At 48.6% G+C, this 68969-nt stretch overlaps 8 protein-coding genes, 1 long non-coding RNA gene and 2 pseudogenes across 10 annotated transcripts; 6 read left to right on the top strand and 5 right to left on the bottom strand.

The window, feature by feature from the left end:
• Positions 1-731: 731 nt before the first annotated feature.
• LOC117850578 (L-ascorbate oxidase homolog) lies at positions 732-3271 on the top strand. The gene is made up of 3 exons (XM_034732436.2): positions 732-1416; positions 1501-2610; positions 2696-3271. Exons 1-3 carry the CDS (start codon positions 1163-1165, stop codon positions 3000-3002), a joined length of 1671 nt encoding a protein of 556 aa, XP_034588327.1. The 5' UTR covers positions 732-1162; the 3' UTR covers positions 3003-3271.
• Positions 3272-12866: 9595 nt separating this feature from the next.
• Positions 12867-18260, top strand: LOC117850171 (probable galacturonosyltransferase 7). The gene is made up of 10 exons (XM_034731976.2): positions 12867-13334; positions 13515-13543; positions 13641-13688; positions 13872-13931; positions 14754-14817; positions 14893-14942; positions 15174-15466; positions 16247-16601; positions 16685-17230; positions 17501-18260. Exons 1-10 carry the CDS (start codon positions 13178-13180, stop codon positions 17780-17782), a joined length of 1884 nt encoding a protein of 627 aa, XP_034587867.1. The 5' UTR covers positions 12867-13177; the 3' UTR covers positions 17783-18260.
• A 528-nt stretch (positions 18261-18788) lies between these two features.
• On the bottom strand, positions 18789-20249 carry LOC117849072 (scarecrow-like protein 23). Its single transcript, XM_034730675.1, has one exon. It carries the CDS (start codon positions 20247-20249, stop codon positions 18789-18791), a length of 1461 nt encoding a protein of 486 aa, XP_034586566.1.
• Positions 20250-23699: 3450 nt separating this feature from the next.
• LOC117850853 (uncharacterized) lies at positions 23700-26528 on the bottom strand. Of its 2 annotated transcripts, XM_034732733.2 has the most exons (8): positions 25663-26528; positions 25398-25486; positions 25125-25263; positions 24914-24988; positions 24681-24802; positions 24513-24588; positions 24323-24382; positions 23700-24222 (listed from the first exon to the last, which is right to left on the bottom strand). In XM_034732733.2, the coding sequence occupies exons 1-8, from the start codon at positions 25729-25731 to the stop codon at positions 24070-24072; spliced, it is 783 nt and encodes a 260-aa protein (XP_034588624.1). In that variant the 5' UTR covers positions 25732-26528; the 3' UTR covers positions 23700-24069. The 2 variants fall into 2 exon arrangements, with proteins under 2 accessions (XP_034588624.1, XP_072148399.1); XM_072292298.1 differs by having other exon boundaries at positions 25398-26528.
• Positions 26529-27532: 1004 nt separating this feature from the next.
• On the bottom strand, positions 27533-29266 carry LOC140222163 (uncharacterized; annotated as a pseudogene).
• Positions 29267-29319: 53 nt separating this feature from the next.
• Positions 29320-32174, top strand: LOC117849073 (uncharacterized). The gene is made up of 3 exons (XM_072292366.1): positions 29320-29327; positions 29442-30599; positions 31644-32174. Exons 1-2 carry the CDS (start codon positions 29320-29322, stop codon positions 30592-30594), a joined length of 1161 nt encoding a protein of 386 aa, XP_072148467.1. The 3' UTR covers positions 30595-30599; positions 31644-32174.
• Positions 31383-32368, top strand: LOC140222164 (3'-5' exonuclease-like; annotated as a pseudogene).
• A 5626-nt stretch (positions 32369-37994) lies between these two features.
• Positions 37995-40880, top strand: LOC117849074 (cation/H(+) antiporter 15). The gene is made up of 2 exons (XM_072292367.1): positions 37995-38273; positions 38380-40880. Exons 1-2 carry the CDS (start codon positions 37995-37997, stop codon positions 40672-40674), a joined length of 2574 nt encoding a protein of 857 aa, XP_072148468.1. The 3' UTR covers positions 40675-40880.
• Positions 40881-42853: 1973 nt separating this feature from the next.
• LOC117847356 (uncharacterized) lies at positions 42854-45496 on the bottom strand. Its single transcript, XR_004638612.2, has 3 exons — positions 45168-45496; positions 43942-44009; positions 42854-43387 (listed from the first exon to the last, which is right to left on the bottom strand). It is a non-coding gene; the product is annotated as an uncharacterized lncRNA (long non-coding RNA).
• Positions 45497-57770: 12274 nt separating this feature from the next.
• LOC117849583 (protein LURP-one-related 8) lies at positions 57771-58961 on the top strand. The gene has a single exon (XM_034731181.2). It carries the CDS (start codon positions 57992-57994, stop codon positions 58631-58633), a length of 642 nt encoding a protein of 213 aa, XP_034587072.1. The 5' UTR covers positions 57771-57991; the 3' UTR covers positions 58634-58961.
• Positions 58962-59959: 998 nt separating this feature from the next.
• Positions 59960-64279, bottom strand: LOC117849582 (uncharacterized). Its single transcript, XM_034731180.2, has 8 exons — positions 63871-64279; positions 62448-62592; positions 62224-62374; positions 62015-62140; positions 61850-61930; positions 61376-61568; positions 61009-61279; positions 59960-60526 (listed from the first exon to the last, which is right to left on the bottom strand). Exons 1-8 carry the CDS (start codon positions 64060-64062, stop codon positions 60312-60314), a joined length of 1374 nt encoding a protein of 457 aa, XP_034587071.1. The 5' UTR covers positions 64063-64279; the 3' UTR covers positions 59960-60311.
• Positions 64280-68969: the final 4690 nt, after the last annotated feature.

Raw genomic sequence — 68969 nt, forward strand, 5'->3', positions numbered from 1 at the left:
TAGAAGAAATTGCACAAACCAATGGAATAAAATAATACGCAAGGAAAATAATAGAGGAAAATAAATAAAGTGAATAATATAAATATCGATAATAATAAATTAAAATGAAATAAATTTAAAAAATTAAAAAATAATGTAATAATAGAAAAGGAATGAGATAGAGAGAAAGAAAGAAAAAGGAAAGCGAATATGGTGTGAAAGTGCAGTAGCAATCAAAAATAAAAGAAAAGGTAAAAGAAGAGAAAGATGAGAAGAAAAAAAGAAGAAGAGAAAGATAAGAAAATAAATAGTATTACCAAAAATACAATAAATGATAAGAAGAAAAGAAAAGGAGAATGAAAGGTAAGAAAATAAATAGTATTCACCATAGTTTTAAGGGTATGTGTTTTTTTCTATGAGTTTGTATAATATGTTCGATGCGTATGAATGTTTTGTTCCACATATTTGTATAATTTTTTCCACGTGTATATGTCTCATAAAAAATATACAATTTTGATTAAAAAATATGAATAAAAAAAGTTCATCCAAATATAGTCAAGTGGGATCTTATTGTGAAGCTTTTATTGCAGAAATTTAATAGAGCAGTCGGAATTTAATTTTGATGCTTGGATAAGATTTATAGTTTTTTAAAATTCCGAACGATATATCTACGATGATATCATCAATTTTATATCTCTGCATGCACCAACTCTGCCCCCTGCCGATAGCGGGGTGGGAGCATCCATCAGGGACAGTCGGACAGGTCACGAGGACGCGGCCGCGAACGGGAGGACGCGCGACCAACCCGCCCGCCCTGCGCGCGCGACCTGCCACTTCGGGGCCATGGCCGGCGCGCCCGCGCGTCCTCAACGAGCACCGCCCGCTACCGCCATAAAGCTCCCACCCCGGCGTCCCCTCCTCAATCCGAAGCCTCCCGGTTACCCGCCGGCCCCCTCCACCTGATTCCCCCACCACAACCCGGGACGTCTTCCATGGCCTCCTCGTAGACCTATCTCACCGGCCGCAACTCCTCATTACATCCTTCAGGAGAGCACCGCCACACTGTAGAGATCGTGCGCCCTGTCCGTCCGGCCCCTGCCTGCCGCGCGCGACCGCGCGAGATCGGGCTGGTCGATCGATTAATTTGTTGGCGCGTGCTCTGCTGGTGAACCAAGGAATCGGGATGGCGGTGACGGTGCGCGTGGCCGCCGGCGTGGTGCTGGCGCTGTCGGCGCTCCTGGCCCTGGCGCAGGCCGAGGACCCGTACCTGTTCTTCGAGTGGAAGGTGACGTACGGGACCAAGAACCTGCTGGGCAAGCCCCAGAAGGTGATCCTCATCAACGGCGAGTTCCCCGGACCCAGGATCAATTGCTCCTCCAACAACAACATCGTCGTCAACGTCTTCAACCAGCTCGACCAGCCGCTCCTCTTCCACTGGTCCGTAGCCAGCCCAAATTAATGGGAGTGCACGTGCATTTCGATTCAGCCCAGATTGCCAGAAACGCGTTGTTGTTGGTGCAGGAACGGGATCCAGCACAGGAAGAACTCGTGGATGGACGGGCTGCTGGGCACCAACTGCCCGATCGCACCCAACACCAACTTCACGTACAAGTGGCAGCCCAAGGACCAGATCGGCACCTTCTTCTACTTCCCGATCATCGGCATGCAGCGGGCGGCGGGCGGGTACGGCGCAATCACCGTGGTCAGCCGCCTCCTCATCCCGGTCCCCTTCGACCCGCCGCCGCCCGAGAGCGACCACGTCGTGCTCATCGGCGACTGGTACACCAAGGACCACGAGGTCATGGCCCGCATGCTGGACGCCGGCCGTAGCGTCGGCCGTCCCGAGGGCGTGCTCATCAACGGCAAGGGCGGCCCCGACGCGGCGGCCGCGCCCATGTTCACCTTCGAGGCCGGCAAGACGTACCGGTTCCGTGTCTGCAACACGGGCATCAAGGCGTCCCTCAACTTCCGCATCCAGGGCCACGACATGAAGCTCGTGGAGATGGAGGGCTCCCACACCGTGCAGGACATGTACGACTCCCTCGACGTCCACGTCGGCCACTGCCTCTCCGTGCTCGTCGACGCCGACCAGAAGCCCGGCGACTACTACATGGTGGCGTCCACCCGGTTCATCCACGACGCCAGGTCCGTCATGGCGGTCATCCGCTACGCGGGCTCCAACACCCCGCCGTCGCCGAACGTGCCGGAGCCGCCGGCGGGCTGGGCCTGGTCGATCAACCAGTGGAGGTCGTTCCGGTGGAACCTGACGGCCAGCGCGGCGCGTCCCAACCCGCAGGGCTCCTACCACTACGGCCAGATCAACATCACCCGCACCATCAAGCTCATGGTCTCCCGGGGTCACATCGACGGCAAGCTCAAGTACGGCTTCAACGGCGTCTCCCACAGGGACACCGAGACCCCACTGAAGCTCGCCGAGTACTTCAACGTCACCGACGGGGTGTTCAGCTACAACCAGATGGGCGACGTGCCCCCCGCCGTGAACGGGCCACTCAGCGTCATCCCCAACGTCATCACCGCCGAGTTCCGCACCTTCATCGAGATCATCTTCGAGAACCCCGAGAAGAGCATGGACTCACTCCACCTCGACGGCTACGCCTTCTTCGGCGTCGGGTACGGGCTGATCTCGATCAATTCCTGCTTGCAAATTGCAAGAGCAAGAGGCTAACTGCTAGGGGTCGATGCGATGTGTCTGCAGGATGGGGCCCGGGAAGTGGTCGCCGGAGCTGAGGAAGACGTACAACCTGCTGGACGCGGTGAGCCGGCACACGATCCAGGTGTACCCGAGGTCGTGGTCGGCGATCATGCTGACGTTCGACAACGCGGGCATGTGGAACATCCGGTCCAACATCTGGGAGCGCCACTACCTCGGGGAGCAGCTCTACATGAGCGTCGTGTCGCCGGCGAGGTCGCTCCGCGACGAGTACAACATGCCCGACAACGCCCTCCGCTGCGGCAAGGTCGTCGGGCTGCCGATGCCGCCGTCCTACGCCCCCGCGCGCTAAGAGGACCAAGGCCACGTTCTTTCCCGCTGTGTTGTGACCAATCCATTCCGATCCTGTGTTGTTCTTGAGAAATTTCCTTTTTGCCTTGGCTGAATAAGCAACCGGGGCGTACGTGCACCCCCTCAAACTCAAAGAGCAAAGATCGATGAAAGAAGCGTAGGGAAGGGAACAAGGAACACGTCGGCTGGGGGGTCGGCCGGCCGGGAACATGGATATACTAATGTAATATTGAGATGCCCTCTCAAATCATTGTAATGGGAGTTATTGAAAATTTATCTCGCCGTTTATATCTACACCAAACAAGGCTTCGCTTTTTGTGTGCTGTGATTACATTTTTGTAATTTCACCTCTTGCGTTCACGACGGCTACTGCGATGCTGCCCCAAATCCGTGTATCTCGAGGGATGGAAAGAATTTTGCCATGGCTAAACAATTGTGCCATGCTTGCATCAAATTGTGAACCAGAGATCCATTTTGTAAACTAATAGTTATTTTAATCATACATTTCAATTAGAAAGCCAAAATAAAACGAAACACATAATCAACCTTTCCTTTTTTTTCAAAGGTTATTTTGGACATTGCACCCTTTAGACTCGTACAGACAACTTTTGAACCAACAGCTTTTCTAACCAACAAGTGAGCCCGCCGATGACCACCCCGGTCCCGGCGTCCACCTCCCCTCTAGCCGGTGACCTCCCCGGTCCCGACGTGCTCCTCTTCGGCATCCACCTCCTTCTTTACCTTTAGTGCTCACCCTAGCACCGGCGCCCACTCACTTCCATTCCACCTCGCCAGCCCCCTTCGCCATGCCACCCTCCCACAGATAATGCCGGCGTCCTCAGATCGTCGGAACTCTTCCTGGTCTCCTCCCCGACCTTGAAGTGTGCCTTACTGGAGTTCGCCTGAGTGTTATAACCTCGCACAGGTGATTTCCCAACTCTGCTCTTCCTTGGTCCTCCTCTAAGGTTTCTATGTTCTTTGATTCACATGGATTTCACCAAGCTGGATTTCCAAGCGGGCAAACTTTTCAGTCAGAAGGTTCTGGACCATTTGGGGTGTCCAATAAATGTGAATGGAAAATCAGTAGGCGAGGGTTTTTTCCTGCTGGTCTCATTCAGCAAAAATCGCTTCAGACTCACTACTGATTCGGTCAACTTTTGTTTGCAATCAGTTCTTGGTGGTTTGGCCACAAATTTCTTTGCAGAAGAGTTAGAGGATCAAATATTTCAATTCAAGGTTTATTCTTGGAATGTGGGTTTCATAATTTCTGATTTTGCCCATGCTCAATGTGAATTCTTTAAGCTGGCCTTCTTTCTCTGGCCTTCTTTCTCTACAATGATAGAGGCTTTCAGTTGGCGCTCAAATTTACTAAATCGGACTCTGGTCCCTCATACTCTTGGGAAAGCCCACAAAATAAGAGACACAAGCATGTCTTATGCTACTGCTGTTAAACTGGGTCAATCATCTCTCTCGGGAGCCAATATCACCCCTCTTGGAAAATCACATTATGGTTCATCAAACTGGAAGCCCAATAATGCTTCCACAAATTCCTTAGGCTCACAAAGAGGTAACAATTCAGTTTTCACAAGGCTTCAATTCCCTCATAAATCAGTTTTTGAAAGGCTACAACCGGTTATTGTAAGCTATTTCAATTCTTGCTCAAGTCAACCGGCTTCTTTGAAGTCTGGACCAAAAGGCCCAGCTTTTTCGCAGCCCAACACTACTGTAAGATCTCTCATTTATTGCGGAAGATGCTTATCTCCTAACCACCTTTCAACCGCATGCCGTAATCGGATCAAGTGCTGGCGGTGTAACCAAGATGGGCATATTTCAAGGCAGTGCTTTAGTTTTAACTGCTCCCAAAAGGCCCCGGTGAAGAGTAACTCCCCCTTCAACTGTAAGCAACCTGCAGTAATTCCAACCGCCAGGCGGCCTCCCCTTAACGGGCCTCGTTGGGTTCCCAAAGTTTATCAGCCACACAACAGGCCCACAAACTCTTGCTCTTCCCCTTTACAGACCGAACTTAGGACTGGCTGTCCAACTTCAACTGTTCCTGCCCTTTCGGCTACCTCGCCATCCCCGCCCCTTCCTCTTCCCCCGCAGACAATCACCACCACCATCGACGATGATTCCACCATGACCTTCCTCAATGTCGACCCCGCACCAATGATGCTAGCAGGTTTCGCCAGAGTTCTTGTCCAAGAGAGACCCAAATTCTCGCGAGTTGTCATCCCAAGGGTGGTTCCGCCAATGAGGATTTGGCGATCATCACCATCAACAATTTTCCCCCGGGTGAGATTCCTTTTGCTGATGTGAGGAATAGCATATTAGGTTTGCTGGAAGGGTAGTATGAACTGCGTGTGATGGAAGTGCAGCGATCCCCGTTCCATAGAGCTCAAGCATATGTCAGAATGAACAGGGTCACAGACCGGGATGCTCTAATCCACCACAGTCCACACTAGTTTCAGGGGTTGAATATGGAGGTAGTTGCTCATAATAGGGTTCCTAATGCCAGGAGGGTTCTGTTCAACCGGGAATGTTGGCTCATGCTTATAGGCTTTCCTATAGACTCACGTAATGTAGATGACATACGTGATGCTATCAAAGCCTTTGGGAGGTTAATTTGCTGGCAAAAGGATAATATCTTAGCCCGAATAATTGTAAAGGCTAGAGTACCTGAACTAGAAGATGTCCCTCATTATATTATCTTATCAGAAGGTGATGATTTTTAAGGGGTCTCCCTCACTGTCCAATGTGAAATTATCCAGCAAAATCTTCTTGGTGGTTTGTTACCGGATGAAGACATCCCACCCCCGGGGTTTGAGGATAATTTTGTCTTCCCTGGCATTGGCCCTGCCAATGTTAACCAGCAGCAGTTTCATCAGAACAATGAACAAGACCAACATCAGCCTCTTCCAGATTTAAATGGTGCACCAGTGCAGGAAGCCCAACAGCCTGACCAAGATGACCCCCTGGAAGAGGAAGACAATGAAGGGCAATTGGAAATGGATTTAATGCTGAGTCTCTCTGCACCCCATCCATCCTCCCCAAGCAGTGGTGCATCACAGCATTCTGGAGCAAGTGTGGCTCAGAAAGTCCTTGCTCTAGCCCAGGATCAACAAGAACAAAACCCACCTGGGGGAGGTATCATCCTTTTGCCTCTAAATGAGAATAATGCTGATGGGGACCAACAAGTCAACCAAGAACAGGACCAGCACGTGCAGATGGAGCAGGATGACAATATGATACTGGCACAAGAACAACTCCCTGAGTTTCTCCCAGCAATCCAGCAGAACAATAACTTTGACCCACAGTTCAATGTTAACCTCAATATCAACATGACCTTGACAAACATGAGTAGCACTTTGGGACCTGACCCAGGATGGGCCGACAGAATGAGTAAGGCACAGATTGTTCCAAAGCTATGTCCTAATGTTTATAGACTATGGGCCAAGCACTTTTCCCCAGCAGGAGATCCTGATGCCGTTACAGACATCCCAGCAGATTGGGCCTCCTTCTTTATAATGATGCTCCTGTCACCAACACACTTTGATTGGGCAAAAGGCTTTCTTAACTCAGAGGCATGGAGGTTCATGATATCCTGCACTAGTACTGTGTCAACCATGTCATTTGTTATCCCAGAATCCTGCCCAGTTGACAAAGAGCCACTGTGCCTTTCTCATTGTGACAGCAACAGGATGTCTCCCAGCTCCTTGGACGATCTCCCAGTGGAGAAAAAGAAGAAAAGCTCAACCCCTCATGTTGAAACTGAGGCCACGAGAAGCCCCAGAATTGTCTAGCCTGTGCAACCGTTCCACCAACATTGCCAAACATCACTTTCAAGAAAGTTGAAGCTGATTACTGCAAGCTCAACAGGGATGTCAGTCAAGGTGATCCCTCCAACAGCACTACAAAAAGCAAGGAACCAGTTGGTACTCGCAAGACAACAAAGAAAGTTACTAGCTCCAAGAAAGTAAAGGCCAAAGGCGCTCCAGAGGATGAGGCGGCAAAGGAGCTAGTGAAGAAGCCGAAGAACTAATTCCTTTTTCTTCTATGTGTCCTATTCAGGCTTTCTTCTTAGTTTCAATGGGTATCATGGTTAGCTGGTTATTTTGCTCTGTCTTATGGACTTGGTCTCTGGCACTAGCTGAAAGGGTTTTCTGGGGGGACTCTTTCAAACTCAGAATTATCACAGTGGTTGGTTTCCTGCTTTATTGTGCCTTTGGCTTTTATCTGCATGATTTTAGTTTTTACCTTGCACCTGAGAATGATATGGAGTCCCCTACCTTGGTAGAGGGCTGCACGTTAATTAAGCACCCCTGGAATACAACATCCTACAAACATGAATCTAAATACGCATAAGAGAGCTTGGAATATTCTGTCCTGGAACATTAGAGGAATCAATGCACAGGAGAAATGGGATGTTGTTAAGAGCAAGGCTTATGAAACAAAGTGTGACATTCTCTGCCTCCAAGAAACTAAAAAGGATACCTTCAACATGGCGTTCATTAAAAAATTATGCCCCTCCTTCTTGAATGACTTTGTATTCTTACCCTCCATGGGAAATTCAGGTGGTAGCATAATCCTTTGGAACTCATCCAAATTCTCGGGAGCTATTGAATTTGAAAACCAATTTGCCCAGTCAGTCAGGTTCTTATGCAAACTCACGGGGGATACATGGATTCTAACCAATATATATGCTCCATGCACATCGCAAGGGAAAATGGATTTCTTACACTGGTTCAAACGCATCGATATGCCAGATGATGAGATGTGGCTAATAGTTGGTGACTTCAACCTAATGAGAAAGCCGGAAGATAGGAATAAACCGGGAGGGAACCTCCAGGAAATGTTAGCCTTCAACTCATCCATTAGCAGCCTTAGGCTTGTGGAGCTGCCCCTAAAAGGAACCAAATTTACCTGGACAAATAAACAGCAAAGCCCACTGCTTGAGAGATTGGATTGGTTCTTCACAAATAATACCTGGACCACACACCTACCAAACACTGTAGCAACTGCATTACCCCGGGATATATCAGATCATACTCCATGTATCATTTCAGCAACCACCACAGTACTGAGGCCAAAAGTTTTTCGCTTTGAGAATTATTGGCTTGAGCATGAACACTTCTCATCCCAGTGCTTAACCATGCTTGGGGTCTTCCAAATTTCCATGCAGATAGTGCCAAAAGAATTACAGCTAAGTACAAAAACCTTAGAAGAGTCCTCAATGCTTGGAAGGCTCAATTGCCAAACCTGGCTACAACTATTAAAAAATTTAAAGATCTAATCCAGTTTTTTGACATCCTTGAGGAATATAGAGACTTGAGCTTGGAAGAGTGGAATCTTAGACAGTGCATCACATTGAATCTCCAGAAGTTGCTTCATCAATAGAGAATCTATTGGCAGCAAAGAGGGGCAATTAAATAGGCTACACTGGGTGATGAATGCACCCATTTTCTCCATGCCAATGCATCCATCAAAAACAGAAAGAACACAATCACATCTATCAATGATTCCAATGGGGTTTTGCTATATGATCATGAACAAAAGGCTGAACTTCTATGGAACAGCTATAAAGAAAGAATGGGTGTATCAGAATATACGCACATGTACTTTGACCTCCAGGCATTACTGACCACAGTGGAGGGGTTGGATGTACTAGAAATACCGTTCACCAAAGAAGAAATTGATTTAACAATTGCTCAGTTGCCAAGCAATAAGTCTCCAGGACCTGATGGTTTCAATGGAGATTTCATCAAAAAATGTTGGAATTTGATCTCGCAAGACTTCTACAAACTCTGTGAGGACTTCTATGAGGGAAATATCTGTCTTCAGAGCATAAATGGCTCCTTTATTACGTTGATCCCCAAAAATGACAGCCCCATAGCAGTATTAGATTACAGGCCAATATCCCTTCTAAATTCCACAATCAAGCTTCTGACAAAGCTGCTTACACAAAGGTTACAACAAGTAATCATGATTGCCTAGCATGGGCTTTTGAATATTTACATATTAGTAAAGCCTCTAGGAAAGAGCTTGTCATCCTAAAGCTGGATTTTGAAAAAGCGTTTCACAAAATTGAACACCAGGCAATTATATAGATCATGAAATACAAAGGCTTTGGGGAAAAATGGATCAAATGGATAACAGAAATACTAAGATCAGGGACATTTTCTATCCTGCTAAATGGAGTGTCAGGAAAGACATTCCATTGCAGAAGAGGTGTAAGGCAAGGAGATCCTTTATCTCCCCTTCTTTTTGTCTTGGCTGCTGATCTTCTGCAATCTATTATCAACAAGGCCAAAGATGAAGGATTCCTGAAGCTCCCATTGGCAGAAAATGCAGGTACAGATTACCCCATAATCCAATATGCAGACGACACACTGATGATCATGCAAGCATGCCCAGATCAACTTTCCCATCTCAAGAGCCTCCTTAACATCTTTGCATCATCAACGGGGCTAAAAGTCAATTATAGTAAATCTGTCATGGTGCCTCTGAATGTCTCCACTGCTAAGCTACAGCATCTTGCATCACTCTTTGAATGTCAGACACGAAGCCTGCCTTTCACCTACTTGGGACTGCCTCTAGGGACCACAAAGCCAAGTATTGCAGATTTTCTACCCCTTATTCAGAAGATTGAGAAACGACTTATTTGCACTTCTACTTTCCTCAACCAAGGGGGGAAACTTGAAATGGTCAACTCGGTATTCTCATCTGCAGCAGTTTTTTATGCAGGGACCCTAAAACTTCACAAGGGAGTATTACAACAGCTAGATAAATGTAGGAAACATTGCTTGTGGAGAGGGGCAGACCTACAATCAAAGAAACCACACAAAGCAGCATGGACTATGGTTACAGTTCCCAAGAAACAAGGTGGCCTTGGTGTTATTAACCTGTCTACACATAATGATGCAATGCTCCTTAAATATCTCCACAAATTTTCTACTAAAACTGACATTCCCTGGGTGAACCTTATTTGGGGGAATTACTACAGCCAAGGAAAGCTACCTGGACAGCAGTGAAAGGGCTCATTCTGGTAGAGAGACGTTGTCAAACTTCTAGACACCTACAAAAGTATTGCATCTCCAACTATAGCAGATGGTTCCACAGTTCTTTTCAGGAATGATCTTTGGAATGGAACAATCCTGGCACAAACCAATCCACAACTATTCTCCTTCGCCAAAAATGCTAACATCTCTTATAAGGAGGCTACTGAGGGGACAAACCTACTACATAACTTCAACATTCCCCTCTCAACACAGGGCTACGAGCAATTAATCTCCTTAGAGCACTTTATAGAACAAATGCCTGTGGCACAAGGAAATGACAGATGGACTTATATCTGGGGCACCTCGGTGTTCAGCACCTCCAGGACATATAAAACAATTATTGGCCAAAGACATGTTCACCCAATTTTCTTCTGGCTATGGAAATCTAGATGCCAGATGAAACACAAGGTTTTCTTTTTGCTGCTCCTTAAGGACAGACTCAGCACAAGAGACCTCCTACAGAGGAAACATATGACCCTAGAATCATATACTTGTGATCTCTGCATTCTGCAAAAAAGAGAAACAATAAGCCACCTCTTTCTCAAATGCAACTTTGCAAAAGCATGCTGGCAATCGATTGGTGTCTCTGTGATCACAACGAGATCACCTCAGTCCATTTTTAGGCAGATAAAAGACCGATTGGCAGTGCCCTTCTATATGGAAATCATGATTCTCATGGCCTGGTCAATCTAGACAGTAAGAAACGATTGGATGTTCAAAGGAATTGACCCAACAGTCCAACAATGCAAGAGGAAATTCATCTCCGAGTTTTCTACCCTCTTGCACAGAGCAAGACCAACAATGGTTCCCAATATGACAGTTTGGATACAATCCTTATAATAGCTCTTAGCCTCTCATCTTTGGTTAGAAGCACCTGGCTTCCTGCGAAGTCTTTCTGATTCCTTCTTCGCTCTTTCTTGCTTTTGTAACTCAACTATTTCCTTTTATTTATTAATACATATTTAGTAGGGGATTAATTCCCCTCATGTTCTTTCAAAAAAAGTGAGCTTCTTAGACCAGCACATTTTGGAAAAGCTCCCGCTCCCCAAATAGGGCCTATGCTTCCTTCTCTGTCTCTAAAGGCTCCTCCATCTATTATCCCATCCAAATTTTTATGTTAATCCTCCTTTGCCAATCACTATATTTAAGATTTGAGTTAGGTGAACCGTATTCCTAATCCAGATAGCCCTATTAACCAAAACATTTTTTTAACTATGTGATTCCCCGCGTGTTGCTACGGGATTTGATAGAGCTTTTGGATAAACTATGAACCAATATGGTTGTTTAATTGCTCATATAAATGGTGCACTTGTAGAGATTACATTGAAAGCTATGAGTGAAGCCGTGAGTGACCTCTTTGATAAAAATCATAGACTTTTGAGTTACTCTTTGGTTAATTAATGGATGGAGAAGAAAGAAACCAATAAGACATGTATCTAATGGATAGAAAATGTGCATGAAGTTGATCGGATGGTTACAATAATTAAGATGATGTGGCTGTTTGAGAGAAGAGAGAAATAACAATAAATACTTCTTAGTGATTTGCTTCTATATAATATATATAGATAAACTTTTGACCTTGTACCATCTTTGAGCTCATTCATTGCTTTGGACATATCTATTGCGTATCTTATTAGGAGAACTGATCAAAGAGTCAAGAAAAGGAGGGTTTGTATCCTATCCTAATCGAAACTAAATTAGTAATATTGCAGTTACTTTATCACTGTTTTGAATGACTTTCTAGTCAGATCGTTCCTGCGTTTCGGATATTCAGTCTCATTCGAAGTTGATTCGGATGGGGATAGTTCGTTTTCCCGCTCTTGAGGACGTTTCCAATACCGACAGCAGCTCCCGCTAAAGCAATTGTAGCAGCTCCGGCGTTTTCTCCCTTCTTCCATTATGGCCTTACCAAATGCTACTCTGGTAGTAGTATGATTAGAAACAAAGTAGTGATAGTATTTGTACTATTTGTTATTTTTCTATTAGAAAAAAACTATTTATGAGGTATTAATGAAAAACAAGTAAATAATTAAGAACCCTTAGTGGATTGTAGACGATCAGGATGTGAAACTTTTTAGATCGGACGGTGCAAACAATTAAGGTGATGTGGCTGCACCACATCTGAGAGAATTAGCAATCAATGCATCTTAGTGGGGTGCTTCTCTATATTATATATAGATTAACGATAGTCACTAAGGGCGCATGGTTGATCACTACTAGACTTAAAATCAGCACTCATCAAAATAAAGTAAACATTAGGCTGGTTGTTAAGTTTGTGATTCCTTTTTTGAAATGAATCGGTCAGAAAAGCTGCTTATTATATTAAAATAGAATATTATAATTATTCAATTTCTCTTTTGAACTTTTCATTTTTAGTTGGAAACACATCTTTCGCTAAAAAAATCAACAGCTGCAAATTCTTATGGTTAGCTGTTGTATGTTCTAAATTTGTTAACGGGAATTCTGAAAATTTAACACAACAATAACATCCATTAGTTCCATTAGTAACATCATCAATGGTTAGGTGAAGGTGGCCAAACAGTTATAGCCTCGTGTAGTCGTGTGAATATGATAACGAACGCATTTGAGCGTACACTAACACGTTACAATACATAGTAGCGCTCGCGACCTTTGCTTTGCTTTGTTATACAAAAATGAAATCCAAATGCCCGGACGCGTCTTTGGTTTGTGGGACCCAGTGAACGGAATGGCGTGGCCGCGTGCTGGGCGTGTACAACCGCGGCCCGTAGCTGCATCATGTTCATTCAGCTCAGGCTCAGAATGCGTGTCGCCTAGTCACCACGATCGCATCACAGGACACCAAAGAGGAAAGAAGTGAAAAAAAAAACAGAGAATAAACAAGGCGAATTTTTTTTTCCAATAGCCAGCGGCGGGGCCGATTCGCCGCACGGGTACCGAGGCCAGGGACAGGGGAACGCGCAGGAGCAAATGTACGGACGGCCTCGCCGCCGCCGCCGCCTCATCCAGGACGCCACCGCGGCTGCCTTCTAGAAGCCACCGCGGACGCGGCCCCCCAAGCTCTTCTAGCCCGACCTCAAGGAACCTCCCGCCGCCCGCCTGCCACATTCGACACCGCTGCTCCGGCGCGGAGCGTAGCGGGATGAAGGGCCCGGGACCGGCGGCCGCCCCCGCGGCCCCGGCGGGGAAGAAGCGGTGGCGGTGCGTGGCGGCGGCTGGCGCCGCGGTGGCGCTGGCCTTCTTCTCCGTCGTCGTGCCCCTCGCCGTGCTCCTCGGCCTCCACGCGCGCTTCCCCTCGAGTACGTGCCTCACCCTGCCCCCAAAACCCGACCTTTTCCTTACTCCCTCGTGGTGCCACTCGCTTCCCAGATCCGGGCATCCCGTCCGGTTTGCCGGCTCGAGCGCCAACGATCTCGGGGCACCCTCGTTTGAAACATTTATTTTGACTCGAATTCTGTTGATTTCTTTGGTCTCTGCAGTGTACCTGGTCGACGAGAGCGTGGTGTCGGTGAGTGTCAATTGAATCTGATTAGCTCGTGTTTTCGTCGTCTGCTTCAGTCTAATCCGATAATTGTTAAGCGTTGTCCTGCATTGCTGCTGTATAGGTTTATGATGGCAGCGAGGGCGGTAGTTGGGAGCCGATTCCGTCGAAGGTAGGGGTCCGCAACTCCTAATCATTGTCATTTCTGGGTTATCTTTTGTTCTGCTTCGACAAACGTCCCAATCACGTGTGGGGTGTTGTTATCTGCGTCCGTATTTTTGTTAGATTCGGTCAATGATGGATCTTTGTTGGAAGAATATAAATATTAGGTTACACTGATGGCTGCTTTCTCCAGGGAAATGACAGTTTGCAGGTCAACAATACCGTGAAGGAGCTGGTGCCGCCTCCTTCGAAGGTTTGTAGTTGCACTAGCATTTGTTTGTGGGTTTATTAGTGAATGGCTTTTTCAGAGCATTGTGCTTGTTGTGAGTTGCTATCATGCTGTTCAAAATGTATCTGTGTTGCTTCAGCTCTGGTCTCATGGCAGTGTTGAAATGGAAGTGTTTTCAGCGCATGAATTTTTAGTGTCGATGCTGCAGTGATGTTTACCCATCGCTATTTACTCATGCAATTCTACTGCTATCTGCAACTAAAGTATCATTTTTTTTCTTTCTTTTGGGTATTCCAGAGCACATAGGATTCTAGACTGTTAGTACTATTATGTCTGGAGTCTTGTCTCTCATTTTTCAAATGCATGCTTTTAGTGAATCCCTGGATATTGTGCAATACTGTGAATATTGAGTTCCTTTTCTTTGTGACCAACTAGGCGTGGTGATTGTAGGAGATATTAAAACCTTCATCTTGGGTGGTAAACTATTGTTTTGCGATGATCTATTATAGCCAGTTATATCGGTATAGAGCTAGTCATGTTACAGGCAGTGTTATAGTACTATTTGAAAAGCTTCTGCCCATATACTCTAGCAATGCAGATAGTCAATTGTTAGCCAATTGATGGATGTATAGTCATGTTGCATAATGCAGTTCAGTTTATAAATAGTAGAAGCACCGATTCAGGAAACATAATGGAGTTAAGTTTATAAAGTATATACTTAGAGTCTTAGAGTGAAGTTCTTTTCTTTTTCCTGAATAAAGTGTTCACCGTGTGGTCTCATTCATCTTGTTTATATACCAACACTTGTTTTTTATTATCTTGCTAAGTTTACTGTTCATCTAACAGGAGCGGACCGAAACAAATGGCAGTCAATCCGACACGGTTATTGGCAATATCTCAATCCGTCCAGGTAAATTAGGGTCTATGTTGTCAGCCACTTTCATAACTTATGACTGCATTTGTCTAATTCTTATTTAATATGTAGCTCCTCCCATCCGACAAGCCACAGTGTTGGAAAATTCTTCGTTGCCCTATGTAAGAGTCACAGTACTTAAAAGGTTTTGATTTCTGATACCATGCTACCATCATTTTTAAGTATAGTTTGATTTTCACAAAAAGCTAACCAGTAGAGAATGGAGATACGGTTTCTTATGATAACATTTCTTAACAGCTGTTTATGTGTAATTTAAATGTTAGGGTTCCATATATTACCTATTGTGAATGATAAAATCATGTCATCTGATCTTTCTAACCCAACTTTTGCAGGTTACCGACACTGATCTGGGCAGTTTTGAGCAAGGTTTACCTGGTGATGAGAATGGAAAATCCTGCCAGCTTCAGTTTGGAAGCTATTGTCTTTGGTCTGTAGAACATAAGGAAGTCATGAAAGATTTTATAGTGAAGAGACTTAAAGATCAGCTCTTTGTTGCGAGAGCTTACTATCCAAGCATTGTGAAACTTGATGGAATGGAAAAGCTTTCACTTGAAATGAAACAAAACATCCAAGAACATGGGCATATGCTTAGTGAAGCCATATCTGATGCTGATCTTCCTGAATTGTAAGTTTGATATTACAACATTACTTCAGTTTTTCACTTTTCATTATAACTACCTTCATAATCGAAACAATACAACTAACTTCAAAGATCAGATGTTTGTCCACATATAAGTGTTCGAATTCATGCCTTCACACCTGTGGCTTCCTAGTTTTCATGTAGTTAAATTTTATGGACATCTGCTGCACTATAGTAGTGTGATATGCTGATACGCAGACAGTAGAAGCTGTCTCTTATTGGCAGGATATCATTTGATGATTGTGATTGCCTGATCTGGAACTCTTTTGTGACTTACTGCTGCAGATTGATATTGAAGTCAATATTTAATTGAATTTTGTTTATCAAACTTTGTGGAACGGAGGGAGTATACATATACCTGGTTGGTCCATTAGTGACTTAGTGTTAACTAGAAAAAAAGGAGGTCATATTGATATTGGAATAGTCTATTTGCCCACCTGAGGTTGTGTTTTGAGTTGACATTATTTTTATGATGTTTTCTATGTTTTGCTCTTTGTGGACCTCAGTAGCAGTATGTAGTCTAGTTGAATAAGATAGATGTACAATCTTGGGAATGCTAGTCTGTCACTACAAATTGGCATTAAGTCGTGGGTTGGAATGTAATGACTAATGAGTGGGCTAATCAGCTGATGGCTTAAAGTAAAAGTATGTGTTTCCAATGGTCTTGCTTGTTATGATCCTACCCAACCTGACTTTCAAAGTAGAAGTCTTATTGCATTTACTGAATAGGTCATTATAATAAAATATTTGTTGCTATTTTTAAAGTCATGGAGTCAATATGGCCAAGATGGATCAGACAATCGCTGCAGCAAAATCATGTGCCTTAGAATGCACCAATGTTGAGAAAAAGCTGACACAGTTGCTTGATATGACTGAAGATGAAGCTCTTTTTCATGCAAGACAGAGCACCTATCTTTACAGGCTTGGAGTTCAGACATTACCCAAGAGCCTCCACTGCCTTTCAATGAGATTGACTGTTGACTACTTCAATGCCTCAGCTGACATGGAGCATTCAGATGCAAAAAAGTTTGAAAATCCAGCATTCCAGCACTATATCATTTTCTCCACCAACCTTCTTGCGTCATCCATGACTATCAACTCAAGCGTGACAAATTCTGAGGTATGGCATTCTATATGGTGCTGGAGTTATTATTTTGAACTTTTGCTTCAGTTCGCTTATCAGTTCTTTTCATAGTATTTCAGGAATCAGCAAATATGGTTTTCCATCTGATGACTGATGCACAAAACTTTTATGCATTTAAGAACTGGTTCATCAGAAATTCTTACAAGGGAGCTACCATAAGAGTCCTTAATTTTGAAGATTTCCAAGTCAAGAATTCGGGTAATGGGATAGTTGAAGAATTATCACCATCTGAGGAGTTCCGAATCACCTCCAATGGCAATGCTCTAACGTTAAACACACTTACGAGGACTGAATATATCTCAATGTTCGGGCACTCCCTTTTCTTGCTTCCTGAATTATTTAGCAATCTTAAAAGGGTCATTGTCTTGGAAGACGACACTATAGTCCAGAAAGATTTGTCGCTCCTGTGGAACCTTGACTTAAAAGGAAAAGTGATTGGTGCTGTCCAGTTTTGTCGAGTTAAATTCCGTCAGCTCAGAGCATACTTGCCTGACTTACCCTATGATTCTGGTTCATGCATCTGGATGTCTGGAGTGAGCATTATTGATCTCGATGAATGGAGGGAACATGATGTCACTGGAATTCATCGCCGAATACTACAGAAGGTTAGTTTTATAGTGGCATTTAAAATTTAATTGCCGCTCTTTTCCTGTACGTTTCAAATCTATGTTTTTTCAAGTAATGCTGTGATTATATTGGTAACCTGTTTCCTTGGTTTCTTATTTGCAAGTTGGCAGTAGCATAGAATGGTTGTTAGAATTAGAAGTTATTACCCATCTCGCTTCCTTAACACACATTTCTTAGCTTGTTAAACTATGATTTTGTAAACTCTGACGTCTGACCTGATAGAGCTCTGCTTGTTTTGCCTTTACTAGCTGCGACATGACACAGAAGCTACCTGGAGATCTGCAGCACTACCTGCAGGCCTGCTTGCTTTTCAAGATCTGATCCATCCTATTGAAGGCCAGTGGGTCCAATTCGGGCTTGGCCATGACTATGGACTCACTCATGGTGCTATAAAGAAAGCTGCCATATTGCACTACAACGGTAACATGAAACCCTGGCTAGAGCTTGGAATACGTCGGTACAGAAAATACTGGAAGCGGTACCTGCCAAGAGATGATGTATTTATGATGGGTTGTAATGTGAACCCATGATGTGGCAAACTTTTGTGATTTGAGATTCATAAGCTCTGGTTTGCAAGGGATGACATTTTCTGCAAAAATGTCAAGAGCATGCGTTGGTATGCAAGGAAAGATTCCATTATTTATCTTAGGGTAGCTCCACTGCAGAAATCCTGATTGCTCAAGATGTTGCTGAGATGCGGTGCAAACTTGCAGCGATTATTTGCAGATAGGTTGCCTATCATTCGCTGATTGATGTACAGTTAGATTGGACAAAGTTGTTGAATTGCATAGCAACATCACAATTTGGTTGAGGATGTGTTGTAGTTAGGTGAGGCATTTTGGGTGGTAGAATGTAGATTCAGTAGATTAGGTTCTTGGATTATTAATCATAATTTTCCAGAATATGGCTTGTGCCTGCCCTATTGTAATATATTGCCGCGTTAGTTTTTGTTTATGACAATTGGTGCATGTGCATTGATGCAATTGACATATGAACTCTTCAGCCGTTTTCCCTAGGCTTATCTGGTTATCTTATTTGCACGTGGAATCTGTTATAACTATGGTTAGTTTATTTGTCACCTCAGCTGGTTTGTACCGAACTGTGCAAGTCTTCAACGCAGGCTGAAGAAACTGAACTAGGTGCAGACACCGGGCTTGTTGGCTTCAGCTTATCAGCTATCGAACAGTATTTTTCTTTTACAACAAATCAGCTGTTTCAGCTTATAAGTCGAGCCGAATAGGCCCACCAGTTCCTCGTCTGCGCCAATTACGCGACCTGTAAAAATTTTAAGTTCGATCATTTTTCCATTCCTCTAATTATAAATGCAGTTTGATTGAGAGAACCAAATTAGCCCAACAGACAACCCATATAAAAGCAAGCTATTAACCAGAAGTGGTCACTGACAAATCAGCCCAGGAGACACGGACTATGCCAATGTGGGCCCACTTGTAAGAGACCGCTCTAGCACGGCATTGGTGCTTTAACACCGTATCACACGCTGTACTGGTACTAAACAAAGCGATTGGCCTGATCCGGTTAACGCTGTGCGTGGGGCGAAGGGCACCACGTCCACGTGGAGACCGCGTACAGCGGCGTGCCCTTCCACCCCAGCCGCACCGTGCCGTCCTGGTCGTCCGCCACCGTGTAGCCCAACCCCGCCGGGCACGCCCCGGCCACCAGCTGCGCGCGCCCGCCTCCGCCGGCGCGCAGGAACCCGTGCCGGGCGAGCTCCGTCTGCCAGCACCCGAATTTGTCCCGCCCGCTCCGCGACGGCCCGCCCACCGCCAGCACGTTCCCGATCTCCCTGCCGAGCACGCCGTGCTCCACCAGGTGCCTGCTCGCGTCCTCGTCGGCCGGCCGCGACGCGCCCAGGGAGTCGAACAGCGCCGAGTAGTGGTGCAGCGCGGAGACGAACCGGTCCAGGAAGTGGCCGCGTTCGTTCCCCGCGCCGCCGCCGCCGTCCCCGGGCGCTCCTCGCTCCTGCTCCACCAGCGTCAGCACCTTCGGCTCCAGCCACCGCACCAGCCGCATCGTGGCGCCGTCGTCCCCGGCCGCGTCGTACAAGGCGTGCCGCAGCCAGTGCACGGCCAGGGCCTCCCCCGGCCTCCTGCTGGGCACGGCCGCCGCCGCCGCGTCGGCGTCGTCCCCGGGCCGCCTCGCGACGGCGTAGAACTCGAACGGCACGCCCAGCTTGCTCGCAAGCCCGGCGAGCTGGTTGCCGGTGTCGTGGAGCGCCGACGCCGACATGCCGAACCCGGTCACGCGGAGCACCGGCGGGCCACCCGGGCGCGCTGCCAGCGCGGGCAGAAGCGAGAGCCACTGCAGCGCGCCGCCCGGCACGACGTCGAGGTCGACAATGTGGACGAGGCACTTGCCGTGGAACGCCTCCAGGATGCCCTGGTTGCACGCCAGGTAGGCGAACCTCGCGAGCGGTGAGACGTTGTAGAAGGCCCTGAACGCGGCGTGGACGGCGGCGAACGGCGGCGCCAGCGGCGCGCAGATGCCGACCCACGAGCTCATCAGCCGCGCCGCCATGGCCTTGGTGAAGTAGGCCACGAGCCGCTCCCCGCACGACGGCGCGTACGGGGACGCCATCTGCGCCAGCTCCAGGAGCATCCCGTTGGCGTCCGCGAGGTTGCCCACCGACACGGCCACCGCGCACTCCATGAGCAGCGCGATCATCCGCACGCCGTGAGCCTCCTCCTCGCCCCTGGCGGCCGTCGTCGCCGCGCCGTTGTTCTGCTCCTCCACCGCGCCATCGCCTCCTCCCTCAGAGACCTCCTTGCTCACTGCCAACTCCTGCTCGCAGCTTACCTCGGCCGCGGCCTGGTCGACGAACTCCGGCACGTCCTTGCCAGGGCAACGGTCATCGGCGTGAACAAAATCATGGTGATGAGGCAAGAAAGAGTGTGACGACAGTGGCAGGTTGGCGCCACCAGCGCCGCCGCCGTAGAGGTACGGATCATGGAACTGCATCAAGCTCAGAGAATCCTGCATGTCTGAACCTCTCCCCGTACTCATAAGGTGATTGATGCTCAATCAGCTAGGGTTTTGCTTTTGCATAGTTGGAGAGAGAAGGGGGGAGCAAAGAGTGCCATGAGCCCATGACTATATGTATGGAGTATTGGAGTATGGACCATAGAATGTCCTGGTACATTACTAGGTCAAACTATCAAACCTGGAAGCTAGTGGCAGTTTCAGAACAAGTTTACACGGCAGGAATCTGCGAAACATCGGCCTGGTGATTCTTGGAGCTGCATTCAGATTGGTCTGTAGGCTTGGCCGGCACTTTCATGAGTTCATCTGCTTGGTTAATCAGTGTTTATCTGGGGGTTAGTAGTTATAAGTTTCGGTTATTTGTTAGCTCCTAATCTCACTGCAGATTTAAACAGCTAGCTCCCCTGGGTATGTGGAGTCTGGAATGTCCAGAAAATTAAATTCAAAGAGAAATTCATTTTCTTTTCTTAATTCCTTTTAATTAAAGATCTGCATGCATATGTAAAGAACGCTGTATAGTTGCCACAGTGTATTAGAAATACTGAAAATGACACTTGAAACTAGGAAACTAAGTCATCACAATCATGTATTGTTGTGATATGCAATTTTTTAATGGATAATGGTAGGTTTCCTCTTTCTTTGTTAATTCCTAGAGAGATGAAACTACATTTCACGCTTGTGATGTACATCTCAATGTTGAGCACACAGAAAAAATCGAAACCGAGCCAGTAGAACCCCTTGGTTCCCACAAGGAGACAGCCATTAAAAATAAATCAAAATGATTTGGGTGCTGCTTCTAGAGTGTGATAATGTCGTCTTCCAAGGTCTTGCAACAACAACAAAAAAAAAACCCTAGTACTGCACATAGTTTTGCATGCATTTTAAGTGCCAGTCCTCGTGGTTAATGACAAACCAGAAATATAAGTGACATGATCATACCAAAGTAAGTTGTTAGCTCCTACTATATTATCTTATGGTGTGATGTCGTTCCATAGCTGTTATGATTCCGGGCTCTTCTAGAAACACCTGGACTAGATATTCCGTACCGAGTTTCCGCGTAAGCGTCTTGAAGAACAAATTAAATAAATGTATTTGCTGTACCTGAGAAGGATGAAAACTAAATAACCACGTCAGAACCCATGTAGCTGTACTAGCTGGCCTAATTAGTTTTAGTTGTAAATGCCCTTGTCTTAAACTAACATACACTGTCCACATTATTCGTCGTATACGATGCATGCATACTACAATCTTTTTTTTTCTCCAAATGCATGGTTTCTTCGGATAGTAGAAAAAACAAAAGTGTTCCGGCCGGGGGGAGATTCTTAAATTTATTATATACATTTTGCTAAGGAGAAGCTTTTCCCCAAAGATGACCTAATTACTTGCTTTGTTTTTAAATACATGACATTTAGGACAACCCAGAGATGAGCTAATTACTTCATAACGAATTAAAGCGCGGTGTGCCTCAACCAAAAAAAAAAAGGATCGACGATGTGCACATGTAGCAAATGAACGGCGTATATTCCCTGGTATTCCTAGGTATATATAGCTTCAAGATGGCCGGTTTACTCGGCCGCGATTGACGTGAAACCGTGGTTACGTCTTTGCTCATCCGTGCCTCCAAATGTCAAACAACTCACCTTTTTCTTTAATTTGTTTGCTTTGTTAACTTCTAAGAAGAAAAACAAGCTACATGTTTGATATACTTTATTTTGACCCGGTAAGAGAAGAGAAGGACCTGCAGTGACAAGGCATCCCATAAAATTACTCGAGGTGGTGGATCAGATTGACACGGCACGGGCTCGATCATTCGATGCACAGTCACCCATGACAAAACCGATCTACCTAGCTGAGATGGCGACCGCTTGCCTTTGTCTGCACATACATGGCCATACGCTAAGGAGATATCATCAGTACTTACATGATGTGGACAACCCTGGCAATCAATCTATTTTTTTGAGCAAATAAAAGTTAGATCAACTTAGGAGCAGCTAAGCAATTTTTCATTAAGAAGAAGAAATAGGTACCTAAATTTGAGCCTTTTTCATTAAGAAGAAGAAATAGACATCTAAATTTGAGCTAGAGATGACTCAAACCTGGATGATTATAGTACACTATCACACCCTCCTCCTAACTAGTTGAGCTAAGCTCACTTCTTAGCAATCAATCTAGCAGATGGTGATCGAGTAGCAACAAATCCAAGCTAGCTAGCTAGCTTGACCGCCTCCACACGAGATCGAGCTGGGTCCTGTTGTCGCCAAACTGGCCGTGCCTGTCCACCAAATTGATGCTATATATGCAGGAGATATCAGTAGGATATTGCAGAGACAAGCCTAGGAAACAGCCGGTGAGTAGAACCAAATTGGTGCTTTAACACCGTATCACACGCTGGTACTAAACAAAGCGATTGGCCTGATCCGGTTAACGCTGTGCGTGGGGCGAAGGGCACCACGTCCACGTGGAGACCGCGTACAGCGGCGTGCCCTTCCACCCCAGCCGCACCGTGCCGTACATAAATGGCTTCTCTAGCGTTGTTCTTCCTCGTCAATTTAACTTGCCATCGATCGAGGTGTGGGAATATGCATGGACTCAAACGATGCGCGGTCGGTTTGTCCGATGCATGATCGCCCGTAATCCCTCCGTTCCAAATTATAAGTCATTTTAACTTTCTCAAAGCATCTTAAATTTGACCAAATTTATATAATAAAATACTCCCTCCGTTTCAAATTATAAGTTATTCCAACTTTCTTGGAGAGTCAATCATGTTTGACCAAAATTATCGAGAGAATCACATAGATTTATGGCACCGAATAGATATACTATGAAATTATATTTAATGGAGAAACTAATGATACTTATTTGGTATCATGAATGTTAATATTTTATTGTATAAATTTGGTCAAACTTGAGATGCTTTAACTCTCCAAGAAAGTTGGAATGACTTGTAATTTGGAACGGTAATATTCATGATATCAAATAAGTACTCCCTCCATCCCAAATTATAAGTCATTCCAAGAATCTTGGAGAGTCAAAGCATCTCAAGTTTGACCAAAATTATAGAGAAAATTATAAAGATTTATGACATCAAATAGGTATACTATGGAATAATTGATGAAGAATCTAATGATGCTTAGATGACATCATAAATGTTATTATATTATCATATAAATTTGGTCAAACTTAAGATACTTTGACTCTCCAAGATTCTTGGAATGACTTATTTTGGGATGGATGAGTACCGTTAGTTTCTTCATTAAATATATTTTCATAGTATATCTATTCGATATCATAAATTTTTGTGATCTATAATTTTAATCAAATATAAAACAGAAAAGTTGAAATGATGGAACGGAGGGAGTATATTAGATTGCTATATGTCAAGTAGTACTAAGGGCTGTAGGTTGTAGCACGAGGAGCAGGATCGATCTCTGCAACTGCGTGGCAATTGGAGCTCTGATCGCGACGGAAAGCGTTCACGCCAGTGTGGAGCTTGCTGCTCGCGCATGTAGTTCCTCGCACCGCGCGGAGTGTGTAGTTCGAACTTCGAATGGCCGAGCGAGGCCACGGCCCACGGGGGCCCAACAAAAAGGTCGCGGAAACCCAGCACGGCCCGCTTAATAATGCACGAGCTAGGGCGAACTCTGCCTGTGCTTGCGTTCTTAGTTTTAGTTCTTACCGAATATTTCTGAAATTTCAGCAAGTAACCACGTGCTCCTGACGGGAAGGAGGCAGTAATAAAAAAATTAGCGCTAAAAGTATTAGCAACCTGTCTCTGTTGCGTTGTCAAAAAAAAAAAGTCTGTCTCTGTTGCTGCTACAGCCTAATCCGTTTTCGCACTCGCGCTCTGCTTCGCTTTGCAGAGCGTTTTCACGATCCCCTTGCATATCTTCCAGAACCAGAGGAGGTTCATCAGCGAGAGCACCGGCGGCACCGTCAGTATGCTGTAGAAACCCAGCGGGAAGACCGACCTCACCTGGGAGCATAAACAAAAGCACCACAACATTGACTTGTTTCTTTTTCAAAAGACTGAAGAAGAACATGTGTTTAGATTGACAACTTGGAGGATGGTTTACCTGATCGAAGTGAAGGTACATGTGGGCGAAGAAGTACACGAACAATATGATCCGAGCAACCTGCATCATCAGACATGGGAGGAGCAGTCACACGGATGAACGGGCATGAATGCTCTTGCTGCTTTATGCACAAAAGTTTTGCCAAAAAAAAGAGAGAGGGTTCAGAAGTGATGCAGCTAGCAGGCCATACCAGCCATCCAACAAACAGAGCGAGTCCATTATACAGGTAGAGTTTAGAACCCTTCCGACCAGCAAGATCCAGATACCTGCAGGATCGAATTGTTAAACCATGATGGTTGAAGTAGCATTTGTACTTGTACCAAGTGATCAACAAACAATGCCTGAAACTGACGATTACCATCTGAGGTTTACAAAGGGAGTGGTCGCTTCAGTGAAGAGGACCATGAGGATGTAGAAGTGTCCCTTGCCACTGAGCAGGGCAAGAGAGATTGCGTACATGGAAAGCCCATGATGCAATAGCTGAAAAATTGAGCCACCAGAACGAATTCATAGCAGGAAGAGTAAAAAATCAGATAAATAATTAAATAAATATATGCCTTAGTTACTCTATATGGTGATAAATTTGCTTACATATTCCTTTCCACCTAGGCGAGGGAAATACCACAGGATCATCGCCAAGTCTGTCATGAAGTAGCCAAGAGATCCCTACGGAATTACGAAAAGAAAACAAAAAAAAAACACAGTGAATTTAACATGGAACGCACATTTCTCATGAACTGGTCCGGGACATCTCGGAACATGTATTTACAGTGCGTAGTGCGCAATTCAGGCACCAACTTACCCCGAACATAGCATCAGATAGCCATGACTTTCTGCCAATCATGATGGCGCTATGAGCGTCCTCACTGAAGAGGTCAGATATGACCAGCAGATAAAATGACACCGCTGCAGCAGCCAATGCGTGGAACGTAGAGAATCCCCTGAAATACGGTGATAGATGGACGTATACTTAGCATGCAAGGAGTAGAAACATATTTTTAAGATAAAAGTAGAACAGACTATATAGTGGTTGATAATGCATGGTAAGACTAGCTCTGACTCTGAGTATTCTGACCTATTGTTCCACTCGACTTTGTGCATTTCGTTTAACCCGTTGTAGCCCTTGAAGCACCGGGAGCTAACCTGGCGAGTCAAGTCGTACACCTGGAGCAAAATACAAGGGCAACTGTTAAATTTTAGTCTAGAAAAAGAATTGAAGCAAACTGGGACAAAATTTGTAGTACTTCTCAGGAACAGAAACTTGTCATCAAGCCAAACTGCTCGCTTGACGGCCAGCCTGACACTGAAATTAGCAGATGGCAATAATGGAGATGACTTACGGCGGCGCACATGGCGACCCCGGCGAGAACCGAGGCCGGCCATAGGATCCGCTCGTCGGGCACGTCCATGATGCCTCCTCGCTCGCTCTTCTCACCCCGGACAAGGCACGCAAGCAGAACTCGATCGGCGGGTCGTCGATCGGAGAAGCTCAGGCAGCAGCTCTTCCTATCAGATTACAAAAATCTGCCGCCGAGGAAACCTAGTCTGTTCGATCCTGGAAGGGGGCTGCGCCTCCAATCTCGACGCTTAAAACGATGCTGTAGATCGTGGCGGTGCTGGAAATTTAGTTTGCTTCGGCCGGATCTGAAGCGGCGGCGTGGCTGTCTCCTGCTCTCTTACGCTCCAGCTGCTGTTCCTGCCCCTGCGTGCTCGGTCTTTACGCGTGCCCGCGTCCCGGGTGCGGTCTTATAACGAGGCGGTGGGCCGTGGGCGCAGAACGTTGCAGGGCAGCGCGCGGCCAGAACTGAAGACGACTCCACCACGTCCACGGATGGATCGGGTCCGAGTGCAACAACGCCTGGAGGCTGCTGGAGACCGTACCGTCGCCGCACAGGACTGGACCGGCGGAGTAACCAAGTCTCTCTGTTTTTTTTTTTTTACCAGCCGCGCCGTGTACGCGTGCGGAAGGAATGCGATGAAGCGGAGCAGAGACGACTTGACCAGCCCGTGCCACTTTCCCCGTAACGGAACGGAATAATATCAAGTAGAATTAGCGTGCAGCACGTATACATGCGGAGTCGAGTCAGTCGCGCTAGAGTCAGAAAATGTATACGTGCTCCGAGTAAGCTAGGGTGCGAAATGAATCCCACGATAGGCGGAGACCGACGGACGAGCACGCCAAAGAGCAACTTTTCCCAAAAGTAGCGGTTTCAATTTCAGCCGTGTTGAAACCCCAAATGGCGCGTTCCATCCACAAATATAAGGACACCTAGCCTATGAAATTTCTCCATAAATATAAATATTTTTTAGGCCTTACGTGATGCAGTAATAACTTATTAAATTATTTTCTAGCATAAGTTAGCTAGAGAATTATGAAGAATGGGAAGTTTGGAAAATTTTAGAAGAGCCTCATAATTCTCTAATGTAAATCATGATGGGAAATGATTAGATAATTTACTACATTCCATGTGAGGAACATTTATCGTTTTCCATAATTTTGGAAACTATTTTTATTCCATAAAAATTCAAATAAATTTCAAAAGTAGCATAATTTGGTGAATTTTGATTTAAAAACTGCAAAGGTACATGTACATTTTTAAGCAAAATGGGTTCATCTTCATTTGTTCTGTGATCAAGGAAAAAATTTCATAAATTTTGAAGGTGATTTTGTGGCCGTTTCGCCCGAAGTCTGTTTTTAGTGTTAAATAAAGAATTTATTAGTGTAGAACATTACCTTCTTTATCCAAGTCAAACCACAAGCGTTCTCCAAAAACAACGAGTGCATTCTTAATTTTCTTGGACAATTCTTTGTTTTTCTCCGACAACCTTGAACCCTTAAATGGAACTCCCAATGACCATCGGAGGCCATTACCAACGATGTGCTAGGGTCTAGACTTGCTATTACAATGAAAGTGTGAATGGTCTCCGTTGGAGGGAGTTAGACGGAGGAGGAAAAATCAGAGTCACAAACTGAGAATTTGGTCTAATCAACCACTACAAATTACATATATAGGATTTCTATATTCCTCCCATAGGCAAATGTTCCTCATATAGTGGCAAAGTCATATAATATAATACTGAACGGAGGGTGTACAACGTTGTTGTGGTGGCAGCTGTTCGTCAGCCGCTAGCTATATTTTATTGGAAATCGTGTAAAGATTATTTGGATTTGATAGCCCCGGTGCTCAATACTAGGCTCGTGTCACTCTTCTATGAATATTTCTGCCGATGACCATTGCCCTTCCATGAGTCCGTCTCTACACCAAACCTTGTCTCTTTTTTGTTCCGGGAATCTCCATTTCGTCTCTGGAAGTATACATCGACGGTTGAAGGCAGCACATTTCTCGCACGGGGCTTGTTTGAGCAAGCGAATCCGCTTCAAGCTCGCCGAATGTTGGATGACGAGCCTCACATACCGCATCACCTTCTTCTCCACCACAAAGCCTTGTACCTGAAGCAGACTCAGGTTTTTGTGCTTGAAGTCAGATGTTTGCCACGGTACGTTGGTCCTCTCGGCGGTGTCCTTGCGTTCGTTGATATCGCAGATATGCCGACATATCTCCATGCACCAAATTGACAAAAAGAACAACAGTAGTAGCGACAAATCAAGATTACAGTGAGCGGACAAATGCAAACTAGCTAGTAGAGTAATTTTGAAATTAAAGAGTGGATCTTTATTACAAGATGGGAATCGAAAAACGAAATAGATGCATCTGCTTACCAGAATATAAAGGTTTTTAAGTAAAGGTGCGGCTTCAACGACAAAGAGAGTCCAATCCAGATCACAAATCACGAAAAATGTTGTACAGATGGACAAAAATATCGAAGCGAATTGTTTCGGACCCTCCGGTTGGACCCAAATCTGTGTACAAGAAATGGACAAATAGAAAAAAGAACAGTGAGAACACGTGCGTTTCAAATAAATGGATGACAATTATAAACTAGAAAATACATGAAAAAATGGCAAAATCATAGAGACCACGAAGTAACCTACCATTTGATCACGGAAATTCAGATATAGGATTGAGAGGCTCTTGCACTCGACAACCACTCGCTCAGTAGGATTGGCTCTTGGCCATCAAGGCACGGAGAGGCAAAATCTATGCGGTGCAGGCGAGGAATGCGGCCGAAGCTCACTGGGGGGTTGCCGCCCAACCAGGTGTCGCAACACACTTGCTCCAGCTTCGGGACATGGATCAGATCTTATTCTTCCATAGCTGCACGAGTCGAGCCTCAAGTACACGAGCTCCGAGTGCGGAGTGTCTATCTCCATGACAGAGTTGAGGCCGAAGTCACAAGACCTCAGGGAAAGGGACCGGAGCTTCTTGCAAGTTGTGAGGAGGGCAGGAACGTCGTCACCGAAGCTAAGGTCCTCCAGGGTGAGGTGGGTGAGACACCCGAACGCTGTGGGACAGGCATCGAAGAACGACGCGAAGCGCTGCCCGAACAAGAGCCTAAGCTCGTCGCTCGGATCAGCGCTCGCAGCACCGGTATCACGAGCTCCAGCCGCTGCGTTGCGCCGCCGCTACGGACAACGTCTCCGACGAGGTCGCCGATGATGCGCAGGTACGGGTCCGTCAGGTAGAACCCAAGCTTGATGCTCCTGATGGAGCGCCGCGGCGTGCTGGGGAGCAAGAGCCACCTTGCTGCAGCTGTGTACGCAGCCACTATCTGATCGGCCTCGCAGGTGGAGTGACGGCGCCCTGGCAAGTCCCAGGCATTGATCGTGATGTCTGGAAGCAGGCGAGGGAGGTGCCGCCATCGCCTCGAGAGAGCGGCGACTCCTACAAGGGTGCGCAGGTCGAGCAACTGCAGGATGCTGAGCAGAACATCATCACAGAGTTCACTGAGTCTGTCCTCACCTTCTTTGCTCTGCTGAATAATCATGAAACATGATCAAATTTGTGAACTTGGCACTGCTACGTGCGAAGAAGCCGTCTCCATCTCCGGATGAGCAACCGGATTATTGGATACCACAAAAGAAGATCACAACGCGGATGCAGGGGTGCTAGTTGCACGGATCTGTCGATTATCGGTCAGTATATATGGCGAACTAGCTAGCTGGGCCGATCACGATCAGAACTCGAATTCACATTGCCGTACCTTAAACCAGATGAAGATCCAGGAGACACACTAAACAATTCGGTTTCGTTTTCTGTTCATTACCGAAGTACTCTACCGATCTGCATCTAGAGCTACACCGAGATCTTGCATTCAGTGGAACGATTGAGTTCAAACCTCCAGCCCGGCAAGGGGTCCAGAGGATTGGCCCGACCGGCGGCTTGCCGGAGAATCCTGGGTTATTCCCGGGCATCACGTCGCCTGCGATTCTCGGCCGTCGGATCCAACTTCTACGGTGGAGACGAGGGCGCGGGCGCGGGCAGCGTCTCGATGCTTCGCCCGGCTCCAACGCCGCCGCCGGAAGAGAGGTTAGCAACGCCGCCGCTGGCGAGGGGGAGGGCAGTGGGTGGAACGGAGCAAGAACGCCGGCGAGGCTGGGGCGGTGGGCGGAGCAGCGCGCAGCCGGCCGAGCCGGGGCGGAGAGCCCCGCCGCCGCTCGTCTTCGTGGTGGTCTCGGCGACCTCCCCGGTCCACCCGAGAAATCCCCCACCGGAGCTTGGGATTCGTCGCTGATTCGTGCTCAGGCGAGCCGCGGGGCCGAAGCTTGGGGATTCGTGGCCGATTCGAGCTCGGGCGGCCGCGCGGCATGGTTGGAGGCGAGTCGGAGCTGGACCGCCGTCGCCGGCCTCCGCGTCAGCGTCCTCCACCCACCGTGGCTGCATGCACCCGCAGCATCTGCTTGTTGCCTCTGTCACCGCGTCACCGGCCCTGCCGCCCCGAGGACATGGCCATCCTCGTCGCGTCGAGCTGAGCTCCATGGGCCCGCGGCGAAGAGCTGGTTGCCGGCGCGAGGAGCAGGGGCGCGGCCGCCGGATTTTCGCACAGGCGCGGCCGGCGCAGGGAGGAGGAAGGGCGAGCAGGCTCCTGTGTGGGGGGCTGGAGCTGGGCCGCCGCCGCGAGCGAGCAACGGGGGACGGAGCTTGACATCCAGCGTGGGGAGGAGTCGGCCGCCGCGGCGTGCCGATCGGACCTCGGCCTCCAGGCTCCAGCACGCTGTGCGGCGCGTCTGCTGCCTCAAGCTCGCCCGTCAGCCGTCACCGCCTAGAGCTCGCCCGTTCGCTAGTCGCTACTGCCACCTCGACGTGCTCGGCCGCGTGAGGGTCGCCGCGCCGCCCCGCAGCCCCGAAGCCTTTCTGGGCCCATGCTGCTGACCAATGTATGTTTTCTTTTCATTGAAATTTGCATGTCTTTTGCCTCATACATTGATCTGGTTTAAATCTGCTGCCTCACACATTGATCCGGTTGAATTTGTATTTATGCCTGTCTTCGATTCAGTTCACCATTAGACATTAGTGAACAACTATTGAAAGAAATCTTATCAATTAAATTCATCTAGAACTGTACTGTCTTTATCAACTATGTTTATATGTTGTCTGAGCCACCAAATTAGCTGTAATGAATCTTTTGTTGTATGCAAAAAAAAATAATGCATACATGAATGTCAATTTGCAAATTGCAATTCGGAATAATATGGCTTGATTTCACCAGTGACATAATGTCAATTTGCTTCAATTTAGACGACATGTAAAAGGAGTTTAAGGAAAAGGCCATGAAACATTCTCCTTGGAATAAAAAATCATAAATTCTTCAACAAGGAAACAGGAAAAATGAAAAAATAAATGATTATCACCTCTTCATAACTAAGGCCAGCGAGCAGCTATAGTGGATTAAGGCAAATAAAATACTGATTGCCTACACCTATTAGGTTTTGGGGACCTTTAGATCCAGCATGTGTTTTCCCCCCTCCTTTTGTAGATCAGAGGTCATATGGAATTTCAGTATTTAGACAAGTGGAGGCAAAATCTTGTTAAAAAGTACAAGCCGAATTTTAGGTTGCTCAAGGCTGGAAGGTATATGCTTTGGAGATTGGAGGCCATGGGCATGTTGAGATGCAGGCTATGGAACTTGGCACAAATTATTAGTACATGATCAAGTTGCAATGGTTGAGAGGTATATGTTCTCGAGATTAGAGACCATGGGCCCATTGAGATAGAGGCATTGCAGTTTTGCACAAACTGTGAGTTAAATCTTTTTTCTCTCTAAAACAGTTTTAGATTGCAAGGAGATATAGTTGCAGTTACAGACTGGCATGGTTAACTGTTTATAAGATCACTACCAGATACTTTATTGTAGCTTATGCATATCATGCTTCTTCTACGATTGAAATAAGCATCATATTTCCTTTTCCTTCTGACTACAGGGAATGTGAAGGCAAGGCACCAGCTAATTTCATTCAGCAGTAAGATTGTTTACTGCAGGGTACCTTCAGAGGTGGAGAATGCTGCAATCGACATCTTAGGCAAAATTGAGAGCATCAAGGCCCCCGATCCAGTTTCTCTTGGTTTTGATCCTGAATGGAGGGCCCTTTCCAAGAAGAGATTTGTTGTTCTATCTATCCTGATTTGGAGTAGCATCTTCGACGTGTTTACCTGGAGCAACACTGCTTGGGCTTTCGTCTCTTTTTTTATGAATGTTTCATGACCCCATACTTGAAAGTAGTGTTATCTGATGAAACATAATGGTCATTATGGTCTTTGCAGGAGAACCACCATGTAAAGTTGTTGTAATGCAGATCTGCATAGAAAAGACTCTGTGCTACGTCCTGTATATTGCTCACTCTAGAGAACCACCAATACTAAAATGTCTCTCATTCATCCAAGTACTTAGGTTTTTATTTTGCTACCCTCAGATGTTTTCTATGCTTTCCCAATACTATGCTATTCTTTAATCAGTCAACCCTCTCAGATTGGGATATCCATTGACAACGATCGATGCAAGAAAAATGTTCAATGATTATGATGTCTGTTCAACCATTGATGGATTTGTCAATCCTGGCAAATGTCAAATTAGATGTGCCTCCTAATTCCTAAAAGATGGAGTCTTGCTTCTTTAACTAAAATGAACGCATGTAAACAAGTATTTTGATAGTGTCAAGTTTTTTCACTCACTTGCCTTGCTCCGTTTGTCATGTGTGAGAGAAAATTCTATTTCTTTTCAGTTATTTAAGTTCGGTCAGTTGTTAATCACTTAATTGCTAAATTTAGTTATTAAATACTAACCTTTCGACAATAATTGGGAAACTGAAAATTATTTTGATTATTGACACATGCATATATGTATATATAATTGTTATCCCGTTAGAACATTATTAACATTTCTGACAATAAATAGGAATTTCGCTCAGTTAGAACATTATGAATTGTGATCAGTTCCTACAACCTGCATTCCCTACAAATTAGAATTTCAAGTGATATAGCAGTGGATCTGTTCAGCAATATCTACTACATATACTTTTATTAATACAGCAATTACAAAAGGTGTATGTCACTTGAAAAGTACTAATACTCCAATTGGAATATTCAGACCAGCGTCTTTAATTGTGGTAACCTTGTCCAGGATTTTTTACATAGGCTGGCCTGCTCACTGCTCAATATTTTTCAGATAGAAACCATAAAACTTTTAGTTGATATGATATAATTAAAGTTCGTCCAAAGTAGATACAGACCATAGAACTTTCAGTAGGACTACTACTTCTATCAATGTTGTCTTATGTATCTGTTCTAACAGCCTAGCTTATACATCCATTTATATGATTATTATCGTCCAAATCAAGGATCCATGACCTGAAAATGGTAAACCCTTTGCAACCAGCAGAGAACCAGCACTGCTGGCAAAATCAAGGATGGTGCGGCAATGCCGCACCCCGCGTTTTCTAGTAAAATCTAAACGCCGGGATCAGATCAAACATCATTTCAGTTGCTGGAAGCAGCAGATTAAGCTTTGCATGATGCAGAACAGAACCACATACTCCTCTCCAGTGATAGTTCGTTTTCGCGGTTTACCGTTCGGTTTACAACAAGGCCTGCAGTAAGCCCTCAACTCACACCGATTCCGCCCCTTGGGCCCAAACACACTCGCACACCAGCACGCAGTTCTTCCGATCCCCATCTCCAATGTTCGCGGCATTGTCGGAGCTTGCTGAAGGTGTCACAGCCGGGACAGCTAGCTATCAGAATTCAGAACGACCTTCGCATCAGAGAAACCAGCATCTCAGCACCATACTTCTTGCCATTGGGTCTCCTCCGTCCTCGTACTCCTGAGTCGATCGGTAAACTCTCCGTGGCATCATCTTGAACCATCTTGACAGTAGTGTCTCGCACCAATGGCACCGGGGGCATCCCCGCTGGACACTGTAGAGTCACAAAGCCGAATTCCGAATTAATTCGCAGTTGCATGAATGAACAATTAATGAACTGAATTTTAGCAGCGTGCGGCGTACCAGTTTGATTAGCATGCATCGCCTCCCCGCGTGCATGGGTTTCCTCAGAGACGGAGATGGGGATCTTCCAGGCCAATAACTTCCGCGACGGCGACGCGCCCTCCATCTGAAACCTCCTCATGATCTTCCGCGCTGGCAAGTCTACCTGGAATACCCACATCCCCTGGACGAAGTACCAGACACGGACATTGTAAGGGTCGACGAAAGCCACTCTGAGTTCTTCCTTCTTCCTCAGAATCTGCCTTCCGCCTTTCCCCTTCCAGATCTCTGTCAATCCGACCTCGTACTCTGACTTCCATTGCGCATCAGGTAATAGTGTCCAGAAGCGAACCGCTGGGTTGTGCGCGATGCTGCTGATCTCTGCGTAGCGGAGCTTGCCTTCGCTTGCACACACGCAGCGACGCCCGTGGTCCAGGGGGTCGTCCTCGTCGCGGTCGAACGGGTGCGGCACGAAGCGGAGGCGCGGCCGCGCGGCTGGTCGTCGAAGGGGTCGCAGGCGAGCATGCCGTAGGCGGTGTCGACCTACCAGAGGAAGCCGTCGTGGGCGAGGACGCCGAGCGCGCCCCATGGATGGTCACCCTGGGAGCCGAGGAGCGGCTTGACGGCCCACTGCTCGGTGAAGGTGGAGTAGCAAAGGAGGGCGCCGTGGCCCGTGGCCGACGCGGGGAGGAACTGGGCGGCCATGTAGTGGCCTGCCAGGCGTCGATCGGGGACGAGTCCCATGCTGCTCCCCGGGACGATGTCGAGGCCGAGGTCGTCGGGGACGGCGGGAGGCGGGTGGCGGCGCGGGTCTCCGCGTCGAAGAGAAAGCACGGCTCGCCCGCGGTGGCCTGGAGGAGGAGGCGCCCGGAACGGTGCGCGACGACGGCAATGACGTTCGGCTCGCAGTCGGGGGCGAAGCTCTTCAGAAGCACTAGGTACGAGGGGCGCGGCCGCTGGTGGAAGACGACGCCGAAGTCCGCGCCTGGCGGAATCTCCTGCTGCGCCTGCTTTTTGCGGAGGAAGACGGGGACGGAGGCGAGCACCACCCGCCGCCGCGCCTCCGTCTCGGCCCTCGCTTCTTCAGGATCAGCCTGGGGCGGGGACGCCTCGGTCCCTTCCGACGACATGCTGCGGCCACCGGAGTGCGCGCCGCGGTGGCGCAGAGACAGGGAGAGGCGGTGCTGGGTGGGGATTGGTAGGGTGGCGACTGGCGAGGGGTTTGGTTTCCTCCCCGGGGGCGTCGGCTTGAGGAGGACTGGGGAAGGCGATCTATATATAATCGAAGAGGGGACGGCGGCCGCGTGATCGTGTCTTCCTCAGCAAGGCGGTGGGGAGGTTGCGGCGTGAGGCCGTGAGGGTACCGACGGCGACGGCAGCGCGGCGGTTTGCTCTGCTCGGCGGTTTGCACACAGCGGAGACGGTGCCGTTTCGCCTCGCGGCTGCTGCTCTGCTCGGAAGCCAGCTGTGCCGTGGTGGGTCCACATGGGTCCAATGGAATGGGCTGGGAGAGCACCGTGGTGTCCACGCAATCCATCCAGCCAGACCCGCGGAGGTGGGCTGCATAAGCCCATGTGGGTGTGTGGGTGGGTGGATAGACACGAGTGGGCCGCTATAGAATCGCCGATCAAACCATGGCCCATTACCCTTTGCATAGGCATGATATGCATACCTTCTGTGCTCCGGCCGTCATCAGGCCAGTTTGCCAGTTTGCCCTCCGTTCCAAAAAAAAAAAGAATGTTGTTTTAGTATTCACAATTTGTCCCCCACAAAAAAATAATATTTTAAGATTTAAATCTTAAAATTTGGTGTGTTGATCTCGTGCATGCATGATTAAATGATTAAATGGAATTTTTTTTCCATTTTCTATATTCAAACTACACTAACTTACATGCGTCTTTTTAATTCACCCCTAATCTGTCTGGAAAATTCAAAAAAGTCATTCTATTTAGGACGGAGGAATAACTGTATCATATGCTGACGAAATTACCATATTAGTTGTAACCCACGCGTCCTGCCTTGCTCCTCTGCTGTTCTGCATCACTGTTCTTTGCCCCTGCCGTGCCATTATTCATCTTGTGGTTCCGAAGTAACAGCACCATCAGCTCATCTACACTTCATCTTCTGCTGGGTCCAACACTCCAAACTCCCGGCATGTGAAGAATGTCGTTTTGACTCGAGCCAATTGGAAAGCTAGCGAAGGAACCAAAGGTTGACAAAATAGGAGCCGGCGGCGGTGGATTGCGGCATGCCGCTACGGCGAGGCAACGCCACTGCGGATGGCCAGCGGTTGGACGGTGCTAGCGGCAGGCAGGGGAGGCAAGGAAACAGCCGGTAAAGCCGGGTTACCGGCGTGAGAGTGGTGACGCCGTACTGCCGGACTTAGTGGTGGAAGCAGACCGCAGAGATGGAAGAGGTCAGAGGGACGATCAATGTGGGGAAACAAATCTCTTAATCTTAGATGATCTAAACAATTGTAACTTTAAATCAAACACCTGTCTTTCTTTATTTTCCCGACCAACCCGATGCTCTTTTCTTTTTCTTTTTTTTTTGGCGAAGGAAATGACATGAGGTCTGCCTTTGAATCAAGAAGGAAACCAACAACGCGATGCACGTTTTTTTAAAGAACAGGAGGGGAGGAGCCCGCTGGTTATATATTAAAAAATTAAAAAGACGGTGAATACAAGAGTTTCAGGAAAAAAAACAAAGAAAATTAGGAAGATTACAATGTCTGCTCTAGTCATGCAACCATGAGAGGTTTCCAATCTTCTTTCTCTCTATTTTTACTCTATTTTAACCTGAGAAAAAAGCTATCGGAAACGAAAAAGAGCCAACTGAATTGAGGGTGTAATTCCTTGAAAAATCAAATCATTTCTAGCCATCCAAATGCTCCAGCACATGATGATGATGATCTCCATGAAGAAATGTACTTGTAATTGTAGCTCGAAACTATTTAAGATCTCATAAGGCTGGTCTGTCGTGTTTGGAAAGACTCTAATGTGAATCCAGCATTAAACTATTTAAGATCTCATAAGGTTGGTCTGTCATGTTTGGAAAGACTTCAATGTGAATCCAGCATTCTTGTGCAAAGGGATACTTAAGAAGGAGATGAAACAGGGTTTCCTCCGTATCACTTTGACACAATACACATGCATATGAGGGAAGAGACATGTGCTTTCTCCGAAGTACTGTCATTAAGCACAAGCCAAAAGAAGACTTTATATTTGTTTTGGCATCTAGATTTCTATAGCCATTTAAAAACGTTGTGCGTCTGTCTGTGACCAGTGAGATGACGGTAGGCTTTAGAGGATGAAAAGAAGGGGTTACCCCCATATGTATGTCCAAATATCTTGGTCATTATTGAGATTCAGAGCTTCCAAATCTGTAGCTAGATTTATCAGTTGTTCCAATGCTTGAGGTGTTAGAGGCAAATGAAACAATCAGGTAAATATGCAGTGGAAACCATCTGGTAGGTGGAATACTAAAAACTCCCACCATGGACCGTCAGATCGGAGATCTACAGTGCAAGCAACTAGGTACAGTTCCTCAGAACATTTTTCATATAACCACCCGCTTTATACTGTACGCACATACTTCCTCACGTTAATATCTAATTGCAATAAATTTGACCGTGCAGTTGTAACTGACCAATGGTTCAAGTTGCAATCGGTCTATACTTTGAGTTACAAACATTGTAGACCACATACTTCCCTAGTCGAATTAAATTGGGATATTCCTAACTCAGTTGGGAGCAGCTAGTCAACATTATTTGCAACTCCAAGTGTATATCCACATAGCTAGGGGGTAGGAGATGGAGAAGACGAAACGTTGGATCAGCTAGATCAAAAGTCCAAAATTTCAGGTAAATGGTGAGCTTAAAATACTCAAGAGCAAAATGGCTAGACCCAAAGTTTTGTTTAAGAACACCAAATCTACGAGCAAATTATGAGTGCTCACCGCCAGTCACTTGTTGTAAAAGCCAACAAGTGATTTCACATTTCTCAGTTCAGAATTGCCTTCCGCTGTTGTGTGTGCATGAGTGCATCGCACGGGCACTGGCACGTCAAAATTAGGCAACGGGTAGCGCAAACTCCCCGGAGAACCGGCCAAAATTTAGCAATTCAGAGAGCCACTGCCACGCGTGCTGGCGCTCCGGTTCTCACCATTTCCACGCTCCGGCCCCATTCTCTGCTCACTGCATGCTCTCCCTCCCGAACCTTTTCTCGTCTTCCACTGTCCTAGGCTCGCAGCTCGCCACGACGCTCGGGGTTTCACGCTCGCCCATGCGCCGAGATGGCCGCGGTGCTGCCAACGGCGGGGGCGGCCGGCACGCTGTCGCCGAGGAACGCGATGGCGCAGGTGGCGGCGCGCGGCAACATCTCCAGCGCCGCCTCGGTGGTGTGCTACTCGCCGATGATGGTCACGGCCTACGGCATCTGGCAGGGGGTCAACCCGCTCGAGTTCTCGCTCCCGCTCTTCATCCTCCAGACGGCCATCATCGTCGCCACCACCCGCCTCCTCGTGCTCCTCCTCAAGCCCATCCGCCAGCCACGCGTCATCGCTGAGATCCTCGTGCGTAAGCCTGAGCCCATTGTTATTGGTTTGGTTGCCGGTGTGGTGTGCGCCGCCAGAGATCGATCACGGACACCGGTCTGGTTGCTTATGCGATTGTGCGCAGGCCGGCGTGATCCTGGGGCCGTCGGTGATGGGGCAGGTGGACGTCTGGGCGAAAACGGTGTTCCCGCTGAGGAGCCTGCTGACGCTGGAGACGGTGGCGCACCTCGGCCTCCTCTACTTCCTCTTCCTCGTCGGGCTCGAGATGGACGTGAACGTGATCAAGCGGTCGGGGAAGAAGGCGCTCATAATCGCGGTGGCGGGGATGGCGCTGCCGTTCTGCATCGGCACGGCCACGTCCTTCATCTTCCGGCACCAGGTGTCCAAGAACGTGCACCAGGCCTCCTTCCTGCTCTTCCTCGGCGTCGCGCTCTCCGTAACGGCGTTCCCGGTGCTGGCGCGCATCCTCGCCGAGATCAAGCTGCTCAACTCGGACCTCGGCCGCATCGCCATGTCCGCTGCCATCGTCAACGACATGTGCGCGTGGATCCTGCTCGCGCTCGCCATTGCCATCTCCGAGGTGAACAGCTCCGCCTTCTCCTCCCTGTGGGTGCTCCTCGCCGGGGTGCTCTTCGTGCTCGCCTGCTTCTACGTCGTCCGCCCGCTCATGTGGTGGATCGTCCGCCGCGTCCCCGAGGGCGAGGCCGTCAGCGACGTGCACGTCACGCTCATACTCACCGGCGTCATGATCGCCGGCGTCTGCACCGACGCCATCGGCATCCACTCCGTCTTCGGCGCCTTCGTCTACGGGCTCGTCATACCCAGCGGCCAGCTCGGCGTCGTGCTCATCGAGAAGCTCGAGGACTTCGTCACGGGGCTGCTGCTCCCGCTCTTCTTCGCCATCAGTGGCCTCCGCACCAACGTCACCCGGGTGCGCGATCCCGTCACCGTGGGGCTCCTCGTGCTCGTGTTCACCATGGCCAGCTTCGCCAAGATCATGGGTACCATCCTCATCGCCGTCTCCTACACCATGACCTTCCGCGACGGCGTCGCCCTCGGCTTCCTCATGAACACCAGGGGCCTCGTCGAGATGATCGTCCTCAACATCGGCAGGGACAAGGAGGTGCTGGACGACGAGTCGTTCGCGGTGATGGTGCTGGTGTCGGTGGCCATGACGGCGCTGGTGACGCCGGTGGTGACGACGGTGTACCGGCCGGCGCGGCGGCTGGTCGGGTACAAGCGGCGCAACCTGCAGCGCTCCAAGCACGACGCGGAGCTGCGCATGCTGGCGTGCGTGCACACCACCCGCAACGTGCCCTCCATCATCTCGCTGCTGGAGCTCTCCAACCCCACGAAGCGCTCCCCCATCTTCATCTACGCGCTGCACCTCGTGGAGCTCACGGGGCGCGCCTCCAACATGCTCGCCGCCCACCACTCGGCCTCCAACCAGAGCCGCAGCGCCGGGGCCAGCGACCACATCTTCAACGCCTTCGAGAGCTACGAGGAGAGCGTGGGCGGCGTGTCCGTGCAGGCGCTCACGGCGGTGTCGCCGTACCAGACGATGCACGAGGACGTGTCGGTGCTGGCTGAGGACAAGCACGTGTCCCTCATCGTGCTCCCTTTCCACAAGCAGCAGACGGTCGACGGCGGCATGGAGCCCATCAACGCCTCCCTCCGGGGCTTCAACGAGAGCATCCTCTCCTCGGCGCCGTGCTCCGTGGGCATCCTCGTGGACCGCGGCCTCAGCGCCGCCGCGGCGCGCATGTCGACCGTGCACCACGTCGTGCTGCTCTTCTTCGGCGGGCCCGACGACCGCGAGGGGCTCGCCTACGCGTGGCGGATGGTGGAGCACCCGGGGGTGTGCCTCACCATCGTCCGCTTCATCCCGCCGGACTACAAGACCCCCGCGTTGGCGCCGCCGCAGCCCGTGGCGGCGCGGGCGCCCGCGGGCAACGTGCACGCGCGCGCCATCACCATCGTCCCGGACGCCGCCAAGAGCGAGCGGCAGATGGACGAGGAGTACCTGGGCGAGTTCCGGACGCGCAACGTCGGCAACGACGCCGTCCAGTACATGGAGCAGGTGGTGGCCAACAGCGAGGAGACGCTGGCGGCCATCCGGGACCTGGACAGCGCGCACGAGCTCTACATCGTGGGGAGGCACCCGGGGGAGGCCGGGTCGCCGCTCACGTCGGCGCTGGCGGAGTGGATGGACTCGCCGGAGCTCGGGCCCATCGGCGACCTGCTCGTGTCGTCCGAGTTCTCCAAGATGGTGTCGGTGCTGGTGATGCAGCAGTACGTTATCACCGCGCCGCAGCCGGCCGTGCCAGTGACGGACGACCCCGTCCGGCAGTACGTCACCAACGCCAACCAGCGGACGACGGTGGCCCGCGGCGGGTGGGGCGCCGCCGCCGACTTCTGACCTAGGGCCGCGGCAAGCACATGCACGGTGGTCGATTATTCGTCGATAGAGGATTACGTTTTTTAGGCACTTGTTTTCATTTTCTTGGCGACGCGCTTATATAGGGGCCTGGATATTGATGGTTGTGCTGTGTACAATTCTAGCTGATCGCTTCTGTCTGGAATCTAATTAGGAGGGAGGTGACGGGACAATGCAAGTTGCCTAGATTAATTTCGTAAAATTATCACGACCAATGAATATGCTAGTTTACTACATGGCCTAGTAATTAGGGGGGGGGGGGGGGGGGGGGGGGGGGGGCATCTTACTCATTTACCCATCTCACGCGTTCCAGTTTGAAACTGTAAGATCGCCTTCAGCAATAATGAACAGAACAACACAATGAGATTACAACACACAAACACTTCATGATTGTAATGCTTGAATGATCTACCTTTTGTATTTGCTCTCAACGTTTTGTTCTTGTGCCATATGCATTTGGACTTGAAGGCTAAGATAAAATGCCTTGCACCAAAGTAAGAAACGATAAATCATTTTGTTGGCACATCATGAACCCATGAGCTAATTAAACTGTTTCTTTGCAGAGACTTGTCGGGAAATACAGGTTGCCGGCATCAACTGTTTCCTTTTGTTGGCATGTCAGTGTAGCTAGTCGCAAATTGATAAAAAAAATCAAGTGCTGAACAAGGGGGCAAGAAATGCCTAATAAATCTGTACTGCCCATTTTGTAATAGTTGGTTTCATCAAGAAACTATATAAATTTTGAGTGCCCGAGTTACTTCTGCTCTTGTAGATCTGGATATCAAAGACAGAGATTCCATCTTGTTTGGATGAGGCAATATATATTTTACTAGACCATATTATGATGTACTCCGTAGTATATACCAAGTTCTTAGTTAGTCGTGTTTTCATGTTTTCTTTAACCATTTCACCACATCCATGGTACCTGCTATGGTCTTACTGTAAGTACTTCTTTCAAAGAACACTTTGCCTGCTATGGTTTACTATGGTCTTATTGCTTGGTCTGAAATGATGAACAATTTGAAAACACTAGCCAATTCAGGCAATACCAACATAAGCTTTTCTTAATGGGATACTTATTTCGGTTGAAGGAATAATGGACACATAACTTTGTTAGTTGAGACATAGTAGCCTAGTGTACATGTCCTAGTTTATCTTTTGTCATCAAGAGCACTGTGTGTGAGCTATATATTTTTTTAAATGTTTTGCACTTACCAGTATTTGTGCGGTCCACTAAAGCACTATGTTTTCCCTTACTCAAAATATTTGGTTACTAGCCTTTTTAGTTAAGATAGGCAAATCACCTGTGTTCGTGACCTTTTATACAGATTTTTTCACTAGATTATTCAATGAGTTACATTGCACTGAAAATGAAAAGGAAGTGCATTCAAGTAGTATATATAGCCACTTTGTTGAGAGATGAATGAAGATTATTTCCATGCAAACAATTACTATACAACTGATGAGAACCATGCATGATAACATCTGATGAGATAATTATAGTCATTTTGTGTCGCATGTCCCTAGTAGTGTATTTTGACATGTAGTGACAACAATGTTTAGGTGTACTAGTGCTATCTAGTATTCAGAAAATAATAATACAAAACTTCTCAAATGTACTTCTAGTATTGTAACATCTGAATGTTCTACATCCAAACTTTGGAGAGATACAAACAGAATATGTTATAATTATATGATAACGACTGTGCTCTGGACAAGATACATTTTTAATACACATTGGTTGCAGGTTGGTGATCACCAGGATCATGTAGCAGACAGCGATGACAGGAACATCAACGTTGAGAATTCAGAACCGGATGTTGACATCACCGCTTCATCAACGACTGCTGCAGGCATGGAAAGGCAATGGCGCTGCAGAGATTGCTGATGTGGTTATAGCAACCTGAAATGTAGGTGCGTCTATGCCTACATCCCATCTAGGCGTGCTCGCATGTGTAGTGATGGTTAGGAGGATATTTTGGTCTAACATGTGTTAAGAGTTAAGACCTTTGTATTTTGGCTGCCAAGTAAGTTACATGACAATGCCAAGTAGTAAACTGTATGACAGTTTCTACTTGGGGCTACCAAGTACTTGCAGTGCCAAAGTAAGCAAATATATTGAGCTCTTGATTTCCTATCTAGGCATTTTGACAACACAGTCTGATCTTTTACAATATAAAGTGAACTGAACATCTCATGGAGTGTTCTGAACTCAAATCTCCATCTGAGACACTATTTGAACATTCTTCACATCCAAAACTCCTAGTAAGATTTCTGAACAGGTGCACTAGCTCGGAAACAAAAAATCAACCGGCTTATTCAAAAATCAACCGGCACATCCAAAAGTTGCTTGGTCCAACAATAAATACAAGGCAACCGGTGTGAAGTCTGAACATAAACACAAGCTATCAAGTTTTCGATGTGAACAGAGGGCATTACCAACCTAGGCGCTACTGGTAGGTGCTGGGAAACGAGCAAAAGGAAGATGCTTGAGGAGACTGCTCTATGGCGACCTGAACTTTGGATGCTCTGAACACATGACCAGTCGACCAGAGGCTTGCTCCCAGGCTGCCGCAGCATGACTCCATGCTCAGGCCATTGATGTATCCTACTTGGCATTAGGGCATATATTATACTAGCATCAGTTTGCCTAGTTGCAAGTGGACTACTCCAGAGGCCCCACCTGATACGGCGCCTGGTAACAAAGGAAAATAGACATGCTTATTAGGAGTGAGTTATAAAACATATAAGTGAGTTAGTAACGCTGATTAGGTCATGTGCTTGCATAAACTACTATAAATCACTTGTCCATCAACCCCGTGATAATCATTTTGAGAGGCATTCATGAAAAACATATTACTAAGATGCATTTCAAAATAATTGACAATTTTGACTTAACTATTCATATTTGACTCCTCGTCTTTCCTGGTAATATTCATGCGAGAATCTACAAATCTATGTCATTGTTAAAGTACTTATGGTAATAAATCTAGTGATACTTTTCTTGTTTTGTTTACCTAGTTATGAGAACAAATAATGCTAATCAAATACTGCTGTTTTGCTTAACTAAATATGTGAACAGATACTGCTAACCAAGTACTATGAAATGTAGGTTAGTAACCGCTTTGCATCAAACTTTCATATGTGTTTGACATGTGTCAATTAATTGAGCATTTAGTTTGAGCTATTCTTATTGCTTCTTTCATACATGTATACAAGGTGTGAATGATACCACACAGGTCATATTACCAGTGGTCACTATCCTCAAACCTGAACTGCCAAAAGCTCCAACCATCGCCTCACAACGATCTCGAAACCTGAAAAGAAGAAAAAACAATGCCACATGCAGGTCGATTAGCGAGGTCCTTGGAGAACCAAAACGACTAAGAATGCCACACTATAATTACATGTGTGTGGCAGCCCTAGGACTAAGAAGCTGGAATCCTTCCACAACAATATCATTACATGTATAATGCAAACATATGTTTCTCCACTGCATTATGTTCAAGGAATAATAGTCATGCCATGCATTATGTTACAACTGCAGTTATGCCAATGCACATTCGCATAATATAGACAGGAATTTAACTATATTTTGAGTTGCCTGTGCACACACTGAAAACATTTGAAACAAGTGCAAGCATGAGAATATCCTAGGTTAATTTTGGTCTTAATTAAAATGTTTACTCGATCAGTAGTCAACATACACGACCTAACGTGATCTGCACTGGTAAAAAGATTGAACAGAGACAAATGAAGAGATGGGGGAAATATGAATCACATGATTTTTCGGGATTGATATTAGAACAATTCTAAACTCCGTCAATATCAAGAATAATAACTAGCAATTAACAGTGCATTTCATAGACCATACAAGACAATGTACCATATATGAAGCAAACAAAAAAGAACAATGAAGTATCTGAAGATCTGAACACCTTAAGTATCTGAAAATATTGAACAACTAGCAATTAACAGTGAAAATATTGAACAACTAGCAATTAACAGTGCAAAAAAAGAACAATGAAGTATCTGAAGATCTGAACACCAGGTGCTCCCACCTTATTGCAACGTGGGATTATTTCTATCAAGGCATCAATTTTTGGGGTGTTTTGTGCATATTCTAAAGGAGCTCTCTATGCCTTGCGCCTACAGGGCAAGATGGTCACTTTTTTCACCTTTTCTTTAAAAAACTAAAACACAACAATTCATGTCTTGGTTTCCAAATATACATGAACTGGTGAAAATTGCACAAAGTGCATGTTCCTACAAATAATACTACAGAACCTTACAAGCTCAATAATTGAAACTGAACTGAATACTAGTAACTGTAACTCGAAATGCATCTAGTACCTGATGAAACTCAAATAAGGCTACGGAACCTTACAAGACCTATGAATCTAGTACTAATTACTACCTGATGCGGACCAGAAAAATAAACAAGATGTGTAGGTAACTGGTGTAAACAGGCATACCGTCTATTGAATGGTCCAGGTCGCTACAAATGGGGAAGGTGCATACTTGACTGGACCTCTTTGGACCTAGTAGCAGTATGCCCGGACCTTGCGTCAATGGAGGGAGGGAGGGAGGGAAGAGGAGGAGGCGGGGGAGGAGGGGGCAACACGTGGGAGGATGGGGGTAGGAGCAGGGGCAGCAGGAACGTCGGAGGAGGAGGTGGCGGCGGGCGGCGGCGGAGCGGAGGTGGCGGCGGGCAGAGCGCGGGAGGAGGAGGTGGCTGCGGGGGAGCGGAGGTGGCGGCGGGGGAGGAGGAGGAGGTCGCGGCGGGGGAGTCGGAGGAAGCAGCGGCAGACAAAAAAGAACTGCCTGGATGGGCACGGAGGAGCAGGAGCCGGTCAAAGAAGATCCGGAGCGAGGCAGCGCGCGCACGAAGATTAAAGCGAAATGGACGGTAGGAGATAAAGATTGGTGTACCATCCGGTAGTGGGATGTATTTTTCGATGCATATAGGGTTATGTCTACCTCCATTTTGAAATGGAGGGAGCATTATTCCCTCCATTTCACAACATGAATGCTTTGTTCATAAATATCCGCAGTCCCACAAATTAATAATGTTTTATACATCATTAGGCTAATCCCAGTGCAAGGTTTCATTGCACTATTTCCAAGGATGTCACATCATCCCATGAGGTGTATTCTCATGAATGAAACAGGGAGTCCCAATGCACAGTTTCATTTCACGATTTCATAGGATGCCCATGACATTTAATTGTGAGGCATGTGATTGGATATGGTTAGATGAAATGAAACTCTATAGCTCCCAATGCAAGTTTCAATAGGTTTCATAGTCTTGGAAACAGTGTATACACAGTTTCATCCTGATGAAACTCCTTCCCTCTCTCACTTCATAACTACCATGCCATATCATCACATATGCTGATGTGTCACCGTATTTAATGTGCATGAAACCTCTATGAAACTCCCACTGGGATTAGCCTTATATCATTTCAGAATAGATTAGCAGTTACTGTAAAATTACATATTAGTATATGAAGTATTTTCGAACACAATTCTAGTTAACCACGCCAATTCGTTCTTCAAAAAGTTCACATATTAAAAGTTTGCAATACAATGGGAGAGAGAAGGGGGTGGTCAGTGCTAATAGTAAGCAAAAGATACCGAGACCTCGAAAAAAAAAAATATATGTCATCACCAATATAAGTAGGTCATGATCGAGGCCGTAACACAAATGCATTACCGTGCCTTTTAGACCTTGCTTGATTTGCCCTCGATCCCCTTGGGAAGGGGAGGAGCACAATGCATGGGCAAGGGCCAGGCCAAGCAGATGGGGGATGCAACTGCGCCTGCGCGGCACCACGCCACACTCGGATCACCCTGCGGCCTGCGCGCTCCAGCTCCATCGCTTTCTATCCGCTTATCCGGCGGCCGGGCCGGCCAGCCGGCCGGCGGGGGGCTTCAATCCACAGAAAGCTTTCTTGGATCACTAACCCTCGAGATCCCCTAGCATAGGCATAGCTACGTACCTGACCACCTCAGTGGCTGCATGCCACAGCACACACAACACCCTTTCCCTTTTTTAACCCTCCACCTGCACTCCACATGGCCTGCCCCGCCGCATGGAGCCCCTCGGCCCGCGCATTGTCTCCTTTGGTCCTTGCAGCGTGATGACGATGCGGAGTTCTGATCATCGATCACCGCTGCTACGTACTGTTCGTGAGCGAGATGCTGGTGCTCATCAAGAGCCGGCCGAGGTCGTTCGGAGGTTGGAGCAGAGCACGGGCCAACTCATCAAACCAAACGGCCGCCTTGATGAGGAGGGTTAGCGGAGGCTGGCGAGGAACAGCGGCCGTGACAGACAGGTGCCGGCGGCCCGGGTGGCCGGGGTACGGTGACGCACATGGAACCTGTACGATCACGAAGGGAACACGTGCTACGGGCGGCGGGCCGTGGCGCCACGCGCTGCAGCCACCGCCACCGCGGGTCATCAATTCGACGGCGGCGAGACCGTCAGGGAGGAGACCGCGCAGGTGCCCAGCCAGTGTGCATGGGCGGGTCTGTTCGTAGGTGCGTTTAATCCCCGCAGCGTCACGGGCCGCGGTCCATGGATGGGGGAGCGCTGGAGACGGTGGCCGACGCTGCTGTGGGAGGGGGACAGGGTCGGGGTTCTGGGTGCCCGGCATGCCGCCGTGTTTTCAGCTGGGTTGTTGAAAAGGGCCGAGCTCGTGGATGGGGATTGGAGCGGGGGGGGGGGGGGGGGGGGGGGGGGGGGGGGGGGGGGGGGGGGGAGGGTCAGGTGTGTGTGGCAAACACACACCATGATGGCGGTTCCTCAGTTCTTTGTAACCACGCAACCAAGCATGGTGCTCCTGCTAGTAGTATCTTCCTTTAGTTTTGCGTCGATTTTCTTGCCCCCTTTTCTTGATCCCTGCTCGAACATTGTTGCCAGAACGTTCATGAACACTGATCGGAGAACACTCTTCTGTTTTCTAGTAGACAATTACACTACTAGTGCTCCTTTTCTTATGGGCGGCCAGCTGAATTGCTTCGATCTTTAACACCGAACAGTTGCGAAGGCTTTCTTTCACAGACACCCTTCCCAGGTTCAGAACATGGCGATGGTTTGTTTTCTTGCAGCACTAGGCCTAAATTACTCACTGTTCGTCAGTACTCTTCTCTGAATCTCTGTTTGGATTGGAGTAGCAGTGTCCATGGAGTATATTTCTGCATGGGTCCCACGCGCAACTGAAAGTAGCCGGGGGGACCTAGTGTAGGGCGCGTGGGGTGACTCATCCGGGAAGGTGATCTGCTTAGAAAACTGTGAGCAGTAGATAGAGATGGAGCCGCTTCCACTCGCTCTCACCTCTTTTCCAGGTGATGGTCTACAGGTATGGACAATATAATGGCGAGCAGGGAGGGTGTGCTCTGCCCTAACGTTTCTTTCTCTGATAATCTTTCCATGGTGCGGTTGTTTACTTGTTTATTAGTCGATTCCCTTAAATAGCGTAGGATCGACGAGCGGCACATGGCCGGTTTTCCCTTTCCACGCTTTTGTTTATCTGCTAATGATGTCAGAAAGGCGGAGCACCCACTCCGAAAATTCAGAAGGCAAATCTCGCGCAGGGAGATCGCTGCAGAATAAAATGAACCCGATCGCGTACCATCCCGAGCTTTCCTGATGGAAAAGCTGCTTAGCTTAACATCTGCGGCATTTGCCACATCAGTGGAAAGGGAAAGTGAACCCCGGTAGCATTTTGATGTACTTTCTCAGTTTCTTTCAAAAGAAAACCATTTCTGATGTACCAAGTAAAGCAGCCGGAGATGCGGATACCTGAACTGAACCCAACTACCTCGACGCAACAGGATAACTTCCATAGGCTGCCGGCATGCATTCTCTACACAATCTGGGACGCTGGAGAAATTCCAGGACATGAGTGAGACGTGCAGAAAGCTTACAAGCTGAAGCTGGCCCTGGGCCGATTGACAGTTTGTTTGGCCACTGACCACTGTGTCCCCGCACCATGTGCTGCCTGAAGATGGCTGGCACAGCGACCCCTGCAGGCAGATCATGTTGCTGCCAGCGCCATCCCGAGCTGCAATCAGGCCCGGTCAACCGACGTCAAACAGTTCCGCTTGGACTCTTTCCGATCGATCGTCCATCTCCTGCCACCACTGATGCCATGCGGCTGTGGATGTACAGTGGCAGGCAGTCACATCGATCGAGCGAATATGATGGGCAGAATCATTTGCGATTTCTTTCTTCTTCTTTTTTTGAAAATTCATTTTGCGGTTTCTTCTCTGCTCCAAGCTCCATCCCGTGGGCAGCAGCGTCCCCCCGGTCGAATCGTGGAGGGGCCAGAAAACAGCATGGCATGACGTGAGGGCTACCCGATGCATGGCTCGTCAGAAAGGAACAGGATCGATCGAGATGAAATGTACTACTTCGGTTACGTTGATGGATGGAAGTAATTGTGCTCCCTCTGATTTCTGCTGCACTTTGAGCTATGATCCTGAACTGACATTGGCAAAGGCCCCAAAGGAATTATATTGTTCTCAGATTAAATTCGTGTAAGCTTCTACATCCAACAGATATAAAACTTGAGAGATTCAGACAAGGCAATGCAATTGGTCTAGCTAATCACACAGACTATGAAACTAGAAATTAATTACAATCCACTGAGACAATACACTGTACTACGATAGTGAAGAACTGCAGATCATTTGGAGAGAGAAAAAACACAAATGATTTATCTGTGCAGGCAAATTAGTACAGTCTTCATCGAATGTAGATAATGCGGCCAGGCAGCGTGACGAGAATGGTGCTGGATAAGTTCTTGCTGCTAGTCTTCAAGGACCAACTGCTGTACTGGTCCTGCTGGTTTTCAAGGACCAGCTGCTGTACTTGGTCTTGTGCTGCTGGTCCTTGTGGGACTGCAACTGTTTTGACTGGAGGATAGTGGACCTGCAGCATATGCTTACTGCAGCACCACTTTGTTGACTACTTTTAGAGTAGGACAGTCATAGGCATCTTAGACTAGATAGGACAGCATCAAAGGCATCTTGGACTAGCATATGCCTTGATGCTTGGCTGGTTGGCTGCTCGACCAGCTATAAATATGTATCCCCAACCCTTGGTTGGATATGGTATTGTGGAAAGAAAACTCAGAAAATTACCTCAACTCTTCCTAGTGCCATCCTCTCGATGAAAGTTACAGATCAGATCCTAACAACTGGTATCAGAGCCGTACTATCCTGTAGCTTGAACATCTCCTACTCACAACCCTCCCAGCCACCTTTCGTCCCCAGCCGGTAGCAGAAACACCAGCTGTCCCTGCTCACTCCTCTCCCTCTACGCAGACGAGCGACAGCTCGTCGGAAGCAGCCTCTTCCCCACGCAGCCCCCTGGTGGCGTGCTATGTTCACAGGACAGTCTCAGCACTCGGTCGCCTCGAGCGCGCGGCGTCAGCAGGAGGCCGAGCTCACTGCGGCAGAGGAGCGTACCCGAGTGGCGGCGGAGACCGCTGCGGCGGCGGCAAGGGCGTTGAGGCTGGCGGCGGCGGAGCTAGCTGCAGCAAGGGCGGAAGCGGAAGCGGCGGCAGATGCCGCACGTGCGGTGGCAGCGGAGCTCGAGACTCTACGTGGCGGTAGCATCAGTAGCGCTACCTCTGCCGATGGCGGTACCGACGTAGAGCTCGTGCTAGCAAGGGAGGCGGCGCAGGAACGAGCGGCGCAGTGGGCAGCCGAGCACCCACGCGGGCGCGGCGGCGGTGGCCCAGACGGGCGTGCACGCGCCGGCGGCGCTCCCGGCGGGGGCGCGCGCGACGACCGTGTTCCTGGCGGACATGGTGACCACGACTCCCAGGGCGACCCGCACATGGACCTCGCACTGGAGGTCCAGCGATTGCGGGAGAGGGCAGCCCAGCTGGAGGCGGAGATGGAGTTCGATCGGCGGCACGGCGGCTGGGTCGACAGAGAGCGCGGCCCTTACAGGCAGCACGGCTCTCCCTTCCCGGACCGCCATCATGGTCGCCACGGGGCCTAGGCTATTGTCAGGGAAGTCGACCTCGGTGGTGGGTGGCCTACCCTCACCAAGACCAACTAAGTCGAGTGGGCCGCGGTGACGAGGGTGAGGAGGTGCGGCACATGTGGGAGGCAGTCCGGTACGGTGATGTCGACTATGATGAGGATTGACGGGCGCTGGACGCCCTCATCACTGCAGTCCCGCCTGAGATGCAGTTCTCGCTTTCCCAGAAGCGGACTGCCAAGGAGGCTTGGGATGCCATCGCTGCGGCACGCATCGGCAGCGACCGCGCCCGTAAGTCCACACTTCAGGCACTTCGCAAGGAATGGGAGAACCTGACCTTCAAGCCAGGTGAGGACGTTGATGACTTTGCTCTCCGTCTCAACACTCTGTTGCAGAAGATGGTGCAGTACGGCGATGACACCTACGGCGAGGAGAGAGCTGTCGAGAAGCTCCTCCGCTGCGTACCCGAGAAGTACAAGCAGATAGCTCGCTCGATCGAGTCTCTGCTGGACCTCTCCAGGATGTCGATCGAGGAGGCGATAGGTCGCCTCAAGGTCGTCGACAGCGACGAGTCACAGCCTCCCTCAGGGTCTGTCATCATTGGCGGGAAGCTCCATTTCACTCAGGAGCAATGGGAGGCCCACCAGGGTGATCGGAAGAAGGGGGGAGCCTTCTTCCTCGACAGGCGGCCGCAGGCACGGCAAGCCACGCAAGGCGCCCAAGGCGCGATGAGGTGCCGAGGGCAGCGCACGAGGAGGCACCGAGGGTGGTGCTGGCGGCGCGCGAGGAGGTGCCAAGGGTGGTGCCACCGGCGAGCACAGGCCGCCACGAGACGATGCGTGCCGCAACTGTGGCAGGCTTGGCCATTGGGCCAAGGACTGTCGACAGCCAAGACGCGGCCAGGCTCATGTCGCACTAGTGGAGGAGGAGGAGCCGGCTCTGCTCCTGGTACATGCAAGCATCGAGCTAACTCCAGCAGCATCGGCCGCAGCGGCTCTCCTCCATCTTGACGAGTCAAGGGCACACGCCTTCCTTGGTGATGGCTCCAGCAACGATAAGACTGAAGGGTGGTGCCTTGACACCGGCGCTACCCAACACATGACCGGTCGGCGGGAGTTCTTCACCGAGCTTGACTCTAGCATCTGAGGCACCGTCAAGTTTGGGGATGCCTCCGGCGTAGAGATCAAGGGTGTCGGCTCCATCATCTTCACCGCCGAGTCTGGAGAGCACAGGCTGCTCACCGGAGTGTACTACATCCCCGCGCTGAGGAACTCTATCATCAGCTTGGGACAGCTGGAAGAGAACGGTTCGCGCGTGTTGATCGATGACGGAGTCATGAAGATTTGGGACCGTCGTCGTCGCCTTCTTGCCAAGGTAACCAGAGGCGCAAATCGACTCTACATTCTTAATGTGCAGGTGGCACAACCCTTCTGCCTCACTGCTCGTCGGGACGACAAGGCGTGGCAGTGGCACGAGCGCTTCGGGCACCTTCACTTCGAGGCCCTGAAGCGGCTCAGTGCCAAGGAGATGGTACGAGGCCTACCATGTCTCGATCACGTGGAGCAGTTCTGCGATGTCTGTGTGTTGACAAAGCAGAGGCGGCTCCCCTTTCCCCAGCACGCGAGCCTCCGAGCCAAGGAGCGGCACGAGCTCGTGCACGGGGACTTGTGTGGCCTGGTGACACCGGCCACACCCGGAGGACGACGCTACTTCTTGCTGCTCGTCGACGACCTCTCCTGCTACATGTGGGTGATGGTCCTCGGCAGCAAGGGGGAGGCTGCAGACGCCATCAGGCGCATGCAGGCTGCTGCGGAGGCGGAGTGCAGCCGCAAGCTACGCGTGCTGCGCACCGACAACATCGGCGAATTCACGGCGGCTGAGTTCATGTCGTACTACGCTGATGAGGGCATTCAGCGCCACTACTCCGCGCCGTACAGCCCGCAGCAGAACGGCGTCATCGAGCGGCGCAACCAGATGGTTGTCGGGATGACTCGGGCCCTCCTCAAGCAGAGGGGGATGCCGGCTGTTCTCTGGGGAGAGGCGGTGGTGACGGCTGTCTATATCCTCAACCGCCCGCCCACCAAGGCGCTCGACGGCAGGACGCCATACGAGGCTTGGCACGGGCGCAAGCCGGCGGTGTCCCACCTGAGGGTCTTCGGCTACCTCACGTTTGCCAAGGAGTTTGGCCACATCGGCAAGCTTGACAACAGGAGCACTCCAGGAGTGTTCATCGGCTACGCGGAGGGTTCGAAGGCCTACCGCATTTTCGACCCGGAGACACAGCGTGTGCACACAGCACACGATGTTGTGTTCGACGAAGGGCGAGGATGGGCGTAGGACAAGACGGTGGACGACAGCTCGACTCCGACGTACGATGACTTCACTGTCAAGTACGTCCACTTCGAGGGAGCTGGGGGAGTAGGCAGCTCTTCTTCGCCGAGTGTGCCTACCCCAGTCCCTGAACCTCCACCGACTCCGACACCTGCTACTCCAGCAGCGCCACGCTCTCCAGCCGCGACTTTGGCTGCGACGAGATTCTCGCCGGCACCACCACAGCCGGCGACGCCACGTACTCTAGCACCGACGGCCACCCCTCCGGGCACATCTACTCCGACACCAGCTCATGTCGAGCACAGCCCGGTGGAGTTCGCTACTCTGCTCTCTCACAACGAGGAGTGCATCGACGCGTACCACGACAGTGAGCAGTTGCGGTACCGTACGATGGAAGATCTCCTCGGCGACCAGCCGGTGCCAGGACTGGTGCCTCACGACCTGGAGGCACAATTGCACCTTGCGTGCAACGATGGCGAGCCTCATCTTTCGCGGAGGCCGAGAGACACGCAGCATGGCGCGCCGCGATGCAGTCGGAGATGGACGTGGTTGAGAAGAACCGCACCTGGGAGCTTGCTGACCTCTCTCGTGGTCACCGCGCGATCACCCTTAAGTGGGTGTTCAAGCTGAAGAGAGATGAAGCCGGTGCCATCGTCAAGCACAAGGCTCGCTTGGTGGCACGCGATTTCGTGCCGCAAGAGGGGATCGACTTCGATGATGCTTTCGCCCCCGTGGTACGGATGGAGTCCGTGCGACTCCTCCTTGCGCTGGCCGCGCAGGAAGGCTGGCGCGTTCATCACATGGACGTCAAGTTGGCGTTTCTTAACGGTGACTTGAAGGAGGAGGTCTACGTGCAGCAACTGCCGGGTTTTGCAATCCCCGGCAAGGAGGGCAAGGTGCTGCGCTTGCGCAAGGCCCTCTATGGCCTGCGGCAGGCACCGAGGGCGTGGAATGCAAAGTTGGATTCCATGCTCAAAGGGATAGGCTTCGAGCAAAGCCCGCACGAGGCGGCCATCTACCGGTGGGGCACTGGAGAAAATACCCTGCTGGTAGGTGTCTACATCGACGACTTGGTGATCACCGGCACCAAGGATGCAGAGGTGGCGGCGTTCAAGGAAGAAATGAAGGCCACCTTCCAGATGAGTGATCTGGGGCCTCTCTCCTTCTACCTAGGGATCAAGGTGCACCAGGATGATTCCGGGATCACGCTTCGACAGACCGCCTACGCCAAGCGCGTTGTGGAGCTAGCCGGGCTCACCGACTGCAATCCAGCTCTCACTCCGATGGAGGAGAGACTGAAGCTGAGCCGCGACAGCATGACAGAGGAGGTAGACGCTACGCAGTATCGGCGTCTTGTGGGGAGCCTTCGCTACCTCGCCCACACACGACCGGACTTGGCATTCTTCGTCAGCTATGTCAGTCGGTTCATGCAGCGACCGATGATGGAGCACCAGCAGGCCGTGAAGAGGATCATCCACTACGTTGCGGGGACCCTCGACCACGATCTCTTCTACCCGAGGTGTCCCGGGGCGGCACACTTCGTCGGGTACAGCGCCAGCGACCACGCCGGCGACATCGACACCAGCAAGAGCACGAGCGGGATTCTCTTCTTCCTTGGCAAGTGCCTCGTTAGCTGGTAGTCGGTCAAGCAGCAGGTGGTGGCGCTGTCCAGCTGCGAGGCCGAGTACATAGCGGCCTCCACTGCTTCGACTCAGGCGCTTTGGCTTGCCCGACTGCTCGGTGATCTCCTTGGCAGAGACACTAGAGCGGTGGAGCTCAGGGTGGACAGCAAGTCCGCTCTGGCCCTGGCAAAGAACCCCGTTTTTCATGAGCGGAGCAAGCACATCCGGGTGAGGTGTCACTTCATCCGAGGCTGCTTGGAGGAAGGAAGCATCAAGGCGAGCTACATCAACACCAAGGATCAGCTTGCGGACCTACTCACCAAGCCCCTTAGGAGGATCAAGTTCCTTGAGCTGTGTTCCAGGACCGGGATGGTCCAACTTTCCCACAAGACGATGCACAAGACTTAGGGGGAGAATGCTGAATAAGTCTTGCTGCTGGTCTTCAAGGAGCAGCTACTGTACTGGTTCTGCTGGTCTTCAAGGACCAGCTGTTGTACTTGATCTTATGCTGCTGGTCCTTGGTTGGATATGGTATTGTGGAAAAAAACTCAGAAAATTACCCCAACTCTTTCTAGTGCTATCCTCTCGATAAGAGTTACAATTGAGATCCTAACAAACGGAACCATCTAGAACAGCGGTGAAACCGTGGAAGGCGACCAGTTTGTTAGTTTAATCCTGATTTCGACAGGATCTATTGACTGAGAACATCATTTTCCTATGTGCACATTGAAAAATGAACACACTAGTGACCTAGCTACGAGTCCCTGACCAATTCCTCAACTCCATCTGTTGTATGAATTGTTTTCAAAACGCCTAGTAGCTGATTGACATCTAGCAAGCAAGGTAGGTCTGTTCATTTTTCTGCGTCCAGACCAATGATAAGGAAATCTAATGATTGGTTATCAACAGAAAATGATTCTTTAAACATTATACTTGGGGCTAATTACACAAAAGAATTCTTTTTTCCTTTAGGAAGAAGATCTGATACAGTACATTTGATTCATTAATTTTAGAGCAAACAAATTAAAGGATTGCCCGTATGATTAATTAATCGTCGTTCGTATAATTGAAGAGAAACCCCCCGATAATTTAGCAGGAATGAAAGCAAGAAAATTGATAGCATAAAAATTTGTTTAAAAAGTACTATGGACTTAGTTGGATCTCACTTCCTTTTTCTTTCAGAAAAGAGGTAGAACATGCAGTACACCAACTAGGCTACGACCAGCTACCAGCTGAAGGATCTACGTCGGATGCAACCGAAAAATGCTCGACGCAAGCCATCAACCAGATCATCAATCATTAGTTATTCGCTAGACGATAACACCATCAAGCTTTGTTTACTGGCAATTAGATACAGTACATGGCCTGCACTAATGTGATGGCTTTCCTTTGCAGCCATCTGTGCATAGTTTGGCTTCTGGCACCTTGATTCACTCCGAGCCTAGCTTGATCTTTTTGGTGGTGGCAGTGCTTGCAATTAATGTGATCTGGATCATCAGCTAGCACAGCTAAAAATATCGCCTCGTCATCGTCATTAGCTTTGTACCATGCTTATTAATAGACGACAAAACTTCGTACTCTTCTTTATGTGTTCATACATAAAGATCAAAGCTCATGCATACTAGTCATGAGCTCAAATTGTGATGATGTAGTACATTTTCGCATTTGTGGATCTGGTTTATTGCTTGTAGACACATCACGCGGTTGTGATTACGAATCAGTGTATTAAATGGAAATTTAATTTGACAAGCTTCTGCTGCAGACTGGATCGCCTCAAACCATCTCCATTTCCCATTTCCTGGAATTGTCTGGACTCGGCAGTTCTGCACAGGGATTATGTATACATTTTCTTCTCTACAGAATAAAAGAAAATTCAGTCAACATAACTCAAGAAAAAAAATAAAATTGAAACAAATAACTCATGAACCCTCGCAAAAAGATGGCATGGATTTTCAGAGCATCCTAGGCACACATTACCTCATCTCTTCCATCACACGACAAGAGAAAAAAAATCAGCATCCTATCAAAAAAATATATACATCAACCCACCTACTGAAACTCCGAGGACAATCACTTCATGCATGGCCATTACATTTTTCCAAGCAAAATAATCCCAACAACCAGCTAATAAGCACATCAGGCAGTAGTTTTATAAGCCATTAAGCTCGCCGTTCTCGCTTATGGTACCAGATAAAGATCTGGCTCGCTTGTTGCCACTAACAAATCGTTTTTATTGTAATCTTCAGCCGACCATGCCGGGTGCTGACGAGCGGGGGCGGCGCTGCAGCGCCGAGAGGCGGCCGGGGGATGCATCTCGGCCGCCCCTCCGCCTCATCCTAGCCACCCGAGCCTCCGCCTCGCGCCACGCGTCGGCTCTATCGTTTTCGAGGAATGATTTTCGACCGGCGGCAACGCAGCTAGCGTGGAGCAAGGCTAAACTGCGTAAAGAAATGTTTTGTTCTAACCAACCCGAATTGCACGTCCGGGATGATGGTGAAGAGTTGAACTGGCAAAGCATGAGCCATTCGACAGTGTATTAGTTCTCTGAAAGAACTCTTAAGTCAGTACCCTTATTTTGGAGCTTCTTCCACCTCTTCATAGCTTCGATAAATATATTAAAAGCAGTTTCATAAGCCATAAATATTTTCTAGCAATGTTTTATTTTGTTCCTACTGCACTAACCATTATCACTAAACTAGCTGTCTTCTTCCTTTAGTTCTTTTCTGATCAAGAGTCTAGCTAATCTTCTCAAGCCTCCAACAACCAGGACTTCTGTTATGAGCCCTCCCTACTACCTCACTACCACGTATATTCAGTGATACTGCAACTTCATTTTGGTGAATTGGCCTCGTGGAAATAACGATTGCCACATACAAAGATTTGTAATCCAAGTGACATGTACATGTAGCTTTTTACCCCAATGTTATTTAGTGACCCCAAGACCATACTAGCAAAGATTCATATCTACATACATGAGCATACATGTTCCTCCATTGTCCAAAATTACTTGTTAAAGTCTACATAAAAAGTGGCAGAGCATTATTAGGGGCATATATAGTTATTAATCTCATCCCCTGCCCCAATACACGTGAGAGCCCATCTGCCACATAACCCTTCCAACCCAACCTAATTATCCAGGGGCATTCCCGTCCATGGGGCGTGTATATATGCTGCTCACGTCCACCATTTCCTCAAGCCGTGGCACAATCATAAGCTTCCATCGCTCTCTTCTCCCTCAGCCCAGCTAGCTTAGCGAGCTAACTGCCTCTTCTTCCTTCCTCTAGGCCTCTACTACTACTGCCACCATTCTTAAATCTTCTTGATCCGCCGGTCTGCGCATCCCAGCATGACGGCGAAGGTGCACCCGAACGTGGCCGTGCCGACCCTCGGCCAGCAGCCGGCGGCGGCGCCGGCCGACGAGGAGCCTGTGACCCTGACGGTGTGGCGCAAGTCGCTGCTGTTCAACTGCCGGGGGTTCACGGTGTTCGACGCCAGCGGCAACCTGGTGTACCGCGTGGACAGCTACGCCTCCGACTCCCGCGCCGAGGTCGTGCTCATGGACGCCGCGGGCCGCGCGTTGCTCACCGTCCGCCGCAGGAAGGTGATCGGCCTCGGGGCGGACCAGTGGCTGGTGTACCCCGGCGAGGAGACGCGCCTGCCGCCGCTCTACGCCGTGAAGCGGGCGGCGCAGTACATGCGCGGCGCCGGCAAGTCCATGGCGCACGTCGCGCCGTGCTCCGGCGCGGCGGGCGGCAAGCAGGCCGGCGGCGGGTACGAGGTGGAGGGGTCGTACCTGCGACGGTGCTGCACGGTGTACGACGCGCGGCGGCGGGCCGTGGCGGAGGTGCGGCCCAAGGAGGCCGTGGGCTCCGACGTGTTCCGCCTGGTGGTGCAGCCCGGGACGGAGGTGTCCCTGGCCATGGCCGTCGTCCTCGCGCTCGACCAGATGTTCGGCAAGCCGTCCCTGCTCAGGAGCTGGTCCTCCTAGCCTCTGTAATCGCTGCGCCGTTCCATTCATTGGCGTAGGTGCTTCGTTTCCTTTTTTGCCCCAATTGTTTGGGCCCGGGAGCAAAAGACACGAATTGCTCGTGGCTGCCTTTTTTTTTTCGTTTCTCTTTGATATGAAAGCCGATTAACTGGGGTCATACGACGCGAATGTGGATTGTATTTCCTCTTGGCGTGTGTGGTTTTGGTCTTTTTACCCGGTAGCAAACCATCCACCTTGTAAAAGAGGGAGCAAAAGTGTAAATACTTCAAAAAATACAAAAAAAATGTTAGAGTAGGACAATTTTACTGTCTCTATTCGTATTTTTCCACTGCAATTTCTCATGCGAAGTCCGAATCGCATTCAAAAAATATCTTCTTTTCAGAAGAGAAAAAGGTTGGCATGCCAAAAGAATCACTTGGCTAGTGTTTCTCTGCCGGTTCAAATTGAGTCCACCCAGAAAGGAAGGGGACATGCTTGAGCATCACATTTCTTTGTCCCCCACTTCATGTCATGACCCCTGTAGTCCTGCACATACATGCTAGTATGCTAGCATGATGAACTAGCGAGACTGGGACTGCACGAGGGATCAGGGCCAAGCGTCGATCCCGCCCGGGCCGGGGCCGGGACCGAAATCCCAACCGCCTGTCCGGCACGCGAGACAAACGGTTGGTGAAGTGTGTGTGCTCCTTTTCCAGGCGCCGGCCCTGGTCGGTCCAGCACTCACCCTCGTCTGGGCGTCTTGCGACTTGCCCCCAGCTGAACTTGTGCTTCGTGTTGAATTCCGGCCGCCGAAAGTTGCGCAACCACCGCGGCCTCCGCCGCCGGAGCCCAGGGCTCGCCGAGTCGGCGAGGTGGGGGCGACCTGGTCTTCGGCACTAGCACCGTGCCATGCGGGGCGGCCGGGAGGGCGGTGGTGGAGGCGTGGAGCGCACGGACTGCGCCGCCGCGCCGGGCCGCGCATAGCGATGCTCATTGCTGAGTGGCCTAGTGGGTGTCCACCGCCCACCGGATTCAGAGTTTCAGAGCTCGTCTGGAACGGGACGCAGTAGTTCCGTTAGCAAACGCCCAGCCATCGGTCCCTTTCCCTCCCATGCTGCAAATGAGCCTCAGGGGGTTCAGAACTTCAGATGATCAATCTCAATTTCTCACCACAAACCAAGACCGAGTTGTGCTTGCGTGATTAAAGTCCAAAGACTTCTCAAAGGACCAGCATCTCCAGCGAGCAACTGAGTATCCTTGCCAAGCCTTAGAGCCTAACATTCAGGATAGGGTTCCCCAGGTCTGAACATATGTTAGATTAATAGTGAAGGCATCATTTCAACGGAATGAGAACTCATCAACGAATAAATTTCATTACGAGCAGCTGAGCAAAGTAGATCCGTTACACTTGAACCCACTCTGAGACTGAGTCGAGAGACATAATCAACATTTCCAAAAGCTACAGCCTACGGTGAAAACACATGACGAATGTCAATTCTACAACAAATCTCGGGGATGGAGAACTATTGGCAGGCAGGGATAAATACGAATCGCCTCAAAAAATGAAGCATCTCACAGGTACCTTGGCCCCGGGGGCTGGGGGTCCTCTTCGTAGCCCCCCACCACATGGGGTACTAGCTGTTAATACACATACAGGTGAAGATCACCATGGTGTAGGTGAAAGCCATGGTTTCAGCTTTCAGTTCGACCACACATGGACAAGGCCATGCCGGTTGCCAGTGTAGATCTCATCACGCTCTTCATCATAGTACAGAGCTGTGATGTCCTCAAGGGCCTCTGAGACTGTATTCTGGAACTTCCATGCTTTCTTTTGCTTGCACGAATTTCCGTTTCCGGAATTTACTTTTGCCAAGCATTTCCCCGTCAGTATGCTGCTTATGTTTATAGAGCCAGCTGCATTGTAGGAAAGAGATATTAGTGTTCCAATCAGCCTACGAGAAATCTTTATGTGCCACAAATGCAACATCATGCCCATCATCCATTATCTTAAAGAAGGATGGAGGAAATGCAGCACTTTTATAGAAAAGAAGTCCCATGTGAAATACCATGCATGTGACATTTATGCACATCACACTGAAGTGAAAAAAAAATACACCCAAAACAAAATTATCAACTTATCAAAATGAACGAAATGCAGGTTAGAACGAAACAAACAAATAACCGTAAGTTTATTCATCAAAATGCGTGAGTCGATCATGCAACAGCAGGTTTAGTTCAAATAGTTCAATCTGAGAAGCACATGAAACATGATCTAGCTGGCAATGAAAGAATTACAAGGGAAAATCGAAAGAACATAACTAGTATAATGCAGCAGGCACTGCAGTAAAAATGCATGAGCAATTGAACAATATATCAAGAAAAAGGAAGATGCTCACCATTTTCTTCTGAAGATGAATCAGTGGAATCAGCCTTGCAGTATGAAATAATAAGATCTTGATCACTTGTTATGTATATGTTGTTTGTGTTGCAGTCAGGGTGCCACAACAGGTGATCTTCAAATGATGTGACCAGTTCACCTCGAAAGTTCCAAACTGCTACTGATCGATTCCGGAAAGTCAAGAAAAGTTGCAGCTCATACAGAAAAATGAAGGCAGATGGAGTCATAAACTCAGTCCTGCTCACTTCTGTCAATTGAAAGTTCCTTACCTACATACAATGGGTACACGAGTGAGTTCAAAGTTAGAACCCAAATTGCCTAACAAAAATTCTTTCGTTTGATTGCATTATAGGTACACTGCTTACATCAAGAATTTGAAGATTCTCTCCTTCCTGCTTGACCAGAAGCTTTTCATTGAACTGTTCAATGAAATCCACCTTCTTGTTACGATGGAGAAGGTGGCTGAAGGACTTCAAGACTGTACCATCCTCAATGGAAAGAATCTTCAGAGGAACAGAGCTGCTTGTTCTTGTATAAATCAATAGCATTATTCCTGGGCTGTACAAAAAAAGATAATTTGAGGTTGGACAAATGCAAATGCAGCATGTACAATCAACTAAGATGAACAAAAAGATGAGCTGTAACAGCAACTATTGTCCACGGTTCATCTTTTTAAAGATGTTTAAGTGTTAGACTTGTTGCTGTTATGACTTATGAAAAGAGATTAAAATGATGGCTAATCAATTTACTCCACATCAAAGTGGAAATAGGCATCAAGAGTATCTGGCAGGGTAACACGCAGGAAAAGGGAGCACAGGAAGAAGGAAACATCAAGTTACCTGATCTTTATTTCTTGAACATTCTTATCAGATACCGAATACAGCAATGTGTAGTTTTTCAAATCGAACACCTTGTAAGTGCTGTGTGTGGATGAGATAGCATCAGAGCAGATTCACAAAATGTTCAATATCTCAGATATTACTGAAGTCAGTGACTCAGCATACCTGTCTTGAGCAGAGTAAGTCAAAACCTTCCCATTGACATCATCAAACTCCACAAATCCAGGCCATTTCAAGGACTCAGTCTCAAAAAGAGAGAAACCAGCATCTGGTTGTCCACGTCGAATGTACCTTGAATAGTTGAAAATCTTATTAAGATGGCATGGTACAAAAAAGCAATTGGATTGACAAAGCGTATGGAAATAAAAGCATACTCTATTCGAGTTGTTCTGCATCGCAGAGCACTGAAATTTTCAGAACCATACACTGACACAGTAATGAGTGAATCATTATTCTTGTTGTAAAATAAACTGCGGATAACTTCATCAGGACTTCCATTCAGAAAGCATATTCTCTGATTTGTCTCTGGAAATATAAGAAGAGAATCTCAGGACGACCAGATGAAGCAGAAATGGACTGCAAGACGAGCGTACTATACCTCTACTAAAAGCAGCACATACTCCTGACTGTGAAAGAGCAAAGACTATATCACGTGCTGCAACAATCTCAATGATTTTTGACCTTTTCCTCAAGTAAGGGAGTAGCAAGCAGTTCTCCTTAGGGTCATGAGTGTCAAACTCTTCCTAAAAATGACAGTAAATATGCTTTATTAGAGACTTAACATGACATAAGATAAATTCATTGCTGCACAAACAGTGATAAAAGGTCAGATATTGCAAGGGTTGACAGTTCTACACTTCTACTACACCGATTTCCAGCCACAAATGCTTATGGTTGAGCATTGGAGTGCCAACGATAACAAGCGTAGTTACTGAAACCAGAGGAAGGTATTTTTGCTCTTCCTTGAGTGAAGGATACAGTGCTAAGTTCATTATTCAGAAATACAATGTGACGGATTCAAGAATAACAGAACAAAGGCATCAAGTGGCACAAAAGAAACATTCAGATACTTGGTTAGTAGCTTATTCCAGCATGTGTACGCCAACTTGGTAACAAAGGACACAGCAAAGACTAGGTAATTGTCCTCAAAAAGGCCATTTTTCACAGAACCTAAAAAAAGGACTGTTTGCAGACTGCCAGACAAGCCCACTTGCATTCCTAGCAAAGACCAAGAATTATAACTTGGCAGCATTTGCTATATCCTTCAGTGGATAAACAAACTGAAGCAATCACAAAAGATCAGGCTTCGACAATCTCAAACATCAGCACCCAGTCCTCTTCTCTTTTGCCTGAACAAGCACATATCAATGTGCCCCCCAAATAAACAATGTCACAAACTGAACAAACCAGAACCGTGCAAATGCCTAAGCTGGCCAGTGTGAAAGCACAAAGGGGTTTGAAGCACAGTTGCACAGCTGAACATTAAATTAGGCCACTCCTCAAACAGGCATTGCTATATAAGCCACACCACACGCATCAGACAACCTTTACCTCTCGATCCAGTATACCTGTCAGCACTGAACTCTCCTCAGTTACCAACAAGAACTTTTTTTTCCCGAACAGACGGAATGAGCCCTGCCGATTATATATTAGAACCAGTAAAAAGGATTAAGAAAATACAAAAAAAAAGTGTTTTCCCTCGAACAACAGCCGTGACATGCCCTGAGGTTTAAAGAAGAAACGAAAGGCACCAGGGAAAGCAAAAGGCAATCAGCAACCATAAGAGTGACCAACAAGAATTCAAAAGTATACTAAGCAGATCTCCACTCCCACTAAATCTGGGTGCCCATCACAACGGCAAATCGGCCAGACCAAGTTAAACAGTGAACAAAGTCGCCCCTTCTTTCTTCCCCAACCCTCAATTCCTCGCGCCCAGCACGGGCGGCTAACCCGCCACAGGGGCACACGAAAGGGATCTAAACAAAGCTTGAGATGGTGGCAACCGGGCTAGGGGGGTCAACCTGCAGCGTTATGTTGCGGAAGCGCTCCTGGGCGGCGGTCATGGCGCAGGCGCGGTCGCGGCGGGAACTGATCTCCCGCCGCTGCAGCTTCCGCACGCTGCTCACGACCGACTCCTGCCGCGGCCTCTTCCTCGCCACCACCCGCCGCCCACTGCACGGGCGCGGGCTCGCCGAGATCCGCCTCGGCTCCATCTCCGCCCCCCGCCGCCCGGCCTCCCACAGCAACCCCGCCGCGCTCGCCGCCGAAGAGATAAACTTGGGGGGCCGGCCCCGTCAAGCCTCCACGGCGAACGGCATAGCTGGCGCAGCGGAGCTGACTCCCCGGTGAGGCCTAGGGTTTGGGAGCTCGAGCTCGGCTCGGAGATTGGGGGGTGAAGAGAGAGAAAGAGAAACAGGGGGACGGAGATGGGTGAGAAATTGGGCAGGTGTTAAAGATGAGGCGGCCTGTGACCTCTGACATGTGGGGCCAGAACGTCAGCGAGACGAGGGCCGCGCGGGCGGGATCGAAGGGTCGGCTACGCTGGTTTGAAATTTTTCGGGGTCGTGTCCGAGCGAACGGGACGTGACCTCCTCTTGTAACTTATCACTGATGTGCGGGTCCCAATGTTTGCTGGGTCCACAAACCAGTGAAACGTTGGCGTTGTAGCCTGCATAGGTATCGTGCGAGATGCGATTTCATTTTCATACCAGGTGGGCTGCCGAGCTGGAGTTCGATTTTGGAAGCAGCGCTGGCCGTGGACTGTGGAGCGTTTCCACTTTTGGAATGGATTGGTTTCGGTTCGAAATTTGAATGAAGCGCATGGTTTCGTTGGTTCGTTGCTGTTAAAGGAAGGAAATTCGGAAGGCTACAAGCAGTGGAAATGTCAAATGTGACATCAAATTTGAACGAAGAGCATGGTTTGGTTGTTGTAAAAGGCACGGAACTTTGGAAGGCTAAATGGGGGGCATATACGAAATCAAAATTTCAGTGAAGCACGTGGTTTTATATTGCTCTAAAGAGCAAAGGAAATTCAGATGGCTATGCCCTAAGCGGTGGAAAATTTAAATGGCACGGCTAGCAACCGAACGCCTGATCCGAGCGCTAGCTATTCTGCATCATTATCCAACTAGTTCGGGAAGCAAAATGCCACCACAACATTGCATGATGTTCCACACAACATCCGAACAAAACCTTTTTGAATGATCCAGATGCAACATTGTATGATCAATGGAGCTAGGAGGGGGTAGCGGGGCCATGCCTCCCCCCTCCCCCAACGTGGAAAAAAATTTAAACCCCCTGCTGTAGCGCATGTAGTTTATGTGATCATAGGCCAAAAAATTGCTTAAATCGACTTAGCAGCTTGAGGGTCCTATTGTTTTGTTTGCGGCAGTCTGTACCCTGGAGACAATCGCTTCGAGGGTTCCAAAAGATCACGACTCATTGTTTCAGTTCGCCGCCATTCTCGTCTCCCCAGTTTCCAAATCTCTAACCCTACCGGACAGGGCGACGAGTAGTTGAGATTGAGCGCCTGATCACGCAAGGCATCGATGAAATCTCAAGCCATTGTCTCTCAGCTCTTGCGCATCAGGCTCACGATATCAACTGATCAAGAACTCAAATCTCCTGTCCTTTGCAGCTCCACGACGTGCAAGAGCAAGACACAACGGCCCCAAGGATCTTTGTTTTATTTCTTGCAGTTTACACTGCCAAGGTAACTAGTGACACTTCATTGATAACTTTGTTTGGTTAATTTTACTTTGATTTAGTTCAAAGTCAATAGCTTGTAGATGCTACTCAATCAATTATTTTTTTGAAGGATAATTATGATACTAAAAAGGAAGACACTTGATTCTTTTTTTCAAAGGAAAGATAGTGTGCCTAATGTACTTGAAAATCTTGAACAGATTGACGCCACTGTTTCCTTGCTCGACTCTGAGACAGATAAAGTTGCTAGCTGGCTTGCTGCATAGCAAGAGGAGGAGAAAGCTGAAGAGGATGCAGAGAAAATTCCAAGGCAATCACCATCTAAAGTTCAAAGAATCTGTTGGGATCGGGAATCCCAAATAGATAATGGATAGAGCCAAGTGAACAAGTGAACCAAATGAACAAATGGCCAAAAGTCCTCTCCTCCAACCTAGGGCTCCATTTATAGGGAGGAGGAGGTGTCTGTTTATATTACTTCCATTGGTAGGATCGAATATTATAGATAAGTCCCTGGATTTTACAAAGAGATCCCTAGATGTTACAACTAAGTCCTTAAGCCTCACAAACTAGCCCTTAGATCCCTATTTTGGGCCTCTTTTATATAAAGGGGCCACCAAAGGCGCACCCCCAACAGTAGCCCCTCAACTATTCGATCTTAGCCGGTACAACAAGATCTAATAGTTGCTCATGTTAAAAGAGGCCGACAACTCATACTCCGGATGTATGCCTTTGGGTGCCTTGAATGATGAGCTTTGAATTGGTAGAAAATTTCACTTATGAGCCTCGATCAGCAGGCCTTGCTTTGATAGCCGATGTAGTCGAAGTAGTCATGGCTGAAGGTAGATGTAACATCTTCAAGCCTTCTTGTAAGGCTCCGTCCTCCAAAGCCGCATCGCCCAACCCTTCTGAGAGGCAGCACGCGTACACATAGCACCATACTTACACTTTCATCCTCGCTTCATGTAAAAGGGTTAACCCGAAGGTGCTATGACTGGTGGACAAAGGCTTGTACGTTGGCTTCACCCTTGCTCAACTGGTAAGGTGGTACTAAACATGCGCACCTGCGCTCATGGGCCACTACTGAGCCAACCAAATTGGGCCGGTGAAGCGTCCCCACATAAGTAGAGACTAAATGTGATACAAATATCAGTCCCAGGAGGCTGATAACACATTTATTCGACAGATAATTCAGTTACCGTACAACTCCCGAGGGAGTGGGCGTGAGAGCCACGCAGCGATAAGAAGTAAATAAACAACAGCGGCTAGCCAAGTGACTGCCAAAAGACAGCACTCGAGACTACACGGCAGCAGCAGCATCTTGGAAAGGGCCAACACCATAGGCAGCGGTGGGTGCGGACACAACCTCTACTCGAGGTCTTCGGCGATGAAGTCAAGGTCTTCCTCTGTAGCAACGAAGCAAGGGTGAGTACAAACGTACTCAACAAGTCCAACCCCATCCACGGAGGGGGATACAAACAAGTATATGCATAGGGTACAACAAGGATAGGCTAGAGTTTATTTGCCAAAAAGCTAAATTTTCAACACATGCATAGGTTTGTTTTCAAACAAATTTTTTTTTGCAAAGCTTTTCTTTAGCAACCGAACAAGGAGTGGGGTTGATCCTACACAAAGGATCCAAGTTTTTATCACTATCGGACTCCCCGTCCGCCATAGCGCACGGCACGACTGCCAGACCTTTCCAAAATTCAACCCACGCACACACACACACACACACACACACACACCATTCATGCCCAAGTGCTAGTTATGTGACCAAGTCGTAACTCGTCCAATGCTGTGGACACGGCTACCCGGATAGGTTTTAACTCTGCAGAGGTTGCACACTTTTCCCACAAGCAGGGTATCGCAGCACGATCACCTTAGTGCCGGTGCGGATCCTAACAAAGCCATTACCCACCCTAGCTAAAACTGGTTAGCCCTCACGGAAGCATCCAAGGGGTTCACGGCTCATTCACGAGGCCATAACCAGGACCTAAGTCACCAAGATCTTATTCCTTTTCCATGGGCTCCCGTTGCTCGCCAGCACCCCTAACGGCTAACAGTTCAGCTAGTGGGATTTATGCTAAGCCGTTGCCCATACAACGGTCGAGTGGTTGCACGATGGTAGAATTAGGCAAGATGACACATCAACTCGGTCCTTAACCACGACAAGATGGATATCTCCCGACATTGCTCAACCACCAAGGTACGAGCACAACACCCTGGCATCCCACACAAGGAATACCCATCCATCCTGTCTACACATCCTTTTCCCTTGAACCCAGAAAGTCATCTTCCTTATTTGCACGCACGCACACGTTTATTTCCCGAAAACATCATTGTAGTGGTGATTGTATTTGAGTAGTAATTTCCTAAGCATTCTAGCGGTGGCTATCGACCAAATAGAGCGAATCCTATTTAGAGACAACCATAGGATAACAAGGAATGTTCATAACAATCAAGGGGTGGCTATCCAACCATGTCTTGCAGTGAAATAATATGCATTTTGTAAAACAGGCCAATAGGTTGTGTTTGAAAAACTAGGTATTAAATATGCATCAAAAGGGTGAGATTGGACTTGCCGTCTTCAAAGCCTTCCGGGAGTTCTGGCTCGTGCTGCTGGTCCTCGGGCTCAGGCTCGCGGTCAAACTCCTCCTCGGGATCCTCCTCGGGCAATCCGCGATCTACGACACACACAAACGGACACACAAATAAATAAAAGAAAGATCGGTTTTTAACCGTGAGCTCCGAACAGAAAACGCGAACGGAAAATAGGTAGAAAGATTATTTCTGGGAAATTTGGATATGGATCGGCGAAAGTATTCCAGAGGATGACGTGGTGAAATTTGGGATTAATTGGAGGAAGTTTGGCACATGAAATGACGGGTTAAACATGAATTAGGGGCTTAAACGGAGGTTTATGATTGATTTATAATAAACCAGGGACCTATTTGTGAATACTTTTGGAGGTGGAGGGGCTTATCCGCGAATAGCTTTATGAGAGTGGTGGGAGGACCTGTTCGTAATTTGGGAAAAAGTGGGGGTCAGATCGGAACTTTGGGGAATTTTCCCCTTCTCCTTCACTAGGCCGGCCAGGAGGTTTGGGAAGGTGGTGGGGGGGGGGGGCGACGGCGGCCAGCCGGCGGCCTCACCGGCAGCGACCGTGGGACGGAGGAGGTGGGGAAAGGGGAGAGGATCCCGTTTTGCCCCTTACCTCGGGCACTTGGGGTAGGAGAGGGGCGGCCGGCGGTGGTCTAGGCGGCGGCGGTGCTCGGGCGGCGCTCGGGTGGTGGTGGCGGCTTGGCTCGGGCGGCGGCAGCGCCGGAGGTGTTGGCGGGTGGAGGAGGTCGGGGTGTGGCATGGTGTGGGGAGAGGGGCGGCCGGGCGGCCTCCTTTTATAGCCGGCGAGGAGAGC

The sequence above is a fragment of the Setaria viridis genome, chromosome 3, assembly GCF_005286985.2.
Source record: "Setaria viridis chromosome 3, Setaria_viridis_v4.0, whole genome shotgun sequence".
NCBI classification, from domain to species: domain Eukaryota; kingdom Viridiplantae; phylum Streptophyta; class Magnoliopsida; order Poales; family Poaceae; genus Setaria; species Setaria viridis.

Excerpts from the sequence above, each read along its gene's own strand:
- LOC117850578 (XM_034732436.2), top strand. The coding sequence starts at position 1,163 with ATGGCGGTGACGGTGCGCGTGGCCGCCGGCGTGGTGCTGGCGCTGTCG. Across the intron at positions 1,417-1,500 it reads CAGCCGCTCCTCTTCCACTG|GAACGGGATCCAGCACAGGA; the intron begins GTCCGTAGCCAG and ends TTGTTGGTGCAG. Across the intron at positions 2,611-2,695 it reads TACGCCTTCTTCGGCGTCGG|GATGGGGCCCGGGAAGTGGT; the intron begins GTACGGGCTGAT and ends ATGTGTCTGCAG.
- LOC117850171 (XM_034731976.2), top strand. The coding sequence starts at position 13,178 with ATGAAGGGCCCGGGACCGGCGGCCGCCCCCGCGGCCCCGGCGGGGAAG. Across the intron at positions 13,932-14,753 it reads TGGTGCCGCCTCCTTCGAAG|GAGCGGACCGAAACAAATGG; the intron begins GTTTGTAGTTGC and ends TTCATCTAACAG. Across the intron at positions 16,602-16,684 it reads CAAGCGTGACAAATTCTGAG|GAATCAGCAAATATGGTTTT; the intron begins GTATGGCATTCT and ends ATAGTATTTCAG.
- LOC117849582 (XM_034731180.2), bottom strand. The coding sequence starts at position 64,062 with ATGGAGCCGAGGCGGATCTCGGCGAGCCCGCGCCCGTGCAGTGGGCGG. Across the intron at positions 62,375-62,447 it reads ATGTGCTGCTTTTAGTAGAG|AGACAAATCAGAGAATATGC; the intron begins GTATAGTACGCT and ends TTATATTTCCAG. Across the intron at positions 60,527-61,008 it reads TTCATCTTCAGAAGAAAATG|CTGGCTCTATAAACATAAGC; the intron begins GTGAGCATCTTC and ends CCTACAATGCAG.
- LOC117849583 (XM_034731181.2), top strand. The coding sequence starts at position 57,992 with ATGACGGCGAAGGTGCACCCGAACGTGGCCGTGCCGACCCTCGGCCAG.
- LOC117849074 (XM_072292367.1), top strand. The coding sequence starts at position 37,995 with ATGGCCGCGGTGCTGCCAACGGCGGGGGCGGCCGGCACGCTGTCGCCG. Across the intron at positions 38,274-38,379 it reads GCGTCATCGCTGAGATCCTC|GCCGGCGTGATCCTGGGGCC; the intron begins GTGCGTAAGCCT and ends GATTGTGCGCAG.
- LOC117850853 (XM_072292298.1), bottom strand. The coding sequence starts at position 25,705 with ATGGCCGGCCTCGGTTCTCGCCGGGGTCGCCATGTGCGCCGCCGTAAG. Across the intron at positions 25,264-25,397 it reads AAAGTCGAGTGGAACAATAG|GGGATTCTCTACGTTCCACG; the intron begins GTCAGAATACTC and ends ACCGTATTTCAG. Across the intron at positions 24,803-24,913 it reads GCCTAGGTGGAAAGGAATAT|CTATTGCATCATGGGCTTTC; the intron begins GTAAGCAAATTT and ends TCAATTTTTCAG.
- LOC117849072 (XM_034730675.1), bottom strand. The coding sequence starts at position 20,249 with ATGCAGGATTCTCTGAGCTTGATGCAGTTCCATGATCCGTACCTCTAC.